Raw genomic sequence first — 71,910 nt, 5'->3', positions numbered from 1 at the left:
CAATTATGCAGGATAAGAGCACTCCTGTCACAATTAAAGCTTGTGACACTTTGTCTGAAGCCACTCCAATTGAAGCTGCAGAAGTGGACAAACTACTGTCCTCAAGAGCTCCCGGTTACGTGTTACAACTTATCAGGGACACTACTATGACAAAACCAGAGAAACACTCAGTTCCACAACCTGTGGAAGAAGTTCTGCAGCATTTCCCTGAAGTATTTCAAGAACCCAAGGGTCTGCCCCCTAAAAGATCACATGATCACAAAATACCACTGAAAGCAACTCCTCCTAATTCCAGGCCCTATAGAGTACCTCACATGCAGAAGAATGAATTGGAAAGGCAAATTGATGCAATGCTCAGAGATAAAATAATCAGGGCTAGTGAAAGTCCCTATTCCTCTCCAGCAATCCTGGTAATGAAAAAGATGGTACTTGGAGGATGTGCATTGACTACAGGAAGTTGAATGGGGCTACAGTAAAAAAACAAGTTTCCAATCCTTGTAATTGAAGATCTAATGGATGAATTACATGGAGCAACTTACTTCACTAAGCTGGATCTCAGGTCTGGTTATCATCAAGTGAGACTGGATGAAAATGATATACCCAAAACTGCATTTAGAACATACTTTGGGCACTATGAGTTCCGAGTAATGCCATTTGGGCTTGCTAATGCACCTGGTACATTCCAAGCCCTCATGAACAGCATCTTTGGACCATACTTAAGGAAGTTTGCGTTGGTTTTCTTGGATGATATCCTGATATTCAGTAAATCCTTGTCAGAACACATTGAACACCTGTAGATAGTGTTATAATTGCTCAAAGAACATCAGTTATATGTTGATGTCTACTACATAACCTTCTTCTTGTAGATGTTGTTGGGCCTCCAAGTGTAGAGGTTTGTAGGACAGTAGCAAATTTCCCTCATGTGGATGACCTAAGGTTTATCAATCCGTGAGAGGCGTAGGATGAAGATGGTCTCTCTCAAGCAACCCTGCAACCAAATAACAAAGAGTCTCTTGTGTCCCCAACACACCCAATACAATGGTAAATTGTGTAGGTGCACTAGTTAGGCGAAGAGATGGTGATACAAGTGCAATATGGATGGTAATTATAGGTTTTTGTAATCTGAAAATATAAAAACAGCAAGGTAACTAATGATAAAAGTGAGCACAAACGGTATTGCAATGCTTTGAAACAAGGCCTAGGGTTCATACTTTCACTAGTGCAAGTTCTCTCAACAATAATAATATAATTGGATCATATAACTATCCATCAACATGCAACAAAGAGTCACTCCAAAGTCACTAATAGCGGAGAACAAACGAAGATATTATGGTAGGGTACGTAACCACCTCAAAGTTATCCTTTCCGATCGATCTATTCAAGAGTCCGTAGTAAAATAACACGAAGCTATTCTTTCTGTTCAATCTATCATAGAGTTCGTACTAGAATAACACCTTAAGACACAAATCAACCAAAACCCTAATGTCACCTAGATACTCCAATGTTACCTCAAGTATCCGTGGGTATGATTATACTATATGCATCACACAATATTAGATTCATCTATTCAACCAACACAAAGAACCTCAAAGAGTGCCCCAAAGTTTCTACCGGAGAGTCAAGACGAAAACGTGTGCCAACCCCTATGCATAAGTTCACGGGGTCACAGAACTCGCAAGTTGATCACCAAAACATACATCAAGTGGATCACGTGATATCCCATTGTCACCACAGATAAGCACATGCAAGACATACATCAAGTGTTCTCAAATCCTTAAAGACTCAATCTGATAAAATAACTTCAAAGTGAAAACTCAATTCATCACAAGAGAGTAGAGGGGGAGAAACATCATAAGATCCAACTATAATAGCAAAGCTCGCGATACATCAAGATCGTACCACCTCAAGAACACAAGAGAGAGAGAGAGATCAAACACATAGCTACTGGTACATACCCTCGGCCCCGAGGATGAACTACTCCCTCCTTGTTATGTAGAGCGCCAGGATGATGAAGATGGCCACCGGAGAGGGATTCTCCCCTCCGGCAGGGTGCCGGAACGGGTCTAGATTGGTTTTCGGTGGCTATGGAGGCTTCTGGCAGCGGAACTCCCGATCTATTCTGCTCCCCGATGTTTTTAGGGTATATGGATATATATAGGCGAAAAAAGTCGGTCAGGGAGGCCACAAGAGGCCCACGAGGGTGGGGCGCGCCTAGGGGGGCAGGCGCGCCTCGTGGCCACCTCGAAGCTTCCTTGACTTCAACTCCAAGTCTCATGGATCACGTTCGTTCCAAAAATCACGCTCCCGAAGGTTTCATTCCGTTTGGACTCCGTTTGATATTCATTTTCTGCGAAACACTGAAACAAGGGAAAAAACAGAAACTGGCACTGGGCTCTGGGTTAATAGGTTAGTCCCAAAAATAATATAAAAGTGTTTAATAAATCCCATAAACATCCAAAACAGATAATATACTAGCATGGAACAATCAAAAATTATAGATACGTTGGAGACGTATCAAGCATCCCCAAGCTTAATTCCTGCTCGTCCTCGAGTAGGTAAATGATAAGAACATAATTTTTGATGTGGAATGCTACCTAACATAGTCATCAATGTAATCTTCTTTATTGTGGCATGAATGTTCAGATCCATAAGATTCAAGACAAAAGTTTAATATTGACATAAAAATAATAATAGTTCAAGCATACTAACTAAGCAATCATGTCTTGTCAAAATAACATGGCCAAAGAAAGTTCATCCCTACAAAATCATATAGTTTGGTCATGCTCCATTTTCGTCACACAAGAATGCTCTCATCATGCACAACCCCGATGACAAGCCAAGCAATTGTTTCATATTTTAGTAATCTCAAACTTTTTTCAACTTTCACGCAATACATGAGCATGAACCATGGATATAGCACTATGGGTGGAATAGAATATAATGAGGGGTTGTGTGGAGAAGAAAAAAAGGAGAAAGTCTCACATCGACGCGGCTAATCAATGGGCTAGGGAGATGCCCATCATTTGATGTCAATGCAAGGAGTAGGGATTGCCATGCAACGGATGCACTAGAGCTATAAATGTATGAAAGCTCAACAAAAGAAACTAAGTGGGTGTGCATCCAACTTGCTTGCTCACGAAGACCTAGGGCACTTGAGGAGGCCCATTGTTGGAATATACAAGCCAAGTTCTATAATGAAAAATTCCCACTAGTATATGAAAGTGACAAAACAAGAGACTCTCTATCATAAAGATCATGGTGCTACTTTGAAGCACAAGTGTGGAAAAGTGATAGTAGCATTGCCCCTTTTTATTTTCTTTTATTTTTCTTTTTTTTGGGCCTTCCATTTTTTTAGTTGGCCTTTCTTTTGGGGGGGGGCAATGCTCTATTAATTATTATCATCACACTTCTATTTATTTACAACTCAATGATTACAACTCAATACTAGAACAAGATATGACTCTATATGAATGCCTCCGGCGGTGCACTGGGATGGGCAATGAATCAAGAGTGACATGTATGATAAAATATGCATGGTGGCTTTGTCACAAATACGATGTCAACTACATGATCATGCAAGGCAATATGACAATGATGAAGTGTGTCATAATAAACGGAACGGTGGAAAGTTGCATGGCAATATATCTCGGAATGGCTATGGAAATGCCATAATAGGTAGGTATGGTGGCTGTTTTGAGGAAGATATAAGGAGGTTTATGTGTGATAGAGTGTATCATATCACGGGGTTTGGATGCACCGGCGAAGTTTGCACCAACTCTCAAGGTGAGAAAGGGCAATGCACGGTACCGAAGAGGCTACCAATGATGGAAGGGTGAGAGTGCGTATAATCCATGGACTCAACATTAGTCATAAAGAACTCACATACTTATTGCAAAAATCTACAAGTCATCAAAAACCGAGCATTACGCGCATGCTCCTAGGGGGATAGATTGGTTGAAAAAGACCATCGCTCGTCCCCGACCGCCACTCATAAGGAAGACAATCAAATAACACCTCATGTTTCAAATTTGTTACACAACGGTCACCATACGTGCATGCTACGGGACTTGCAAACTTCAACACAAGTATTTATGAAATTCACAATTACTCAACTAGCACAACTCTAATATCACTATCTTTGTATCTCAAAACAATTATCATGTATCAAACTTCTCTTAGTATTCAATGCACTTATATGAAAGTTTTTATTATATCAAAAGCAAATTACCATGCTGTTCTAAAGGACTTTCAAAATAATATAAGTGAAGCATGAGAGATTAATTATTTCTATAGAATAAAACCACCACCATGCTCTAAAATATATAAGTGAAGCACTAGAGCAAATGACAAACTACTCCAAAAGATATCAGTGAAGATCAATGAGTAGTTGAATAATTATGCAACTATGTGAAGACTCTCCCATTTAATAATTTCAGATCTTAATATTTTATTCAAACAACAAGCAAAACAAAGTAAAATGACATTCTAAGAATGGCAAACATCATGTGAAGAAGCAAAAACTTAGGATCAACCGAAACTAACCGATAGTTGTTGAAGAAGAAAGGTGGGATGCCAACCGGGGCATCCCCAAGCTTAGACGCTTGAGACTTCTTGAAATATTATCTTGGGATGCCTTGGGCATCCCCAAGCTTGAGCTTTTGTGTCTCCTTAATTCCTCTCATATCACGGTCTTCCTAAATCTCAAAAGCTTCATCCACACAAAACTCAACAAGGACTCGTGAGATAAGTTAGTATAAGCCAATGCAAAAACCTTATCATACTATACTGTAGCAAATCACTAAAATTATTATTCAACATTGCATACTAAATGCCTCTGCATATTTAGTAGTCCTATCCTCAAATAGAATCATTAAAGAAGCAAACATATGCAAACATAACAGCAATCTGCCTAAACAGGACAGTCTGTAAAGAGTGCAGAAAGATCCATACTTCCCTACCTCCAAAAATTATGAAAGAAAATTCCCACTGTAGTAAATTTATCATAGCTTATTATGCAAAAGGTTTCAACATTTTATCACATTCTGACTTTTCTAGGGAATTTTTGCAACAGCGGTAAACTTTCTGTTTTCAAACAGCAACATGTGGACTTGTAAAATAGGCATAGTAAAGGCTATCAATGCCACTTTTATTGAAATAAAAGATGCAAACCATTGTTCTAAATAACAGCAAGCAAATCCTAACAAAATAAATTGACACTCCAAGCAAAACACATATCTTGTGGTGAATAAAAATATAGCTCCAAGTAAAGTTACCAATGAACGAAGACGAAAGAGGGGATGCCTTCCGGGGCATCCCCAAGCTTAGGCTCTTGGTTGTCCTTGAATATTGCCTTGGGGTGCCTTGGGAATCCCCAAGCTTAGGCTCTTGCCACTCCTTATTCCATAGTCCATCGAATCTTTACCCAAAACTTGAAAACTTCACAACACAAAACTTATCAGAAAACTCGTAAGCTCCGTTAGTATAAGAAAATAAATCACCACTTACGTACTGTTGTGAACTCATTATAAATTCATATTGGTGTAATATCTACTGTATTCCAACTTTTCTATGGTTCATACCCTCCAATACTACTCATAGATCCATCAAAATAAGCAAACAACACATAGAAAACAGAATCTGTCAAAAACAAAACAGGCTGTAGTAATCTGTAGGTTCCGAATACTTCTGTAACTCCAAAAATCCTGAGAAATTAGGAAGTCCTAGGAAATTTGTTTATTAATGGAATGCAAGTGGAATTGGTATTTTATCGCTCTCTAGTAAAACATTAAAATTAGTCTCGTGAGCGCATACTTTCTATTTTTTACAGCAAGATCAAATAACAATCACCCAAGAAGATCCTAAAGGCTTTACTTGGCACAAACACTAATTAAAACATAAAAAACACAATCATAACAGAGGATAGATGATTTATTTATTACTAAACAGGAACAAAAATAAAATTGGGTTGCCTCCCAACAAGCGCTATCGTTTAACGCCCCTAGCTAGGCATGATGATTTCAATGATGCTCACGTAAAAGATAAGAATTGGAACATAAAGAGAGCATCATGAAGAATATTACTAGCACATTTAAGTCTAACCCACTTGTCGGGGGACTAATCCACGAACACCTATGGGACCGGCGGACCGAGTCCCTTTCGGTTCGGCGAGGGCGGAGGTCGTGCAAAGAGCGGATCGAGGCGAAGCACACGAGCGGTTTACCCAGGTTCGGGCCGCACGGATGCGTAAAACCCTACTCCTGCTTTGTGGTTTGTATTGAGTTCTTGCTCGGGAGCGCGGAGTGCTACAGTACACACCAGCAGCTAGCAAGACCGAGCGTGAATGTTCGAACCCCCCTCTATGTCGCGCATGGGCCTCCTTTTATATGCTCAAGGGGTCACCGACAGGTGGCAACGTAGACAAGGGCAAAAAAGGGAAAGGTGCTGCGGTAGGTACAGCTACCTGCTACAGTGTATCATACCTAACCCTGTCGGCAGGGGACAAGGGCATTAAATGCCCGTCTGTGTCGCCTAAATAGTGCAAAAGGGACCGTCAGGGACGCCACCGCTCGCCACGATGGCAATCTTGTCAGCGCCGCTTGCCACTGCGCACCGCTGGCTGCACAGCCTCCCGCCACGCACGCCCGGAAGGGTCCCAGAGCGACACGTTGGTGGATGTGCTGGAGCGCGGGCACAGAGTGGTGGCTTGCCGCGGCAAGCGCCTTGCCGCGGTCGTTGTCTTGTCGCGTCCGGGAGCTTGTCGCTCACCGGGCCTTGCCGGGACGCGAGGCGCGCCGCGGCAAGTTCCTTGAGATGCCTTGGTTGGCCTTCCCGGCAAGCTCCTCTTGCCGGGGTCTTGTCTCCTTAAACGCCTTGCCTTGGTTGGCCTTCCCGGCAAGCTCCTCTTGCCGGGGTCTTGTGGTGTCTTGGTTGGATACTTTGTTCTTGAATGGCCCCAAAGGAACCACGGAGGACCTTGGCGGTCACCCGGCAAGCCTTGCCGCGGGATGCTGCGACTGCCCGTGCACAAGTTCGGGATACTAGGGTACCCCTATTCTAGTACACCGACAGGAGCCCCCGGGCCTGGGCCATACACGGTGCCGAACGCTGTTGGGCCAGGCCCAAAACAGGGCACGGGCACACGCGGCCTAGGTTACGCCGTATCTTTCTCCGTATCCACCGCGCCCTCCCCGAACGGCACGCGTTGAATGCGGCGTCGTGGGAGAGATCGTGGGTGGTTATTTTATTCGGAAATGCGGAACGTCCGCCCCCTCCCTCTTTATAAGCAGGGGAAACAGGGGCAGTTCGCACATTCGCCCGTTGCTGCTTCCAATCTCAGAAATCTCCGCCGCTCCCTCGTCTTCCCAAAGCCGAGAGAGAGAGAGAGAGCAGCGCTCTGCCCCCCATCGCCACCAGCACCACCAACACCGTCGACCTCCTCCACCACTTCCGCCATGGCTCCAAAAGCCGACAAGGGGAAGGTCGTGAAGTCGACTGAGGCGCAGCGGCTTGCGGCGCTGCGGAAGGAGCGCGCCGTCTTCCCCCCCCAAGCTTGCCGTGAAGGAGCTGAGGGAGAACTACTACCTCTTCTGGTCGGCGGAGACGCGCGCGCATCCGCGCACGAAGGTACTCCCCGCCGCCACTTGGAAGAAGGCCCCAAACGGGTACCCTTTCTTTGCATTGTTCTTCTACTGCGGGCTCTGCCCGCCTTTCTTTGAATTCTTCTGCGACATCATGAATACCTACGGATTCCACCTCCTTGACTTCACCCCCAATGTCGTTCTGACCATGGCAGTTTTCGCACATCTCTGCGAAAACTTTGTCGGAGTCCACCCCAGTGTAGCCCTCTTCCGCCATTTCTTCATACCCCGAGTAGAGAGAGGAGAGCCTTTGTCCGGCGGAATCGCCTGGATCTCGAGGGCCGGCAAGAAGCAAACCTATCTGGAGGGAGAATTCCGCGGCAAATGGGAGGAGTGGAGAGCAGACTGGTGCTGGATTGACGAGGAGAACCCGCAGCCATTCACCGCCCGGCACCAAACCCCAGTAGCACGCGGCAGCGATTGGAGTGACGTGGCCCCGGAAGACGACAGGCTGAAGATTGCTGTCACCCGGATCCTGCGCCTCAGGCTTGTCGGGCTCACTGTAGGCGCCGTTGGCGCAGATTTTCTTCGCCGCCGCATCGCCCCCCTGCAGGAACGGGGGAGACCCACTTGGGAGTTCAAGAATGCGGCGGATATCATGAGGCTGCGGCCGGGCCTCAACTACAACTTTACTGTTCTGGAGCTCAACGCGATGCTCCAAGAACTGTTCAAGTATGACCCCCAACACCCCGAAGTGTTCAGGTTGCCGGGGGGTGTCGTTCCGTTGTGCAACAATTCCTTGCTCGACCGCATCCGTGCAATGATGCCGGAGTGTGACTCGCATGGAATTGTGCCAACTTGGCAGGAGCCTGCAGACGATGTCGTGCAGCAGTTCTTCGATGACTTGGTAGAAGTGGCGATCCGCCCCGACGAGAAGGACGGCCTCACCCGCGACACCACCGATGCGGAGATGGCACTCATCGCCACCAGGCTGGAAGAGGTGGCGGTAGCCGCAGCCGCGGGCGAGTTTGGATTTACCGTGGAGGAGGCAGATGCAGCAGAGGCGGCAAGCCGTGCCGAGCGAAGGGAGCCTGCCGGCGAGAAAGAGCTTGCCGGCCAGAACGTTGAGTCGAGCGAGCCCGCCAAGGATACGAGCGGCTCGCTGGAGATCAACTCGTCTTCCACTTCGTCTTCGGGCAGCTCGCCGCAAGCAGAGCCTACATCCCCACCAAGAAGGCGTCTCCGCAAGGCCGGTGACGTAGCAGAGCGGCAAGCGGGTCAACAGTCGCCGCGCAGCGTGACACGCTCCACCGCAGCAAACACCGTTGCCGCGGGAGCGCCTCATGCTGCGACGACAACTGGAGCGGGGTCCTCCCGGACCACCGCTTCTGCTCCTGCCACTTCTCATGCCGCGACGACAGCTGGAGTGGGGTCGTCTCAGACCGCCGCCATGGCTCCCGCCAAGCAGCCAAGGGAAGCTTCTCCTCCGCCTCCTCGCGCCGGGCGCGCGCCGGACTTCGACTTCTCCGCATTCAGCTCCGACGAGGAAGAAGAAGAAGAGTAAGCTTCTCTTGTTGTACTTGTAGTTCTTCAATTCTTGTTGTTTTGTCTTGTGTCTCACTTGCTTTACTCTGAACTTGTTCCTTTTCAGGACTCTGGCCCAGAGAGCAACGAAGAGAGCCAAGGCCCCGGTGATTATCATCGAGGATGAACCCACGGCGACAGCGGGGGGTGCACCCGAGACAACCTTGCCGGACCCGGCAACTTTTCTCCAGAGCAGCCCCCAGCGTAAGTATATGGTTTACTTTCCGCTGCGAGGCGCGCATGGGTACTTGTCTTTGTTGATATCTGCTTGTTGATTTGTGTAGGAGCCGAGCAGCCCCACCAGGAGCCAAGGGAGAGTCCTCCAGTGAGGGAGGGCTTTCCGGTAAAGGAGAAGTCTCCGGCAAGGGAGGGTTCTCCGGCAAGGGACAGCGCCAGCGGCCCTCCGACGGCAGAGAACCTGACTGCAGAAACTGGCACAGGTAATCCATTTGCTGCAAAACTTCCCTTGGGTCCTTCTTCTCTTGATCTTCCTGGGTTTTTGCTGGATTTTGCTTGAATCTTCTCCCCTTGCCGGCTGTCAGACCCATCTGCTGCGGAGCAGATGGAGACCGAGGTCGCCGCCGAAGAAGCAGCCGCGCTGGTGATCCCACCGGCGCTGAGGCCGCCAAGGCTGCCGCCGCAGCAACTGGCGAGGGGTCTGGCGATCGTACTGACGGCCCAGAGGCCGCAGGAGCGCCAGGCGCTACATCGACCGCCGACCCGTCCGCCGAAGCCGCAGCGCCAAGCTCCGAGGAGCCCTAGCCGGGCATCTACCTGAAGGCCGGCGATGACGTCTTCATCAACCTCCCCTGGGCGTCAAGCTCCAGGGCGCCGGTCGAGGGGGAGATCTTTGACGGGGAGGTGCTCGCCTCCGCAGGGCTGACGCTGGTCGACGCGCCAAGCAGCAGCAGCAACGAGCCTGAGGAAGAGCGGCTGCTGCGGAAGTTGATGTCGCTCTACCGCGCACGGCAAGCCAAGCTGGACTCCCGCGAGGCGCTTGTCGCGAAGGCGGGAGTAGACATCGAGAAGCGCGCGGAGGAGCTCCGGGGCTTCCACCAGGAAGCTCGTCGGTCCTTGGCAGAGGAGCGGGAGCAACTCGACGAAGCGCAGAAGGCCTTCCTCCTCGAGAAGGCCGAGGTCGAAGAGCAGCAGCGGCTTGCCGCTGTGAAGCTATCCGCGGAGGAGGGCGAGCTGGCGCAGCGGAAGGTCAATCTTGACGCCCACGAGGAGGAGCTTGCCGCGCGCGAATAAAAACTCGGCGGAGCCCTCAAGCAAGCAGAGGACGCTACCGCCGCCGCCGAGGCCGCCAAGAAGGAGTTGGAGACGAAGGTGGCGCAGCTGGAGGCCGCTCTCGCCGAGAAGAGCAAAGAGCTCAGCGCCGCCAAGGACTCCAACACGGGTCTTGAGTTGAAGCTGACCGCTTTGACCAAGACGTTGGACAGTGCCAAGAAGCAGGAGGCGGCCTTGAGGGAGGAGATCAAGGCCAACAAGGCGCTGCTAGAGAGTGTCGCCGCCACCCAAAACGCCTTCAGGGAAACTGTGGAGCACTGGACGGAGAGTCTTGTGAATGCCGCCACAAACATCGACAAGGAGCTGGCGCAGCTGGGGATGGAGGATCTCGGGTATCCCTCCGACGAGAACCTCCAACCCAGCGCCAAGCTCGTCTTGTTCTTCAAGGGCGTGGCGACGGCCCTCCAGCGACTTCCGGGAGAGGATCCCAAAGCAGCTGGCCGACGAGTCGCGCAAGATCTGCGCGGGAGCTCTTCAGAAAGTGTTGGTGAAGGTGGCCTTCCGCAATCCGGGCCTCAATTTCACCAACGTCCTCAAGACCTTGCCGCCGGATGCTGATCTGGAGGCGCTCAAGACCCTTGTCGCACCCATTGTGGACAAGGTGAGCGGGATCAAGAGGATCGAAGGCGACCGCGTAGATTAGGCCGCCCATTTCTTCTTTCTTGTCGCTGTTTGTCATGTTATGAAACAGTCTGTTAGAGCTGCGACAAGCTATCTTTGTAATATAACTTTATTCTGGGTAATGATTGCAATGTTATTCCCTTTACTTGATTCCTCCCTTTCTATGTTTTCGCCCTACGCTTTTAGGGAACTTGCCGGTGCAGGCACCTAAGCCGCGAGGGCTGAGTACGGAATGTCAGCAGCCTGCTGGCGGTGCCGCTACTGGCAAGAAACCTTGTCGCAACTAGTTGCAGCTCACTTAAGTTGTTGAGCGGACTCGAAACAAAATAAGGGCGCAACTAGCTACGAGTTGGTTCCTCCGCGCACAGGTTTTCCATACAAAGTGCGGTCGTTCAAGGGAGATAACTTAAAATTTAAAAATCTGATTGCTCAAACTTTGGCAACTTAGCTTTTCTGTTGTTTGCTTCCGGTAAGGCGGAATTTTCTTGAACGACGCCTGGCCCATACCATTATCTTCTCCTTTCCTCCCCGGCAAACTTGTGGGCGAGGGAACCTTCCTTTCCTTGAGAAAAAGAAAGAAGAGAAAATAAAGATACGGAGCCTTACGGCTCGTTATTGCTTACCGTGGAGTAGGTGCTGCACAAAGTGTCAGATCATATATGCCAAAAAATAGAAAGCATGAAATTGACAAGATGTGCTGAGCACGTGAGCTTTTTAGGGAACTTGCCGGTGCAGGCACCTTAGCCGCGAGCGCTGAGTGCGGAACGTCAGCAGCCTGCTGGCGGTGCTGCTACCGACAAGAAACCTTGTCGCAACTAGTCGCGGCTCACTTAAGTTGTTGAGTGGACTCGAAACAAAGTAAGGGCGCGACTAGTAGGTGCTGCACAAAGTGTCAGATCACATATGAAAAAAATAGAAAGCATGAAACTGACAAGATGTGTGGAGCACATGAGCTTTACTTATGCACGGGGTCTGCGCCCGGCTTTGTACAAAGGATTACATGCAACAGCGGCAAGACTTGTACAAAAGGTGGTTGCCGGAACAGGTTCCGGCAACCGCGCCTTACGGGTAAAACTTACGAAGATGCTCAATGTTCCAGGAGTTGCTCACCGGAATGGCATCTTCGGTCTCAAGGCGGACAGCGCCAGGCCTAGTGACTCGTTTCACCCGGTAAGGGCCTTCCCACTTCGGCGTCAACTTGTTGGAATTCTTGGCGGACTGAACACGCCGAAGAACAAGGTCGCCTTCCTCGAGACTTCTGGCGTTAACTTTGCGGCTATGGTAGCGGCGCAAAGCTTGCTGGTAGCGAGCAGCTCGCACAGCAGCCTGAAGACGGTCTTCCTCAAGGAGCAGCGCGTCATCTTGTCGCAGCTGCTCTTGCTCGAGCTCATCATAAGCGAGCACTCGAGGTGACCCGTATACGAGTTCCGTGGGGATAACTGCCTCTGCTCCATAGACTAGAGCGAAAGGTGTCTGTCCAGTGGCTCGATTTGGCATCGTCCTGATCGACCAAAGAACCACCGGCAGCTCCTCGATCCAGTTTCTTCCGCACTTGTGCAGCCTGTCGAAAGTTCTGGTCCTGAGCCCGCGCAACACTTCAGCATTTGCCCTCTCCGCTTGACCGTTGCTTCTCGGGTGAGCAACAGAAGCGAAGCAGACCTTGGCGCCAAGATCTTGGACGTACTGCATGAAGGTGCGGCTCGTGAATTGCGTACCGTTGTCGGTGATTATCCTGTTAGGGATCCCGAAGCGGCAAACAATTGACCCGAAGAACCTGACTGCTGACTGTGCTGTCACCTTCCTCACTAGTTCCACTTCCGGCCACATTGTGAACTTGTCGATTGCGACGTACAAGTACTCAAAGCCCCCGACTGCTCGGGGAAAGGGGCCAAGGATGTCGATCCCCCAGACCGAAAATGGCCAGGATAAAGGGATCGTCTGGAGAGCTTGAGCTGGTTGGTGTATCTGCTTGGAATGGAACTGGCACACTTCACACTTGGTTACTTGTGCAGTTGCATCCTGGAGGGCTGTCGGCCAAAAGAAACCTTGCCGGAATGCTTTGCCGACAAGTGCTCTTGCGCCAATGTGGTGACCACATATGCCTCCATGTATCTCTGCCAACAGCTTTTGTCCGTCTTCCCGGTGAATACACTTCAATTTCACACCGTTGAGTCTTCTTCTGTACAGTGTCTTGTCGACAAACTGGTACATACTTGACTGCCGGGCTACTCTTTCCGCTTCTTCTTGCTCTTCGGGAAGTTCTCCTGTCTGAAGGAAACGGACAATCCGCTGTGCCCATGCTGGAGCTTGTGGCTCGACAACAAGGACTAAAGGCAAATTTGCTGCTGCGGGAACATCCGCTTCCACGGCGAGAACCTGCGGTTCTGCCGGAGCTTGACGTTCCCCGGCAAGCTTGCCGGAGCAAAACTTGTCGGGAGCTTCTGCTTCGACGGAACAAACCCTAGGGTTTGCCGGAGCAGATTGCTCCTCAGCGCAAGGCAAATCTGTTGCTGCGGGAACGTCCGCTTCTACGGCGAGAACCTGCGGTTCTGCCGGAGCTTGACGTTCCCCGGCAAGCTTGCTGGAGCAAAACTTGCCGGGAGCTTCTGCTTCAACGAAACAAACCCTAGGGCTTGCCGGAGCAGACTGCTCCTCAGCGCTCTTGGCGTTGATCTTGGGGACCTTCTTGGCGGCGGCTTCGGGAAGCTCTGCCGGAAAATAGTCACCAGAAATCAACTTCCTCTTCTTGCTCTGTCCAGTTGATGGCGTTACGGACGGTTGAGTCAGCTTGAGCACAAAGATCCCTGGTTCCACAGGTAACTTAAGTGCAGCGCACTTTGACAGGCCATCGGCAATGGCGTTCTGAGCTCTTGGAACATGTTCCATCTGCAGGCCGTCAAAGTGCTCTTCTAGCTTTCTCACTTCGTCGACGTAGGCTTCCATCAACGGACTCTGATAACTCTTGTTCACTTGGCGGACGACAAGCTGTGAGTCACCCCTGACAATGAGCTTCTTGATCCCAAGGTCTGCCGCGATCCTGAGACCGGCAAGCAAGCCTTCATACTCTGCAGTATTGTTTGTTGCTTGCTCCTTGGGAAAGTGCATCTGGACTACGTACTTGAGGTGCTCTCCGGTGGGTGCGACAAGCAGCACGCCAGCGCCGGCGCCTTGCAGCGAAAAAGCACCATCAAAGTACATCAGCCACTCTTTGCTCGCTTCCTTGACGGGGATGCTCGTTTCTGGAATTTCTTCATCTGGTGTTGGCGTCCATTCTGCTATAAATTCTGCCAATGCTCTGCTCTGGATAGTTGAAGTACTCTCAAACTTGAGGCCAAAGCTTGACAGTTCCAGTGCCCACTCAACAATCCTGCCTGTCGCTTCTGGATTCTGTAGTATCCTCTTCAGCGGAAAGCGAGTGACAACTGTGATTTCATGTGCTTGGAAGTAATGGCGCAGCTTTCTCGAGGCCATGAGAAGGCCGAAAAGCAATTTCTGCACGCCAGAGTACCTTGACCTAGCCCCCTGCAGAAGGGAACTGACAAAGTAAACTGGGCGCTACACCATTTTCTTTTGTATCTCCTCGCGCATCTGCGCAGATCCATCTTTGTCGGGACCAGAGCTTGCCGGGGAAGCCCCTTGCTTGTCGCTGGATGCGCTTGCCGTGGTTGCTGGCTCGTCATCCGCCTCCCTCTCTGCTACTAACGCAGCACTAACCACTTGATTGGTTGCCGCTATATACAGCAGCAACTTCTCTTGTGGCTTAGGTGCGACAAGTATTGGAGGGGAGGACAGGTATCTCTTCAAGTCTTGCAGCGCAGCCTCCGCTTCCGGAGTCCATTTCATTGGACCTGCCTTTTTCAATAATTTGAAAAACGGCAGGGCGCGCTCAGCAGACCTAGAGATAAACCTGCTGAGAGCAGCCACGCAACCGGCAAGTCTTTGTACATCCTTGACGCGCTTTGGTGCTTCAATCTGCTCAATGGCCTTGATCTTGTCGGGATTGGCTTCAATTCCCCGCTGAGACACGAAGAACCCGAGAAGCTTGCCGGAGGGGACTCCAAACACACACTTCTCTGGGTTGAGTTTGAGGCTGATCTTGCGCAGATTTGCAAAGGTCTCGTCTAAATCTTGGATCAGAGTTGCCTTGTCCTTGCTCTTGACCACTATGTCATCCATATAGGCTTCCACATTTCTGTGTATTTGTGGCTCAAGAGCGACATGGACTACTCTTGCAAATGTTGAACCAGCATTTTTTAATCCGAAAGGCATCCGTATGAAACAGTACGTGCCACATGGAGTAATAAATGCGGTCTTCTCCTCATCCTCTTCTGCCATGAAGATCTGATGGTATCCTGAATATGCGTCAAGAAATGAAAGCAAATCACATCCGGCTGTGGAGTCAACAATCTGGTCAATGTGCGGCAAAGGAAATGGGTCTTTGGGACAAGCTTTGTTAACATCGGTAAAATCGATACAAAGTCTCCATTTCCCATTTGCCTTGCGCACGACTACAGGATTGGCCAACCACGTAGGATGGAGCACTCCTCTGACAAGGCCTGCTGCTTCCAACTTCTTGATCTCTTCTGCAATGAATTCTTGGCGCTCCACTGCTTGCTTCCTGATCTTCTGCTTGACGGGCCGCGCATGAGGACAAACGGCAAGGTGGTGCTCAATTACTTTCCTGGGAACACCGGGGATGTCAGACGGTTGCCACGCAAACACGTCGACATTCGCCCGCAGGAAAGCAATGAGCGCGCTTTCCTATTTAGGGTCGAGAGTGGCACTGATGGTGAAGGTACCACCAGTGCCGTCCTCCTTGGCGGGCACCTTCTTCGTCTCTGGTGGAGCTGCCATTGTCTTCTTACACTTGCCGGTGGAGCTCGATGGTGCGTCCTCGACGGCAGCGCAGCACTCCGAAGAGGTGCGCTTGCCGGAGTGGGCATCAGAACTCTTGCCGGACTTGGTCTTCTTCTTCCTCCCGGGAGCTTCAGCGGCAAGTGACTTGCGATCTGTTGCGGCTGCCGCTTCCCGGTAGATCTTGTCCGCGCAGATAAGAGCATCCTTCTTGTTGCCGGGGACAGAGATGATGCTTATCGGGCCTGGCATCTTCAGCATGTTGTATGCATAGTGAGAGGCTGCCATGAACTTGGCGAGTGCTGGACGGCCAAGTATCCCATTGTAAGGCAATGGAATATCGGCAACGTCAAAAGTGACCCTCTCAGTCCTGAAGTTCAACTCGCTGCCAAATGTTACTGGCAACGTGACCTTCCCCTTCGGCTTGCTCCTTCCCGGGTTGATTCCTTGGAATGTGCCGGTCTCTTCGAGCTCGCTGTCAGGGATTTGGAGTTTCTGGAGTACCGCGGAGGAGATCAGGTTCAAGCCGGCCCCGCCGTCAACTAACATCTTAGTGACCTTGAGGTTGCGGATAGTTGGTGAAACCAACATCGGCAAGCACCCGACCGCAGTTGTGCGATCAGGGTGGTCCTCAATATCAAAGATGATAGGCGTGCTGGACCATTTCAGAAGCTTGCGTGACTCGACAGGTGGCTCCGCCGCATTGACTTCCCGCACCCACTGCTTGAGTTGGCGGTGTGAAGTATGCAGAGAAGCACCACCGTCAACGCACAAGACCTCTGTGGCTTTCTGGAACTCCTGCTCACTGGTCTCGACATCCTCCATGTCTTCGTCGTCGTCGTCATCTTCATCCTTGTCGCGGCCGCGGGGAGGTCTGTCTCCTTGCCGCTGCTTGGCCTTGCCGCGGCGTCCTCCCCGGCCGGCGCGCTTCTTGCCTGATTCTCCATCGCCACCTTGGGCCCTCTCCTTGTCGCGTCGCTCGTACTCAGCTTTTTGCTGCTGGACAAGCTGCTCGACCTTCTTGCAGCTCTGGAGGTCATGGCCCTTGGTGCGGTGGATCTTGCAGTACTGCTTGTCGGTGCCGTCCTGCTTGTCGGCGACTGCCACAGCCTGGCAGTTGGTGCATGCGGCAATCTCCTTGCCGGAGCTACCAACTTTGGCTTTCTTGGCGCCTCCTTCGTTGCCGGACTGCTCAATGACTAGCACTTCTTTGCCTTTCTTCTTCCTGTTCTGCCGCCGGTTTTTCTTTGCCGGGGCAGCATCCTCGCTGTCAGATTCTCCTGCTCCTGCATTCTCTCCAGGGAGTTTCCTCCCTTCCTCAGCACGTGCACACTTGTCGGCCAGGGCATACAGCTCGCTGACGTCTCTGATTTTGCACATCGCCATCTCCTCCCGCATCCTGCGGTTACGCACGTTCTGATGGAACGCGCTGATGACCGCGGCAGGGTGGACATCTGGGATGTTGTGCTGTACACGGCTGAATCTCTGAATGTACTTGCGCAGGGGCTCTCCTTCCTTCTGGGCGAGCAGATGAAGGTCACTCTCTTGGCCATGAGGTTTGTGGCCGCCTGTAAAGGCGCCGACAAACTGATGGCATAGGTCTGCCCAGGAGGATATGGAGTTGTCCGGCAAGTGCATGAGCCAGGACCTGACGTTGGGCTTGAGCACCAGCGGGAAGTAGTTGGCAAGGATCTTGTCGTCACGCCCCCCGGCAGCCTGCACCGCGATGGTGTAGATGCTGAGGAACTCCGACGGATGCGACTTGCCGTCGTACTTCTCTGGTACGTCTGGCTTGAAATTCTTCATGCTGGGCCACTGGACTTGCCGCAGCTCACGAGTGAACGCAGGGCAACCTACCGCGTACGGCAAGTCGCCTGGTTCCCCTGGCGCATGCATGTCGACAGAGGGCCCAGCGCGCTGGTCTGATTGACGTCGCGCTTCTCTTCGGCGCTCGATGCGTGTACGAGCGTCTTCTTGCTGTCGTTCATGAAGAACTTGGCGCTGATCGCGACGAGCTCGTGGATCTGATGACGCGGTGGAGTCGCTGTCGAGGTGGATCCGGCGAGTCGGCGATCTTGGCCTTCGGGGCGGAGAGTGCACAGTGGTTGCACCCCCACCGGTCTTGTCACCACCGGCTCGTGCCTGGCTGGCTTGCCGCGGCTGCGACGTGCTCGGCTGCCGTTGAGTGTCGCCGTTGGCAAAGCCGATGAGACTCTGAATGGTGGCCCTCCAGTCGTCGATCTTGTCTGCTGTTGGAGGGTAGTCCAGGAGCAGTTGAGCTCGCGCTAAAGCTTCTGCTGCAGTGGCGGGTGGCGGTGGCGAACGGTGCGAGGAGCGGGATATGCTCGGACTTCTAACTATGTTAGAAGGAGCAGTGTCCCGTCCAGGCGACCGTGCCTCGCTCGTGCCAGCATGTTGGTGTGCATGCTGGTCTTGAGCATTCCGAGATCCGCCAGCTCGATCTTGGTCCAGCAAACGCATGGTACCGTGAGTACCATAACGCTGCCGGTCCCGCACCTCCTGAGATGGGCGCGGTGCATGTACGGACGCCGAGGTCTTGGAGTGCGCCCGGTCGTTGTGGGAGCCGGCTACGCCGCCGATGGGCAGCGCAGCCTTGTCCTTGGACCTGGCAGCACCGTGAGCTCCTCCGTCGACGCCCGTTCTTCCGCCGGCGTCTGCCCCACCAGCCGTTTGCTCCGGCGGTGGTGGGCTCTGCGCGGATGGAGTAGCTGCCTCCGAAGCCTTCTTCTTCAGCGGCATGTCGATGAAGATGATGAAGATCTAGCTCACGCGAACGGCGGATCTGGTTCACACAACCTCGACGCCCCCTACCTGGTGCGCCAAAGATGTCGGGGGACTAATCCACGAACACCTATGGGACCGGCGGACCGAGTCCCTTTCGGTTCGGCGGGGGCGGAGGTCGTGCAAAGAGCGGATCGAGGCGAAGCACACGAGCGGTTTACCCAGGTTCGGTCCGCACGGATGCGTAAAACCCTACTCCTGCTTTGTGGTTTGTATTGAGTTCTTGCTCGGGAGCGCGGAGTGCTGCAGTACACACCAGCAGCTAGCAAGACCAAGCGTGAATGTTCTGAACCCCCCTCTATGTTGCGCATGGGCCTCCTTTTATATGCTCAAGGGGTCACCGACAGGTGGCAACGTAGACAAGGGCAAAAAAGGGAAAGGTGCTGCGGTAGGTACAGCTACCTGCTACAGTGTATCATACCTAACCCTGACGGCAGGGGACAAGGGCATTAAATGCCCGTCTGTGTCGCCTAAACAGTGCAAAAGGGACCGTCAGGGACGCCACCGCTCGCCACGATGGCAATCTTGTCAGCGTCGCTTGCCAGTGCGCACCGCTGGCTGCACAGCCTCCCACCATGCACGCCCGGAAGGGTCCCAGAGCGACACGTTGGTGGATGTGCTGGAGCGCGGGCACAGAGTGGTGGCTTGCCGCGGCAAGCGCCTTGCCGCGGTCGTTGTCTTGTCGCGTCCGGGAGCTTGTCGCTCACCGGGCCTTGCCGGGACGCGAGGCGCGCCGCGGCAAGTTCCTTGAGGTGCCTTGGTTGGCCTTCCCGGCAAGCTCCTCTTGCTGGGGTCTTGTCTCCTTAAACGCCTTGCCTTGGTTGGCCTTCCCGGCAAGCTCCTCTTGCCGGGGTCTTGTGGTGTCTTGGTTGGATACTTTGTTCTTGAACGGATCCAAAGGAACCACGGAGGACCTTGGCGGTCACCCGGCAAGCCTTGCCGCGGGATGCTGCGACTGCCCGTGCACAAGTTCGGGATACTAGGGTACCCCTACTCTAGTACACCGACACCACTTCCTATGCATAGGGATTTTGTGAGCAAACAACTTGTGGGAACAAGAATCAACTTGCATAAGAAGGTAAAACAAGCATAACTTCAAGATTTTCAACACATAGAGAGAGGAAACTTGATATTATTGCAACTCCTACAAGCATATATTCCTCCCTCATAATAATTTTCAGTAGCATCATGAAGGAATTAACAATATAACTATCACACAAAGCATTCTTTTCATGATGCATAAGCATAGAATTTTTATTACTCTCCACATAAGCAAATTTCTTTTCATGAATAGTGGTGGGAGCAAACTCAACAAAATAACTATCATGTGAAATATAATCCAAATGAAAATTAAAATCATGATGACAAGTTTCATGGTTATCTTTATTCTTTATAGCATACGTGTCATCACAATAATCATCATAGATAGGAGGCATGTTTTCATCATAATAAATTTGCACATCAAAACTTGGGGGACTAAAAATATCATCTTCATCAAACATAGCATACCCAAGCTTGTGGCTTTGAATATCATTAGCATCATGGATATTCATAGAATTCATACTAACAACATTGCAATCATGCTCATCATTCAAATATTTAGTGCCAAACATTCTAATGCATTCTTCCTCTAGCAATTGAGCACAATTATCGGAATCCTTATTTTCACGGAAGACATTAAAAAGATGAAGCATATGAGGCACCCTCAATTCCATGTTTTTTGTAGTTTTCTTTTATAAACTAAACTAGTGCTAAAACAAGAAACAAAAAGGTTCGATTGCAAGATCTAAAGATGTACCTTCAAGAACTAACCTCCCCGGCAACGGCGCCAGAAAAGAGCTTGATGTCTACTACACAACCTTCTTCTTGTAAACGTTGTTGTGCCTCCAAGTGCAGAGGTTTGTAGGACAGTAGCAAATTTCCCTCAAGTGGATGACCTAAGGTTTATCAATCCGTGGGAGGCGTAGGATGAAGATGCTCTCTCTCAAGCAACCCTGCAACCAAATAACAAAGAGTCTCTTGTGTCCCCAACACACCCAATACAATGGTAAATTGTATAGGTGCACCAGTTCGGCGAAGAGATGGTGATACAAGTGCAATATGGATGGTAGATATAGGTTTTTGTAATCTGAAAATATAAAAACAGTAGGTAACTAATGATAAAAGTGAGCACAAACGGTATTGCAATGCTTTGAAACAAGGCCTAGGGTTCATACTTTCACTAGTGCAAGTTCTCTCAACAATAATAACATAATTGAATCATATAACTATCCCTCAACATGCAACAAAGAGTCACTCCAAAGTCACTAATAGCGGAGAACAAACGAAGATATTATGGTAGGGTACGTAACCACCTCAAAGTTATCCTTTCCGATCGATCTATTCAAGAGTCCTTAGTAAAATAACACGAAGCTATTCTTTCTATTCAATCTATCATAGAGTTCGTACTAGAATAACACCTTAAGACACAAATCAACCAAAACCCTAATGTCACCTAGATACTCCAATGTCACCTCAACTATCCGTGGGTATAATTATACGATATGCATCACACAATCTCAGATTCATCTATTCAACCAACACAAAGAACCTCAAAGAGTGCCCCAAAGTTTCTACCAGAGAGTCAAGACGAAAACATGTGCCAACCCCTATGCATAAGTTCACGAGGTCACAGGACTCGTAAGTTGATCACCAAAACATACATCAAGTGGATCACGTGATATCCCATTGTCACCACAGATAAGCACATGCAAGACATACATCAAGTGTTCTCAAATCCTTAAAGACTCAATCCGATAAGATAACTGTTGGGGAACGTAGTAATTTCAAAATTTTCCTACGCACACGCAAGATCATGTGATGCATAGCAATGAGAGGGGAGAGTATGATATACATACCCTAGTAGATCGACAACGGAAGCGTTTGGTTGATGTAGTCGTACGTCTCCACGGCCCGACCGATCAAGCACCGAAACTACGGCACCTCCGAGTTCTAGCACACGTTCAGCTCGATGACGATCCCCGGACTCCGATCCAGCAAAGTGTCAGGGAAGAGTTCCGTCAGCACGACGGCGTGGTGACGATCTTGATGCACTACTGCTGCAGGGCTTCGCCTAAGCACCGCTACAATATTATTGATGACTATGGAGGCTGGGGCCGCCGCACACGGCTAAGAATAAGATCACGTGGATCAACTTGTGTCTTTCTGGGTGCCCCTACCTCCGTATATAAAGGACTAAAGGGGGGGGTGCGGCCGGCCTAGGAGAGGCGCGCCAGGAGAGTCCTACTCCCTCTGGGAGTAGGATCCCCCCCCCCAATCCTAGTTGGCATAGGATTCGCGGAGGGGGGAAAAGAGAGAGAGGGGCCGGCCCCCTCTCCTTGTCCTATTCGGACCAAGGGAGGGGAGGGGCGCGCGGCCCATGTTGGGCTGCCTCTTGTCTTTTCCACTAAGGCCCACTATGGCCCATATAGCTCCCGGGGGGTTCCGGTAACCTCCTGGTACTCCGGTAAAATCCCGATTTCACCCGGAACACTTCCGATATCCAAACATAGGCTTCCAATATATCAATCTTTATGTCTCGACCATTTCGAGACTCCTCGTCATGTCCGTGATCACATCCGGGACTCCGAACAAACTTTGGTACACCAAAATGCATAAACTCATAATATAACTGTCATCGTAACCTTAAGCGTGCGGACCCTACGGGTTCGAGAACAATGTAGACATGACCGAGACATGTCTCCGGTCAATAACCAATAGCGGGACCTGGATGCCCATATTGGCTCCTACATATTCTACGAAGATCTTTATCGGTCAGACCGCATAATAACATACGTTGTTCCCTTTGTCATCGGTATGTTACTTGCCCGAGATTCGATCGTCGGTATTCCAATATCTAGTTCAATCTCGTTACCGGCAAGTCTCTTTACTCGTTCTGTAATACATCATCCCGCAACTAACTCATTAGTTGCAATGCTTGCAAGGCTTAAGTGATGTGTATTACCGAGAGGGCCCAGAGATACCTCTCCGACAATCGGAGTGACAAATCCTAATCTCGAAATACGCCAACCCAACATGTACCTTTAGAGACACCTGTAGAGCTCCTTTACAATCACCCAGTAACGTTGTGACATTTGGTAGCACAGAAAGTGTTCCTCCGGCAAACGGGAGTTGCATAATCTCATAGTTATAGGAACATGTATAAGTCATGAAGAAAGAAATAGCAACATACTAAACGATCGGGTGCTAAGCTAATGGAATGGGTCATGTCAATCAGATCATTCACTTAATGATGTGATCCCATTAATCAAATAACAACTCCTTGTTCATGGTTAGGAAACATAACCATCTTTGATTAACGAGCTAGTCAAGTAGAGGCATACTAGTGATACTCTGTTTGTCTATGTATTCACACATGTATTATGTTTCCAGTTAATACAATTCTAGCATGAATAATAAACATTTATCATGATATAAGGAAATAAATAATAACTTTATTATTGCCTCTAGGGCATATTTCCTTCAGTCTCCCACTTGCACTAGAGTCAATAATCTAGATTATACAGTAATGATTCTAACCCCCATGGAGCCTTGGTGCTGATCATGTTTTGCTCGTGGAAGAGGCTTAGTAAATGGGTCTGCAACATTCAGATCCGTATGTATCTTGTAAATCTCTATGTCTCCCACCTGGACTAGATCCCGGATGGAATTGAAGCGTCTCTTGATGTGCTTGGTTCTCTTGTGAAATCTGGATTCCTTTGCCAAGGCAATTGCACCAGTATTGTCACAAAAGATTTTCATTGGACCCGATGCACTAGGTATGACACCTAGATCGGATATGAACTCCTTCATCCAGACTCCTTCATTTGCTACTTCCGAAGCAGCTATGTACTCCGCTTCACATGTAGATCCTGCCACGACACTTTGTTTAGAACTGCACCAACTGACAGCTCCACCGTTTAATGTAAACACGTATCTGGTTTGCGATTTAGAATCGTCCGGATCAATGTCAAAGCTTGCATCAACGTAACCGTTTACGATGAGCTCTTTGTCACCTCCATATACGAGAAACATATCCTAGGTACTTCAGGATGTTCTTGACCGCTGTCCAGTGATCCACTCCTGGATTACTTTGGTACCTCCCTGCTAGACTTATAGCAAGGCACACATCAGGTCTGGTACACAACATTGCATACATGATAGAGCCTATGGCTGAAGCATAGGGAACATCTTTCATATTCTCTCTATCTTCTGCAGTGGTCGGGCATTGAGTCTTACTCAACTTCACACCTTGTAACACAGGCAAGAACCCTTTCTTTGCTTGATCCATTTTGAACTTCTTCAAAACTTTGTCAAGGTATGTGCTTTGTGAAAGTCCAATTAAGCGTCTTGATCTGTCTCTATAGATCTTAATGCCTAATATGTAAGCAGCTTCACCGAGGTATTTCATTGAAAAACTCTTATTCAAGTATCCCTTTATGCTATCCAGAAATTCTATATCATTTCCAATTAGTAATATGTCATCTACATATAATATCAGAAATGCTATAGAGCTCCCACTCACTTTCTTGTAAATACAGGCTTCTCCAAAAGTCTGTATAAAACCAAATGCTTTGATCACACTATCAAAACATTTATTCCAACTCCGAGAGGCTTGTACCAGTCCATAAATGGATCGCTGGAGCTTGCACACTTTGTTAGCTCCCTTTGGATCGACAAAACCTTCTGGTTGCATCATATACAACTCTTCTTCCAGAAATCCATTCAGGAATGCAGTTTTGACATCCATCTGCCAAATTTCATAATCATAAAATGCGGCAATTGCTAACATGATTCGGACAGACTTAAGCATCGCTACGGGTGAGAAGGTCTCATCGTAGTCAATCCCTTGAACTTGCCGAAAACCTTTTGCGACAAGTCAAGCTTTGTAGACAGTAGTATTACCGTCAGCTCAGTCTTCTTCTTGAAGATCCATTTATTCTCAATTGCTTGCTGATCACCGGGCAAGTCAACCAAAGTCCATACTTTGTTCTCATACATGGATCCCATCTCAGATTTCATGGCTTCAAGCCACTTTGCGGAATCTGGGCTCACCATCGCTTCTTCATAGTTCGTAGGTTCATCATGATCTAGTAGCATGACTTGTAGAACAGGATTACCGTACCACTCTGGCGCGGATCTTACTCTGGTTGATCTACGAGGTTCAGTAGTATCTTGTTCTGAAGTTTCATGATCATCATCATTAGCTTCCTCACTCACTGGTGTAGGTGTCACAGAAACAGTTTTCTGTGATGCACTACTTTCCAATAAGGGAGCAGGTACAGTTACCTCGTCAAGTTCTACTTTCCTCCCACTCAGTTCTTTCGAGAGAAACTCCTTCTCTAGAAAGTTTCCGAACTTAGCAACAAAAGTCTTGCCTTCGGATCTGTGATAGAAGGTGTATCCAATAGTCTCCTTTGGATATCCTATGAAGACACATTTCTCCGATTTGGGTTCAAGCTTATCAGGTTGAAGCTTTTTCACATAAGCATCGCAGCCCCAAACTTTCAGAAACGACAACTTTGGTTTCTTGCCAAACCACAGTTCATAAGGCGTCGTCTCAATGGATTTTGATGGTGCCCTATTTAACGTGAATGCGTCCGTCTCTAGAGCATATCCCCAAAACGATAGCGGTAAATCAGTAAGAGACATCATAGATCGCACCATATCTAGTAAAGTACGATTACGACGTTCGGACACACCATTGCGCTGTGGTGTTCCGGGTGGCGTGAGTTGCGAAACTATTCCACAATTTTTCAAATGTACACCAAACTCGTAAGTCAAATATTCTCCTCCACGATCAGATCGTAGAAACTTTATTTTCTTGTTACGATGATTTTCAACTTCACTCTGAAATTCTTTGAACTTTTCAAACGTTTCAGACTTATGTTTCATTAAGTAGATATACCCATATCTGCTTAAGTCATCTGTGAAGGTGAGAAAATAACGATATCCGCCACGAGCCTCAATATTCATCGGACCACATACATCTGTATGTATGATTTCCAACAAATCTGTTGCTCTCTCCATAGTACCGGAGAACGGTGTTTTGGTCATCTTGCCCATGAGGCACGGTTCGCAAGTACCAAGTGATTCATAATCAAGTGGTTCCAAAAGTCCATCAGTATGGAGTTTCTTCATGCGCTTTACACCGATATGACCTAAACGGCAGTGCCACAAATAAGTTGCACTATCATTATCAACTCTGCATCTTTGGCTTCAACATTATGAATATGTGTGTTACTACTATCGAGATTCAATAAGAATAGACCACTCTTCAAGGGTGCATGACCATAAAAGATATTACTCATATAAATAGAACAACCATTATTCTCTGATTTAAATGAATAACCGTCTCGCATCAAACAAGATCCAGATATAATGTTCATGCTTAACGCTGGCACCAAATAACAATTATTTAGGTCTAATATTAATCCCGAAGGTAGATGTAGAGGTAGCGTGCCGACTGCGATCACATCGACTTTGGAACCGTTTCCCACGCGCATCGTCACCTCGTCCTTAGCCAATCTTCGCTTAATCCGTAGTCCCTGTTTCGAGTTGCAAATATTAGCAACAGAACCAGTATCAAATACCCAGGTGCTACTGCGAGCATTAGTAAGGTACACATCAATAACATGTATATCACATATACCTTTGTTCACCTTGCCATCCTTCTTATCCGCCAAATACTTGGGGCAGTTCCGCTTCCAGTGACCAGTCTGCTTGCAGTAGAAGCACTCAGTTTCAGGCTTAGGTCCAGACTTGGGTTTCTTCTCTTGAGCAGCAACTTGTTTGCTGTTCTTCTTGAAGTTCCCCTTCTTCTTCCCTTTGCCCTTTTTCTTGAAACTAGTGGTCTTGTTTACCATCAACACTTGATGCTCCTTCTTGATTTCTACCTCCGCAGCTTTCAGCATTGCGAAGAGCTCGGGAATAGTCTTATTCATCCCTTGCATATTATAGTTCATCACGAAGCTCTTGTAGCTTGGTGGCAGTGATTGGAGAATTCTGTCAATGACGCAATCATCTGGAAGATTAACTCCCAATTGAATCAAGTGATTATTATACCCAGACATTTTGAGTATATGCTCACTGACAGAACTGTTCTCCTCCATCTTGCAGCTATAGAACTTATTGGAGACTTCATATCTCTCAATCCGGGCATTTGCTTGAAATATTAACTTCAACTCCTGGAACATCTCATATGCTCCATGACGTTCAAAACGTCGTTGAAGTCCCGATTCTAAGCCGTAAAGCATGGCACACTGAACTATTGAGTAGTCATCAGCTTTGCTCTGCCAGACGTTCATAACATCCGGCGTTGCTCCATGCAGCAGGCCTGGCACCCAGCGGTGCTTCCAGGACGTAATTCTTCTGTGCAGCAATGAGGATAATCCTCAAGTTACGGACCCAGTCCGTGTAATTGCTACCATCATCTTTCAACTTTGCTTTCTCAAGGAACGCATTAAAATTCAACGGAACAACAGCACGAGCCATCTATCTACAAACAAGCATAAACAAGCAAGATACTTATCAGGTACTAAGTTTCATGATAAATTTAAGTTCAGTTAATTTACTTAAAGAACTCCCACTTAGATAGACATCCCTCTAATCCTCTAAGTGATTACGTGATCCAAATCAACTAAACCATGTCCGATCATCACGTGAGATGGAGTAGTTTCATTGGTGAACATCACTATGTTGATCATATCTACTATATGATTCACGCTCGACCTTTCGGTCTCCGTGTTCCGAGGCCATATCTGTATATGCTTGGCTCGTCAAGTATAACCTGAGTATTCCGCGTGTGCAACTGTTTTGCACCCGTTGTATTTGAATGTAGAGCCTATCACACCCGATCATCACGTGGTGTCTCAGCACGAAGAACTTTCGCAACGGTGCATACTCAGGGAGAACACTTCTTGATAATTAGTGAGAGATCATCTTATAATGCTACCGTCAATCAAAGCAAGATAAGATGCATAAAAGATAAACATCACATGCAATCAATATAAGTGATATGATATGGCCATCATCATCTTGTGCTTGTGATCTCCATCTCCGAAGCACCGTCGTGATCACCATCGTCACCGGCGCGACACCTTGATCTCCATCGTAGCATCGTTGTCGTCTCGCCAAGCTTGTGCTTCCACGACTATCGCTACCGCTTAGTGATAAAGTAAAGCATTACATCGCGATTGCATTGCATACAATAAAACGACAACCATATGGCTCCTGCCAGTTGCCGATAACTCGGTTACAAAACATGATCATCTCATACAATAAAAATCAGCATCATGTCTTGACCATATCACATCACAACATGCCCTGCAAAAACAAGTTAGACGTCCTCTACTTTGTTGTTGCAAGTTTTACGTGGCTGCTACGGGCTTAAGCAAGAACTAATCTTACCTACGCATCAAAACCACAACGATAGTTTGTCAAGTTGGTGCTGTTTTAACCTTCGCAAGGACCGGGCGTAGCCACACTCGATTCAACTAAAGTTGGAGAAACTGTCACCCGCAAGCCACCTCTGTGCAAAGCACGTCGGGAGAACCGGTCTTGCGTAAGCGTACGCGTAATGTCGGTCCGGGCCGCTTCATCCAACAATACCGCCGAACCAAAGTATGACATGCTGGTAAGCAGTATGACTTATATCGCCCACAACTCACTTGTGTTCTACTCGTGCATATAACATCAACATATAAAACCTAGGCTCGGATGCCACTGTTGGGGAACGTAGTAATTTCAAAATTTTCCTACGCACACGCAAGATCATGTGATGCATAGCAACGAGAGGGGAGAGTATGATCTACGTACCCTAGTAGATCGACAACGGAAGCGTTTGGTTGATGTAGTCGTACGTCTCCACGGCCCGACCGATCAAGCACCGAAACTACGGCACCTCCGAGTTCTAGCACACGTTCAGCTCGATGACGATCCCCGGACTCCGATCCAGCAAAGTGTCGGGGAAGAGTTCCGTCAGCACGACGGCGTGGTGACGATCTTGATGCACTACTGCTGCAGGGCTTCGCCTAAGCACCGCTACAATATTATCGAGGACTATGGTGGCTGGGGCCGCCGCACACGGCTAAGAATAAGATCACGTGGATCAACTTGTGTCTTTCTGGGTGCCCCTGCCTCCGTATATAAAGGACTAAAGGGGGGGTGCGGCCGGCCTAGGAGAGGCGCGCCAGGAGAGTCCTACTCCCTCTGGGAGTAGGATTCCCCCCCCCCCAATCCTAGTTGGAATAGGATTCGCGGAGGGGGGAAAAGAGAGAGAGGGGCCGGCCCCCTCTCCTTGTCCTATTCGGACCAAGGGAGGGGAGGGGCGCGCGGCCTATGTTGGGCTGCCTCTTCTCTTTTCCACTAAGGCCCACTATGGCCCATATAGCTCCCGGGGGGTTCCGGTAACCTCCCGGTACTCCGGTAAAATCCCGATTTCACCCGGAACACTTCCGATATCCAAACATAGGCTTCCAATATATCAATCTTTATGTCTCGACCATTTCGAGACTCCTCGTCATGTCCGTGATCACATCCGGGACTCCGAACAAACTTCGGTACATCAAAATGCATAAACTCATAATATAACTGTCATCGTAACCTTAAGCGTGCGGACCCTACGGGTTCGAGAACAATGTAGACATGACCGAGACATGTCTCCGGTCAATAACCAATAGCGGGACCTGGATGCCCATATTGGCTCCTACATATTCTACGAAGATCTTTATCGGTCAGACCGCATAACAACATACGTTGTTCCCTTTGTCATCGGTATGTTACTTGCCCGAGATTCGATCGTCGGTATTCCAATACCTAGTTCAATCTCGTTACCGGCAAGTCTCTTTACTCGTTCTGTAATACATCATCCCGCAACTAACTCATTAGTTGCAATGCTTGCAAGGCTTAAGTGATGTGCATTACCGAGAGGGCCCAGAGATACCTCTCCGACAATCGGAGTGACAAATCCTAATCTCGAAATACGCCAACCCAACATATACCTTTGGAGACACCTGTGGAGCTCCTTTATAATCACCCAGTTACGTTGTGACGTTTGGTAGCACACAAAGTGTTCCTCCGGCAAACGGGAGTTGCATAATCTCATAGTTATAGGAACATGTATAAGTCATGAAGAAAGCAATAGCAACATACTAAACGATCGGGTGCTAAGCTAATGGAATGGGTCATGTCAATCAGATCATTCACTTAATGATGTGATCCTGTTAATCAAATAACAACTCCTTGTTCATGGTTAGGAAACATAACCATCTTTGATTAACGAGCTAGTCAAGTAGAGGCATACTAGTGATACTCTGTTTGTCTATGTATTCACACATGTATTATGTTTCCGGTTAATACAATTCTAGCATGAATAATAAACATTTATCATGATATAAGGAAATAAATAATAACTTTATTATTGCCTCTAGGGCATATTTCCTTCAATAACTTCAAAGGGAAAACTCAATTCATCACAATAGAGTAGAGGGGGAGAAACATCATAAGATCCAACTATAATAGCAAAGCTCGCGATACATCAAGATCGTACCACCTCAAGAACACAAGAGAGAGAAAGAGAGATCAAACACATAGCTACTGGTACATACCCTCAGCCCCGAGGGTGAACTACTCCCTCCTCGTCATGGAGAGGGCTAGGATGATGAAGATGGCCACTGGAGAGGGATTCCCCCCTTCGGCAGGGTGCCAGAATGGGTCTAGATTAGTTTTCGGTGGCTACGGAGGCTTCTGGCAGCGGAACTCCCGATCTATTTTGCTCCCCGATGTTTTTAGGTATATGGATATATATAGGTGAAAGAAGTCGGTCAGGGGAGCCACGAGGGGCCCATGAGGGTGGAGGCGCGCCCAGGGGGCAGGCACGCCTCCCTGCCTCGTGGCCACCTCGAAGCTTCCTTGACTTCAACTCCAAGTCTCCTAGATCATGTTCGTTCCAAAAATCATGCTCCCGAAGGTTTCATTCCATTTGGACTCCGTTTGATATTCCTTTTATGCGAAACACTAAAACAAGGAAAAAAAACAGAAATTGGCACTGGGCCCTGGGTTAATAGGTTAGTCCCAAAAATAATATAAAAGTGTTTAATAAAGCCCATAAACATCCAAAACAGATAATATAATAGGATGGAACAATCAAAAATTATAGATACGTTGGAGATGTATCATATGCCAAACTCTCCAAGTGTGTAATTGCAGTTACACAAATAGATTACTTGGGGCATGTTATTTCTGCTGAGGGAGTTGCTACTGATCCCTCTAAAGTGGCAGAAGTGGTTGACTGGCCCATTCCCACTACATCCAAACAACTCAGAGGATTCTTGGGCCTCTGTGGATATTATAGAAGATTTGTCAAGAACTTTGGATCCATAGCCAGACCTTTGCATGATGTGCTCAAGAAAGACAGTTTCTCCTAGACTGACGAACAAACTAGTGCTTTCCAACAGTTGAAACAAGCAGTGACTAATGCCCCAGTGCTAGCCCTACCAAATTTTACTGAGCCCTTTGTCCTGGAGACAGATGCTTCTGGAACTGGGATAGGAGCAGTAATGATGCAGCAAGGGAAACCAATAGCATATTACAGCTCCTCCCTCTGTCCAAAGAATGCTGCCCTGTCCACTTATGAGAAGGAAGCACTAGCAATTCTGGCTGCTTTAAAGAAATGGAGGCACTACTTCCTGGGCAATGATCTCATCATAAAAACAGACCACCAGAGTCTGCAATTTATGACAAATCAAAAGGAACACCAGCATACAACACAAACTGATGTTGAAGCTCCTAGAGTTTAACTTTACTCTGTAGTACAAAAAGGGCAAGGAAAACATTGTTGCTGATGCCCTATCAAGAAAAACCTCACTCTTGGCTATTTCCCTGGTCACTCCACAGTGGATTTCTGTAGTAGAAAAGTCCTATGCCAAATGACGGCACTTGCCAATCTCTCCTGGAAAAGCTCCTGCTATCCCCTGACCATTCAGTGAACCAAAACACTCTGCATTCTGGCATTATCAGACACAAAGGAAGAATTTATGTCGGCAAGGATTTATCTTTGAGAAAGAAACTTCTGGCTGCACTTCATGCTTCTGCTTTGGGAGGCCACTCAGGTATGAAAGCTACATATCACAGAATCAAGCAAATCTTCTACTGGTCAGGTCTCAAGCAAGAGGTGGACAAGTTTGTCTCTAAATGCCTTATCCGTCAGAAGAACAAGGGAGAAAATTTCCCTTACCCTGGGTATTTAGATCCCCTTCCACTTCCTGATATGGTTTGGACACACATCAGTATGGATTTCATCGAGGGCCTGCCTAAATCTCAGGGAAAGGATGTCATATTTGTGGTGGTTGACAGATTATCCAAGTTTGCTCACTTTATCCCTCTCTCTCATCCATATACTGCCCACACGGTGGCCACTGCATTCATCGACAATGTACTGAAACTACATGGCCCTCCACTATCCATTGTCTCTGACTGTGACTGCATTTTTATCAGTCAAATCTGGCAAGACATGTTTAAGGGGATGGGCACTGAACTGCGCTACAGTTCTGCATACCACCCGCAGTCGGATGGCCAAACGGAGCGCGTGAACCAATGCATTGAAAACTACCTGCGATGCCTGACATCAACTCAGCCCAAGAAGTGGGCACAACATCTATCCATGGCAGAGTACTGGTACAACACCTCATAACATTCCTCTCTACAGAAAACATTGTTCGAAGCAGCCTATGGATACCCACCTCTCAATATTTGCGAGAACATTCTGCCGGATAACCTGACAACAGAAGCTCAGCAGTTCTTCACTGACAGAGAGGCACTACTCCAGCACCTGAAAACCGACTTAACTGCAGCTCAAGCACGCATGAAGAAGTACGCAGATCGTAAACGCACTGAGAGTACTAGAAGTAGGTGACATGGTATATCTCAAGATGCAACCCTACCATCTGAATTCTTTCGGCGCGCGCTCTCACATTAAGCTACAGAGCAAATACTACGGGCCCTTCCGTGTCACAGCTAAAGTGGGACGAGTCGCTTACAAGCTCCTCTTACCTGACAGCACCAACATCCACCCGGTGTTTCACGTCAGCCAGTTGAAGAAGCACGTTGGGCAATCAACTATTCCTTGCACTGACCTTCCTCTGGTTCGAGCAGACGGCATGATACTTACTGAACCAGTCCTGGTTTTGGAGACTCGCCAGGTACCGCGCAACAACCTGCTGGTGGTCCAGTGGCTCGTCCAATGGGCAAACTTGCCACCTGATGAAGCGTCATGGGAAGACGTGGCATTCATGAAGAAGACATTCCCTGCATTCTTCAAAGTGACCATTGATCGCTGGTTCAACAGATCACCTCCTTGAGGACAAGCTCGATTTCGCACGGGAGCATTGTCAGGTCTGCATCTTCAGTTAACAAGTGTTTCTCTTCTTCAGTTAACAACTGGCCCAGATTCACCTTCGAACCGATAATTGTACGGCTCGCGATGCTTGTCGTCCCACTGTACCGTTTCGTCCGTTTCCTGTAGCATTTCATCTACGCCACTGTAGCCGTCACCCAGTGCCAGCTGAGTTATAAAGCTCACACCCAACGTCTTGTAATGCATCGTTTATTCATGAGACCATTTCATTACTCAAAGCATATATCTTATAGTAATACAAAACCCTAGCGGGCGCCTACTTTCCCCTCATGTTCGTGAGATCTAGATCAAAATCCTCCACAAATTCTCAATCGGGGTGTGACAGTCCTGTTTCTCGTCCTTGTCCAGGAGAGACGACGTCCATGCCATGGACTGGCCGCAGAGGTCGGGGTAGCCGAGGCCCCTCAGATCCAGGTGGTGCGTGCACTCGTCGGGTAGGAGAAGGGCACGACGGCTCAGAGCGTCCAGCTCATCGCTGGCAGAGGGACGACGCCTCACCGGAGGTCAGGGGCGCGAGCTCTGCCGGAGGTCCTGTCTGGCATCGTGGAAGACGCATGGCACGGAGGAAGAGATGATGAAAGGTGGGGCCGATGGTGGGCTTCCGGTCGCGGCGACGGGAGCCGATGGGGGCGGTGCGGTCGGGTGCGAGTGTAGGCGGTTGTTGCCTCCTCTCGAGCGGATCGAGAATAGGGGGTTGGGAGCAGGGGGTTGATTGCGTGCTTTTTTGGATCCAGGGGTGTGTATGTAATTATTTTGCCAAGTCCTTACAAATTGGCCCTACCTGTCAGAAAGTGGTTAAATGGGCCAAATCACCTGATCAGTGCTTTCTGCAATAAGTTTAGTGCGAACCCAGCGATTTTTGCAACGGATTGCCGATTTGGTGGTCTTTTGCAAATCACCACAAATGTGGTAGTTTTCTGCTTTTAACTCAGGTAGAGGACAATGGTGTGCCTTGATGTGCCCTCGGAAAGGTCGGATGTGACACACCACCATCCATCCACCACCGAAAAGGGCCTTCCCGTCCCGCTCAAATGGTGGCACCCACCCAAAGCTCACATAGGAACCTGCGACTGGACCAACCATAGAACCTAACGTCGTCTGCCCAACGTGTCCGAGATGGTTGTTGAGGGTTCGGCTCCTCTACAGTCACGTTATTACTGCACGCGTGCTGTAGCTGCTAGGATCCATCGTTCATTTTAATCCAATGGCTCAATCGCTGTGTGACAAATCTCGCACCGGCCACTCATAAAAAAATAAAAAAGACCCACACGCCACACTGTTCGCCTCTCTCTGTCTTATCTCCTTCCTCTAGAGAGGTCTGGCCACTGTTATTCCCCAACGCAAGCTAATCCGGTCAGCCTGTACTGCTCCGGCGATGCATTTTCCTTCATAGGCTCACCTCTTTGCGCTGCTTCTTATCCATCCCCGTGCCCCATGGCTTCTACCGGCTGCTGCAAGGAATGGCCGGGGATGAAGGTGTTGCGCGAATCGACCTGGGACGCTGATGCCGCACAACGGCGAGCTCAACGAGCCCGACGACGACGGCAAGCAGCGACCTGGAAGGGGAGGAGGGGCATGCCTGGGCCGCCGCGCTTCCTCGACCGCTGTGACACCCTCCATGATGGGCGCCCCAAGATTCTTCGGCCGCAGGAAGCGTCTGGCGGCAGCGGCGCGTCTCCGGCCAAATCCGGTCAAATCCAATGGAAAAACAGCCCTCCTGCCCGGCCAAGCGACCAAGCCCCAATAGCAGAACCCAATGGTCGTCACGCAGCAGGTGAATTACTTGCTGTTAGCCTGTTAATTAGAACTGATTTCTTTCTTTCTTCATTGTTTGTTCGTCTTGTACTGCTGCTTTCTTGATGTTAGAAGAGTGAAAGCAGAGCAAGTGAGAGCATGTGATTGTTTGATCATCCATTAATTGCGGCCATATGATTAGTCAGTAGCCAGTAGAGGTACATGCATGTGTACTGAGTTTAATTTCAGTAACTTTGTGGTCACTTGCGTCTCTGTCAAATTATTTAGATCACTAGCTGAAGAAGTAGTGCCCATGCTTATAATCAACTAGTGGTACTAGGCTACTAGCAGTCCATGTTGTATCTGATTGTACACCCTATATGGAGATAAAAAAACATACTTCAGTACATATCTGTAGATATGTTACTGGAAATATTAAAAATGATGAGCACTCAACAGATCAGTGTTGCAACTAACTGAAATTAAACTGATTGTGCATGTCTTCATAAACCAAGAGTTAACTGAAATTAAACTGATTGGAAATGACGAGCAATCAACGGTCAACTGATTGCGCCTTATGTGTGCCGATTCAATTATCCCTTCTGCATCATCTGTCGATCTAACAAGACAGCACAACACACATGCATCAACCTATTGTCATATCCCATGATAGTTTTGCAAGTCCCAAAGATCACCGGCTTCACTCTGAAATTAAAGGGAGACATAACTGATTAGACAAGAAATCATATTGCCTAACACTGGATTTAAGGAATTTTAGACATGATAAGTGAAATACCATCAATAAACGAGCATAGTGCCCATACTCTTGCAATCCATTTGCACTTGTTCCAGCCATTTGCTCTTTAGGTGATTGGTATTGTGCCAGTGGAATGTCATTCTCTCTTCTCTATGAAAAGAAAACCGAGCAAATATTAGTCTATATTAAGTTGTTTCTATATTAGTGTTTTTTAGCAAGTACTCTCGTTAGATAGGTGCAAGACATTTACCGGATGAGTTTGATTTTTTGGTACAACTTTATTTGTCTCCTTCTTCTTTTTATTGGGGTGCTGGTTGTCAAGCCATGATTTCTTTCGTCTCGAATTCTTCTTCGGAATTTCTTTTTTCTTTAGGCAAGCGGCTTGTAGACAATCCTCAGGTTCTTTAGATATATCTTCAGTTGTGCATGTAGTAGTAGGAGCTTTTTCTTCAACTTGCTTCCTAAGAATCCTCAAAGCATCATCTACTAGTTTGATGCACTCTTTTGATGCAACTGCTTGGGAAGCTATGCCATGGAAATCGTGCATGAAAAACTTCAACTGTTGCCTATCTTCCGATCTAGGGTCTTCCAAAACAATGTTTCCATGACTGTTTTGAATAGTTCCACTTCGTGCTTCTCGAGTCCATCGCTTCAAAATATAGTGGCCTGGAAGATATTTAATATTCATGACGTCAAGGGCTTTTAGAGCATGACTACACAATATACCAACTCTTTCAAATTGCCCACAATTGCATAGAACCTTTTGCTCTTCATAGTCTACAAGAACTTTGCACTCTTCTTCATATGAAAATTCTGGGTCAAGACTTGCAATCGCAACAGTATAAACATTGTGTTGTACCGATAGCTTGATGTATGCTGAGATGGATCTTTCATATTCATTCTGAAAATCTTCAAATATGTGTGGCGTGTAAACTTTGCTTGCTTGTATTACCATAGGAGTCCTCATTCTGACTCTAGGTAATTTTTTCCTAGACTCATATTCCTCATTTACCTCGTTATCTCTTTTTCCTTGCACAACCCTCTCTACGTGCTTGAAAAACCGAAGGATGTCAAGACCAGACTTTAGATGGTCTTTCAAGTCACTGTTCAAGCTCTCACTTAATTGTGTGCTTCTCATGCCTATAGTGTAAGCATTCCTCATGTAACATCTTGCCCTTTTCTCTTTTACTTTGTAGATGCTGTCCAACCAAGTTTGTGTTTCCACATTGCTTCTTATGGCATTGAAAGCGTCTTCAAAGGCTTCCTCTTCCTCATACTTGTACATGCAAGCACTGAAATCAGCAAGTACATTTGGTCCATCCTCGTCTTTTTTCTTATGAGGTAAGTGCCTGATGGCATTTTGCATTATGTGAAAAGTGCACAATCCATGCCATGCTTCGGTAAATACTGCCTGAATTGCATTACCCATTGCTACATCTTGATCAGTAAAGATTGTTCTTGGTTGCTTTTTGTTATGCACTGATAGGAACGTGTTGAACAACCATTTGAATGATTCAAATGTCTCATCATATAAAAGTGCAGCACCAAAAATGACCATTTCTCTAAAATGGTTGAAACCAACAAACACACCGAAGGGTCTGTACTCTTTGTTTGTCCCAAATGTTGTATCGAAGGTAACAACATCACCGAAATGAGCATAGTCAATTATCATCCTTGCATCAGCCCAAAAGATATTTGCTATATTTTCATCGCAATCTAGTTGCATGTCATATTCAAATGCAGGATTCTCATTCTTTTTATCTCTAAAATACTTGAGCATACTTCCAGCTTCACCATACATCAAGTCCCTTTGTCGCCTGGTTTGCAAGTGGTTCTTGCGATCACGACATGTGTAGCCAAGGTTCAGTGGACCACCAACTTGTCGACTTGCAAACTCATGGGCTTTTCTCGGTACAATTCCTGAATCATCTGCTGTTTCAATTTCAAATGCTTGCAAGGCTGAAATCTTCCTCTGTGATGGCATCAAGTGGCTTGTCCCAGGTAATTGCAAGACATGGTTGTGTTCAACAACTAACTCATGCACCTCATAATTTCGTGCTTCTCGGTCTATAGTAATTCCCATTCGAACATTGCAGCCGGTCCTTGTTTCTGCACGAGGACGCTTTGTATTATTATCCCTTTTGTCTTTTCTTCTGTAGCCCTCATTGGAACAAACATATCTTGCTGAGGTGATTACTCCATCGAGTTTGCTCTTGTTTTCATAATTTATCCTTACATCAAAACCAATATGACCTCCATAACATGTCCAAAAGTTCCAAGCCTCTTTTGTGGAATTGAATTTCATACCAATCTGAGGCATCCAACTAGGAACCACATTTGTCCTGTAAAAGTTACACATAACTTATTTGTTTGTATGTTTACACTACAATCATAAGGTGATATAACCTGAGAATTTAACAAAATTGTCGGTACCTGTTAGCATCCTCATTACAGCTAGTCATATTCTCCATTAGACTTTCTCTTCGTTTTTGTTGCTAGGAGAAGGACAACAAAAAGGAGACCATCTGCATTAATCTCCTGTCATGTTTTGGAAATCCCAGGACTTGATGAGCAAATCATCTGTCTTACAAGCAAATATTTGAATACATTCATGCATTTTATCTTGAGCTTGTCCAAAACAATTGAGATCACTTCTATTAATTTTTTTCACTCTAACATAATCTAAAAGATGCAGAAAATAAGTTTTGCATCTTGCCCTTATCATCCTCCATTAAGAAAATAGTAGCATAGCAAACTCAATCTACAAATTGTGTGCCTTGAGAACATGAATACAATCAGAGCATATGTCACATACCTTCAGATTAATTGTCTTCTTTTTTGTTGCTAGGAGAATCTTTATCGCCTACGGATCAGCTTGCCTTGGTTTCGCTCTGAACATGAAGGACGATCAGAAGAAAGATATGGCAAAAGGGAGTTGATCTGTGCCGGGGTTCGTCTCCTTAGCTTGCCTTGGTTGCGCTCGGAACATGGAGGACAATCAGAAGAAAGATAGGGCAAAAGGGAGTTGATCTGCGCCACGTACAGATCACCGGTCAACATACAGATCACAGATCAACGTACCTTTGTCATATTATTTTACAAGGACGAACAGGAGGAACGAGGAAGATGAGCGGGACAAAGGCAAAGAGATCGCTGTTTGGCGCCAAGGAGGTTATCAGGGTGTGTTTTGTTTGGCGCCAGGTTCTGTTTGGCGGCAATCCTGCAGCCGTACGAGATTTTCTACCACATAATTAGCTGTTTGTTTCCATTTATTAACAGAATCAAGTGGGGGTAATGAGAGCCGTCAGATTTAAATGGATGGCTGATGTGGGTTGGTACAGTATCCGTGCAGTAATAACGTGACTGCAGAGGAGCCGAACCCGTTGTTGAGGCCATCAATCTCGTCCAGCAGCTTGCCCCGAGGAAGTGGGACGGTGTCGTGCACCGGTCCATCGGGATTTAGTAGAGAGATGAGGAGAAGAGCAAGCACTTCGCCCTGCAGACTCTGATGAGGAGATGAGAGGCCAGGCTTCGCAGCTTTCGACTCCCGATCTCTGATGTGTATGCGTAGTTGTTTTCCTGACTTACTGAATAATGAAAAATGTTGTTCTCGTAATAGTACAATTTGGTGACGAAACATTGCAGTTTGGTTTCTACGGGTTTGGCATAACGTGTTATTGTGCTGAAGCCTACCAACATTCCTATAATTTGGATGATGAGAGTCCACTTAGTTTGAGCTGCAATTGTAATACTTGAGACCAGCTTGAGTTTGATTGAGGTCGTCACTAGCCTTCCCATTACCCTGTTTGTTTTTCTTTCATTGTTGACCCGTGGCAGATGAAGCATTATAAATGTAATAATAAGGGGAACTCCATTGTCATGTAATTTTTGTACAATGTTTTTTTATCGTTTATCTACACTCACAAACCATGTTGGAACAAAAATCGTATCAGCGAGGGAAAACAAAGTTTGAGAGAGTTCTGCTTTATCAGATAGAGAATTTTCGTCATTCAAGATCAATTAAGAATGTGATGTGGTTTATCAGACAGTTATTTATTTTAAAATATTGCACCTTTAGGAATAAAACGTGTTGTTAGGTAGTTAGGGCATCTCCAGCGCCTGACCCCCAAATCGCCCGCATACGTTCGGACCACGGAAGCCATTCAACGCGGGCCTTTATTGGTCCGCTCGACGGTCCGGATGTGTTTTTCCCACAAATCGGAGACAAATGTGGGGGGCTTTGCAGGCGTCCGGGCCGTTGCCAAGTCCGCCTCTGATCGCCCTGGCCCATCCAAACCCCCTCCCTCGTCCGCGCGTGCTTCTTGCCCGAAACGGTCAGCACCGCTCCATATTGTCAGTGCCGCATTCATGCCAGCCAGAGCAGACATGACCTCTCACTGGCACCAGCATTGAACCGGCGCATCGGCCGAGAGAGCACCAATCGTGCCGTTTCCCGGTGGACGCGACTACTCCGTGTTAAAACGACACCATGGTTGTCTGTCCATCCGTCTGATGCCCACATTAATGACACATGTTCCCGAGGCGGCTACTCCAGCGCCACCCGTCCATCCCTCTGCCGCCCACCATTGCCGACTCGCCCGCTATATAAACTGCAACCCCGGCCATAGTCACATTCATCCTCCTCCAGTCCTTTTCTCCTCTTCCGCACCATCCCACCATGGCCTCCTCGCGGTCCAAAGCTCTCTAGGACCGACTGTCGCCGGAGCAGAAGAAGGAGATGGCCGCCATTGCTGCTAGCTGGCCGGTAGGCAGCCGGCCGGAGGCCGACGACGTCCCAATGGTGGACGTGGCCCAGGATAAGCCGGCGCCACCCTTGCCGGTGCATTGCACCATGATCATCGGTGAGGTCCATGCCCATTATATGGACATGGTGCAAGAGGAGCAGTTCCGGGAGGCACATGCCGACGCCGCCTACAACCACCAGCTCCTCCAGGAGCACCAGCAGGCGGAGGAGCAGCTCAACGCCGTTAGGGAGATCGCGTCGGATGCGGACGTGGCGGAGCAAGCGGCGCTGCTCAAGTCCTACCGCTCGAAACATCCGCCTTGCCGGCTGGCAATACCACCAGCATTAGGCGGAACTGGAGGCCACCTACAAGGAGTTCGACGAGGCGACAGATGAGGTGTGGGGCAAGACCGACGACGCGGAGGACATCGCTGACTCCAGCGAGGCCGTGCCCAGCCGCCACGACCATGAAGACGGCACGTCCGCCGGCGCCGCTGGCAGCGAGGAAGAGTAGCGCACAGTTGGTTGCCGCTGCTCGGGATCCTAAAAGGCCATCGCTGCTCCCCTTCTGTTTAAGCCAAGCTTGGTGGGCTGAGCATCGTCGTCCGATTAGTCGCTTGGCGACGACGTGGAGGCGGACAATTTCACTTCCCGGGGCTCCGGAAGGGAGCTGGAGAGCGTCGAGGCAGAACTGGAGAAGATGAAGCTTCAGTTCTCGGGGATCATGGTCTGACATGGGGAACAGGCGCCGGCGATCATTTAGTTTAGGTCTAGAATAGAAGTATGTCCGTAATTATAACTCCAGTGTCAGACGTGCTCCGCTTTTAGTTGAAGTATGTCTGTAATGTAATGAATTTCGTCATGTTTATATGAAATCCACCTTATTTGCATAAATCTCTTCCGGTTCATATAAAAATCCACCTGGTTTGCATGAATTTCGTCTAGTTGGTTTAAAAAGTTGTTGAAGTATATGTTGACATCATTGGATGGCCGCCTCCTACATCCGTGTCTACCGACTGGTTCCGCCTGTCCACGGACGGATGTGGGAGAAAATCTGCGGGTCGGCTTTGGAGACGCCATTACACTATGCTTCTGTTACTCAAGAAACGACAGAGTTAGGTAGTCGAGGTATTCTAGTATTTTTCTATTAGTTTCTCGTGTCTATGGATATGAATACACACACAAAGTATTTGATTTGTGCAATTTATTCTTTGAAACCTATATTTTTACAACTTTTTGGTGGTTAAAATGTGCAAATGGGTAGTTTGCACATTTGGAAGCCTGAAACTGCGTAAAAATGTTTCTGTGTAAGTTTCATGTATAGAAACATGCAACACGGCGGTTTACACATTTTAAAGCCCAAAGGCTCACATTTTAACCACCAGCTCCTCCACTTGTGCATTTCTTGGGTTAGAAATGTACACCCTTTGTGCTGCTTAGTGCATAGTTATCGGCAGGTGTCCATCTTACTGTTCGACGATTGCCATTTGTACACACTGTGAACTGATAATTTCTGGTCGGTGCAAGCCCCAGGTATGTCGTATGCTCTGACCTCACACAAGCAGGAGGAAGCAGCCATGAAACTGCAACCGCATGGTGCGTGGGGGGCCATCCTCCTTCGTCCCCTTTAATTTATCCACCAAGATCCCAAATGGAATTTGCCAAGATCCCTACTCCTTTGGAACCAAGCCATTGACATTTGTGGCTTTCTTTGACCGACATATCGCCATGGCGCACCATCAACCGTGGTGCAAGAAACCTTAAACAAAGGGACACTTGAGACCTCACTGTCCAGTGAGACCTCTATATATCCAGAATTCTGACCAAAAACATCACCAATCCAGTCCTGCACTTCGCTATCCTGTAAACATCACCTTCTTCTCACCCACCACTAGCTCCTCTGACGAGTGAGGAGCAGAGTAATGGATCCAGGACCGTGGATGAGTAGTCCGGCTGCACTCTCAGTACTGTCATGGATCTGCGGCGGCCTCGTGGCCGCGGTGCTCCTCTGGCAAGCCGCCCGGCTGCTCGACCAGCTGTGGTGGCGGCCTAGGCGGCTGGAGCGGGCGCTCCGTGCGCAGGGCCTCCCCGGCACGCGGTACCGCTTCCTCCTCGGCGACGTCAACGACTACGCCCGGCAGACCAAGGCGGCGTCGTCGGGGCCGCCGATGCCGCCGCGCTGCCACAACGTCGGCCCCCGCGCCATGCCGTTCCTCTACAGCACCATCCAGGAGCACGGCACGCCGTGCATCTCCTGGTTCGGTCCCGTCCCCAAGGTGAGCATCACCGACCCTGCCCTGGTCCGGGAGGTGATGTCCAGCAAGCTCGCCCGCGACGTCGAGAAGTTCAAGTTCCCGGCGCTCACCAGGCTGCTCGCCGACGGGGTGGGGAACTACGAGGGCGACAGGTGGGCCAAGCACCGGAGGATCCTCAACCCCGCCTTCCATGCCGAGAAGCTCAAGGTGTGTATGTCTCACTCACATTCACGCAGTTGTTGTTCCACACTGTCTATGTGCTTCTTGATATCCATGGCTGGGCTGCTGAGCTTGGTTAATTTGCAGCTCATGTTGCCGGCGTTCACTGCGTGCTGTGAGGAGCTCGTTGGCCGGTGGGAACGGTCCCTTGGGCCTGACGGCTCCTGGGAGGTGGATGTCTGCCCGGAGCTCCAGAGCCTGACCGGAGATGTCATCTCGCAGACGGCGTTCGGCAGCAGTTACCTGGAAGGGAGAAGGATTTTTCAGCTGCAGACTGAGCAAATTGGGCGATTCATGGCAGCGATCAGCAAGATTATGATTCCCGGTTACATGTGAGTTGCTACTTCTTTTCTTTTCTAACTACTTGCTGGTAGACTGGTACTACTAATTGAAGTTCATTAGCACTTCATTAGACTCTGTGTACCAAAATATGTGAAATGAAAAGTAGTAATACTGCAATCATTTAACAGTAAAATTTACTCAACTACTATAATCTACTTCCTCCGTCCAACAATATAAGAGTGTTTTGCAAGTTATGTAACTTGCAAAACGCTTTTATATTATGAGACGGGTGGAGTATTTACCTAAGCAGAGCGATATTCTTTTCCCTTACAACCTTATTTTTCAGGTCCTTTCCTACCAAAAATAACCGAAGGATGCATCAAATTAACAACGAGATTGAGTCCATCTTGCGGGGCATAATTGCAAAAAGGATGCAAGCTATTCAGGAAGGAGAAAGAACAAAAGATGACTTACTCGGCTTATTACTAGAGTCTAACATGACAGACACAGATGAAAATGGCCAATCCACCCTAGGAATGTCATCAGATGAAGTCATGGAGGAGTGCAAGTTGTTCTATTTTGCAGGAATGGAGACAACATCAATATTGCTTACATGGACAATGATTGTACTTAGCATGCACCCGGAGTGGCAGGACCGTGCAAGGGAGGAGGTTCTTGGCCTATTTGGAAAACACAAACTCGAGTATGAGGGTGTTAATCGGCTCAAAATTGTGAGTACCAATTTGAAGTTACTTAATTTGCTACAAGCAACTAGAGGTACAATGTCTTATTAACATGATGTGCAGGTGACAATGATTCTATATGAAGTTCTTCGGTTGTACCCACCGGCTACTGTATTCACCCGGAAAACATACAAGAAGATTGAGATTGGAGGCATCACGTACCCAGCCGGTGTGATGTTTGAGATGCCAGTGTTGTACATCCACCACGACACGGACATTTGGGGAGAAGATGTGCACCAATTCAACCCGGATAGGTTTGCCAAGGGGATCTCCAAGGCGTCCAAGGACCCGGGCGCATTTTTCCCATTCGGTTGGGGGCCACGGATCTGTATCGGCCAGAACTTCGCGTTGCTCGAGGCCAAGATGGCATTGTGCATGATCCTTCAACGCTTTGAGTTTGAGCTCGCACCGTCATACACCCATACGCCGCATAGCGTGATGATGTTGCGTCCCATGCATGGTGCTCCGATTAGGCTTCACACTATCTCTTCGTAATCTCATGCTCAGACTAGGCTTCACATTATCTCTTTGTAGTATCATACGCATGGCATTCGCCTCCTATGTGATATGTATGTAGTCTTATCCGCGGCAGGTTTTAGTCACCATCTGTGTTTTTTACTAATAAAAGTCCAACAATTTTGGACTCATGAGAACTCAATTGACTTAGGAAAACTATTTTGTATTGTGCTTCTCTTGTGTTTTTTTAGAAAAATAGCAAGTTTTATTCATCAACTATAGGATTACAGTCAACTAATACTATATATAAGACACAGTCTAGTACATGGCGCAACTACCACCTGATCTGCCATAAGTTGGCTAGACATTGAGGGCCTGTTTGGTTCCCTCCGTGAAGAAGCTGCCTGTCTTAGGTAGCGATCTCTCAGGAGTCCGATTTAGGACAGGTAGCGATCTCTCAGGCGTCCGATTTAGGAGGCCTGAGGCTGAGATTGTTGCCTGAGCAGCCGGCTGCCTGTCAGGGCAACAACCACACTCTCTGAGCAACCATATAGTGATCACGCTCAATTTTAAGGAGGAAAAACTCACAAGCACACATGAGATGTGCGCCTAATCTCAGCCATCAAGTGACTGTAAATAGATCGATCAAGTGAAGTGCATGACATGATATTGAAATCAGTTATGCAATCGGGTTATATCACAATGGACAACTTAGACCATTGCAAAGGCAGTGCACTGGTCTCAGACTATAATACATCGTTGTGGTGAGACAAGTATGTGTATGCGGCAAAAATGACCACTTCATTGGGATCTCGGAGGAGCATCCAAGTTGAAAGTGCTAGTGATCGACTAGAGGGGGTGAATAGGCGATTTTTATGAAGGTCTTCAAAACATGTAAGTTTCGAAGACAGACGATAGAAATAAATCTATTACCATGCAGCGGAAGGTAGACTACACTAGGCAAACCATAGTCAAATATTCAATGAAGTAAAAGCACAATGACTAATAGCAGCTAGGCAGTAAGGATCAGGTAGGAAGATATTGTGAAGCCAATCAGAACAAGTAATCACTCAGTGAAGTCAAATGGATAATGCAAATAGGTACTGACTTCACAAGAGCCAACTGTAAATAAAGAGATGAGAAAGATAGAACTAGTGTGCGGGATGAAGACAAAGGTTTGGTAGACCAGTTCCAACTGCGGTGACAGTTGTACGTCTGGTTAGGGCGGATAGGTATTTAAACCTGAGGACACACAGTCCCGGACACCTAGTCCTGAACCGCAGCTCAGGACACTTAGTCCTCACCGTATTCCCCTTGAGTTAAGGTCACACAGACCTCACCCAATCACTCTGGTAAGTCTTCAAGGTAGACTTCCAAACCTTCACAGACTTCGTTCACCGGCGATCCACAATGACTCTTGGATGCTCAGAACGCGACGCCTAACCGGCTGGAGGATTCACAGTCCTCAAGTGTAATAAGTCTTCAGATCACACAGACAGGAAGACTTAAGTGATGCCTAACACTCTTTGGCTCTCGGTGGTAGGGCTTTATCCTCTCAAGGAATTCTCTCTCAAAGACTTCGAGGTGGGTTGCTCTCAAACGACATAAGCCGTGCTTTAACTCTGAGCAGCCAACCCTTTATGGTTGTAGGGGGTGGGCTATTTATAGCCACTAGGCAACCCGACCTGATTTGTCCGAAATGACCCTGGGTCACTAAGGAACTGACACGTGTTCCAACGGTCAGATTTCAAACACACACGACAATTTTACTTGGGCTACAAGCAAAGTTGACTTATCCAACTCTGGACAAGATTTGCTCTCATAGTCTTCACTCGAAGACATAGGATTTCGGTTAAGCATCACTTCAGTCATTCTGACTGGTTTTCTTGGACCCCACTTAACAGTACGGTGGTTCCTATGACTCAACAAAGAAAACCACAGAACGACGAAACTGCTAAGTCTTCGCGCTCCATAGTCTTCACGCGATGTCTTCTCTTGTCATAGTCTTCAATGTGAATGTCTTCACATACCACCTTTGACTTCAATGTCTTCATACATTTTTAGGGGTCATCTCTGGTAGGAAAACTGAATCAATGAGGGACTTCTACCTGTGTTATCCTGCAATTCTCACAAACACATTAGTCCCTCAACTAGGTTTGTCGTCAATACTCTAAAACCAACTAGGGGTGGCACTAGGTGCATTTACACAAGTACATACAACTTCGTCCGCCTCGACAGACTGTCGACCGAAAGGGATCAGCCAACCCACCAAGTGTGCAACCAAGGTCTTAGAATATTCTTTTTGCGTAACCAAACTGGGACGACAATAGGTGATCGATTGCTTTTGTTTTACCACCTTCTCAACTCCCCATTGTCAAATTTGGAACAATCTCGCAAGTAACCATATAAATAACTCCTTGTAACCTTAGCCGGTGGACATGATTTTACCGTGAACCAAGTCAGTATGAATATCTTGGATTCTCCACATAAGCATGATGATCATAGCATGAACTTCTTCAAACTTATCGGTCAACACATGAGATCTCCTCATGGCTTGGGAGTAGCCACTCATGCTCATTAAATCTTAGATCTTTTTTCTCGTTCGGACGTGATAAAGAGGATGAAAGGACCGTGAATTGCACAGCTAGAAAATCGTCAACCCCACCTCCCACGCAAATATTCTTCTTATTATGGCTCTTATTATCTTTCGAACAAATTAGTGAACATCGTCGAGAATGCCTTGCTTGCACTCGTCCCCTCCAAATATGTCAACATTTCTCATTGTAAGAATTGTAGTAAGAACATTTTGGGCAAAAAGAAAAAGGAATTGTACCAAGGACAAATGTATTTTTTTTCTTAACCAAGATCAGATGCCCCCCGAAGATAAGAACAAATCAATAAGAAGGTTCTATACTATGCCACTTTTTTTAGGGAGAATCCAAACTGCCACCTCATCTCCCACGTACAGCCGGAGGGCCCCGGTGGCCCAATCTACGGTGGGCCGGCGATCGGCTCGCCAGCTCACGGCCGCTAACGGAATTAAACGCGACGAAAAGGACACGCGAAAACGAACGAGAAGCAGACGCGAAAAAGAAGAAGAAGAAGAAAGAAAAAAAAAAGCGTCTCCTCTCCCCTCCCCTCCCCTCCCTCGTGCCTTGGCCCGTTTGCCGCACCCGGCACGCACCCCATTCCACGGCGATCGGTCGCGACGACCCGCGCCGGCCACCGCGCGCGGAGCCCGAGCCCCCGATGATGGGCGACGACAAGGCCCCGCGGAGCCTCAGCCCGATGGGCGGCCGCGACCGCGACCGCGAGCTCCTCATCCCCGTCTCCGGCGGCGGCGGGGGCGGCTCGGTCCCCCGCGCCGGGGGCGACGACGACGACCTGGACAGGACCGCCGCCTCCCCCTCCGCCTCCGCCGCGCTCTCCTCCACCGGCCGCGAGGTTCGCCCCCCTTCCCTTCACGCCTCGTTCGTTCCCCTAGGGTTTACCCTGTCGTCCGACTGCGGCTCCGGGTCTGTGGCCTGGCTGTTGGAATCAGTCCACGGTCTGTGTTGGTATTCCTCTGGCGGCTCACAGCTTATTGTCGTCGGATTTGTTGATTGTGCGGAAAGTAGGTTCGAAATGACTGTTTATGTTAAACGCTGCAAGTTCGTAGGACTAAGGATGTCGACCCTTGGTGAGTGTTTGTTGTGCTGAAGCTAACTATTGGATCGAGTGGTCAAATTGGTGATGAGCTCGATCACTCTTTTGGTGCAATTTGAGGGTAATATTTATATCTTCTTAGCGATGAATTTGAGGAGAAATTGCTTTATTTAACTCCCTTGGAGGAACATATTATGATGTTATAATGTTACAATCCCCATACAGAAGGCAAACATACAGTGCATAAATGCTTTTTTTTAGAACCTTGAGTGATTGTTAATCTGCCTAGGGTGCTTGCCGCGCTGACAGAAAATTCGGACCAATCATTATCTGACAAAGATGAAAGTAGATTGCTGATGTTCTTTATTCTTGTTCATTCATGCTTTTCCTTTTTGATACTTGCCTTGCACACAATGTATGCCCTTCATGTTTGTTAGCTTTGCTTGTATTTCTGAGGTTAGAACAACTTAATGTTGAACTTTTTCTCTTTCTCTTTTCGGCAATACAGGCTTTCCATAAGGTGGTCCGCAGCTGGGCCTCAAAGAAATTCATGACTGGGTGGTAAGTCATTCTACTAAGATATATCCCACAAAACAAAAGTCATGTTAAACGGATGGTAGAGCTGTATGATCTTGCCAGCATTCAATTTCAGTGACTACCGATTCAGAAATAATTTAGGCAGATTTTTTCATAAGGTTGCCAGGAGCATAGCTAAATAGTATGGACAGTGTCTCAGTGTGATATCCACTCTGGTTCTGGGTCTTATCTCTTTCTTTGAAAAGAATCAGCATAAGAGATCAAGGGAATATCAAATAGGTCATATTTGGTGCATCATTATGTATTATTCAACAAATAGAATGGGAGGCAAGAACCCAGAGGAGATGTGTTACCATATTTTCCCCAGTTGCCAACCCGTAAGCCACAATTAACAGGGATTTTTGGAAATCCAAGTATTTTCAGTTAACTTCATTTGGACAATTATGCTCCTCTGCTGTTATCTACTCCCTCCGTTCGGAATTACTTGTCGCAGAAATGGATGTATCTATATGTATTTTAGTTCTAGATACATCCATATCCGAGACAAGTAATTCCGAACGGAGGGAGTAGTTTGGTTGTCCAGCAAGACATATGTTGTTCCTTTTTGTGAAGTCTGGCATTGGTTTGAAGACACCAATTCAGGCATTAGAAATACTGGCTGAACCTAATAAACCATACTCGAAGTTGCATCCTTATTCTGCTACGACCAGTGAATATGCACACCAACCGTTACTAGCTGTCCTGCTTCTGGAGATTCTTCAAACTCAATACCTGTCTGAAATTATGTTACCATGATGTTATATAAACATTTTGTTTTCACGCACACACTGATACTGTTTTGATTTTCTTTTCTGGGATAATGCCAGTGTGATTCTCTTCCCCATAGCGATAACATTCTACTTCACCTGGTGGTTCATTCATTTTGTTGATGGATTCTTCTCTCCAATCTATGCACAATTGGGAATCAACATTTTTGGTATGTAAATTATTCCGCTTCTTTTGATACTGAATTTCTTGGATGGTTTGTCTCTTATGCTGTAGTTTCTTCAATAAATGACTGGCTTCATCCTGTTTCGACTTTGGGGTTTGATCCTGTAGTGTTATTATTATATTATATGTTACTTTGTGGTGTTGTCTATTATACAGTCTGCTTTATTTGTAATTTGTATGCGGAACCTAAAAACTTAGGTGCATAGTTTGATAATCATTTGAAGTTTTAGTTTATTGAGTCATTAGATTCTTAAATGTCTGCAAAATCTGAGAAACTTGACATGAAATTGGGTCGTTGAAATCAGTTATTATTTTGTAACTTATTCATTGCTAAGGAGGATGCTTATTGCCTATCCAGCTTATTTCCCACTGTACTCATTTGAATCCCCAGGTCTTGGTTTCATCACTTCTGTTACTTTCATATTTTTCGTTGGAGTCTTCATGTCATCTTGGGTTGGAGCATCTGTTCTTGGCATTGGTGAATGGATCATTAAGCGCATGCCACTTGTGCGCCATATCTACAATGCATCTAAGCAAATTAGTGCCGCTATATCGCCAGGTAAATTCACAGTTATCAAGATATTCAATCTGCAGAGTAGCTTATGCGCTAAATTTTTGTTTCTTTTTACAGATCAAAACAAACAGGCATTCAAGGAGGCAGTCATCATACGACATCCCCGTATTGGGGAATATGCATTTGGATTCATTACTTCATCAGTCTCGCTCCAGGTCTTCACTATTATACTGAGTTCCCAATGATGATTAGCTTACACCTATTTTTCATGATTTTTCTTTATGCTCAGTATGCAGTTATGTTATCCTGTGATCGGTATGAACCCTTTCATGGTGGAATGTTGAAATTCAGTTTTACCACAAAATTTGACTAACTCACCTTGTAAAGGATGGAAATGAATACTTATAGAATGCTCAAAATGATGATAAATGTTTTTTTTTTGCAAACCATTCTATTGTTTGCTCTGATTTAAGGTATAGCTTTGACTCATCTGAATGTGTAATATCCCTTCATTATGTCATAACAGAGCTATTCTGGTCAAGAGGACCTTTACTGTGTCTATGTGCCGACCAACCATCTCTACATTGGTGATATCTTCATGGTGAACTCAAAGGATGTGATAAGGCCTAATCTTTCTGTGCGTGAAGGCATTGGTAACTCCTAAACTCTATCCTCTCGGTGTCTTGTCTGTTAATCTGCTCCAAAACATGTGAAAAGGCGCTGACATATTTCTGCACCGTTTGGCAGAGATCGTTGTGTCTGGTGGTATGTCAATGCCCCAGGTTTTGTCGACCCTGGATCCACATCCACATCTGCATGCAATCCACACAGACCGAGGTGGAGCGAGCAGAAGCTGAGGCAAACTACCTGCATACCTGTTCGTCGATATCAAGTGTAGAACTCTCAACACAGACCACACCAGTGCGGCGAACAAGATCCTGAGCGCGATGCACTAGCAATCTGTCACGCCTGAGGATCAAAGGATCTTGTAATTAAGTAGAAGTAGGTAACTCACACGCGTTGTCGATCCGATGGATTTTGTACAATTGGCTTGGACTTTGTCTTCGTAATGCCGCCCCAGATGCTTCCTAGCCATACTTATATTTTCTTACGGTTGTTCAATTGTTTTCTTCTGGCTGTTTCGGAGTCCAAATTAGCTTTCGGCATCAACAATGTCTGACTAAGGTGCCTTACTGTAAAAGAAAACAATGCCTGCCTGAGTTGTCTTACCTTGAATTCTTGGACTAATTAACCTCCTATTGGTCAGGTGATAGTAGACACTAGACCAGCAATGGTGGAACTGGAACCTTGACTTTGAAAGATCTGCTGGAACAACAGTGATATGATAAACTTTGCAGTCTGCTGGAAAAATTAGCTGATGTGATCAACTTTGCACAATACTGGTGGAGACCAACCTAAGCATTCTCATCTCCACCAGCCTAAGCATTCTCATTTCTCCACGGATAAATTTGACTACATTTCTATCGTTTTCGTGCGTGGTTCTCTGACTGGTCTAGACTACATTGACCTGCTCCTGCTACACAGCAGCATGGTAAGATCTTGGCACTGCATTCATCAATCGTTCTATGGCTTTCAGAACCATGGTTGGCGTGTGCATGATCTTGGCTTGACTACTGTTCACGCAGGATGTGCTTGCCGCCAGAGACGTTGCTCAAACCTGCGGAAGCGGACAGCCCAGGCAGGTGCCTGGTCGCTAGGAACTAGTTCCGCCATTGATGTCAGCCCTCAAATCTTTAGCGTATGTAAAGAAGACAAGGCTATCCTGATGAACTAGTACGCGTAGAGTATATACTCCTTGTACCAGAAATATTCCGGGTAGCTATTGTTTCAATTTGTGCACTGAGTTCTGCGTCGCCACTTGAATTATTTTTCCCAATGCCGCTCATTCCTGAAGCATAATCACTTCAGAATAGCAATTGCGACCGAGTTTTTCTTTACTTAAATATATGAAGTTGGACAAGCAAATAAGGAACCAATCTACTATATTTGTTTGCCAGGCTACAGCGTCATGTCACTACTCACATCTTAGTATTTATAAAGAGGAAACATATACAAATATAACTAGTAGGTGCGGCTTTACTCGTCGTACTGAAAGTATCCGCATAGCTATTAATTCAGATTTTCACATAGAGTGGTCTATAGTACTGTGTGGCTTACAAAAGCTGAAATCTTACTACCTTGTAACAAGTTACCACACATGAAGTTTCTAAACAAGTTACCACACTTATAACATCCACGATGCGGCTATATCTCCCACGTATCAAGGCATGACTTAGAGGCATAATCGTATGGTGATTTAGTCGCAGGAGGGGTAATCTTTACACAATCCCATTTACTGAATAAGAAAGGGATAAAGAGTTGGCTTACAATCGCCACTTCACACAATACATAAATAATTCATACATCATCCAAAGTACAAACAAGGTCCGACTACGGAACCCAAAATAAAGGAAGACAACCCCAAATGCTAGATCCCCGATCGTCCCAACTGGGCACCACTACCCATCAACCGGAAAAGACACAAAACCACGATCAAGACCTTCATCGAGCTCCCACTTGAGCTCGGTTGCGTCACCTGCACTGGTATCATCGGCAACTGCAACTGTTTGGAAGTATCCGTGGGTCACGAGGACTCAGCAATCTCACACCCGCGAGATCAAGACTATTTAAGCTTATGGATAGGATAAGGTAATGAGGTGGAGCTGCAGCAAGCACTAAGCATATATGGTGGCTAACATACGCAAATAAGAGCGAGAAGAGAAGCAACGCAACGCAACAGTCGTTGAGGGAGTCCTAGATTAGGGGGTCTCCGGACAGCCGGACTATATCCTTTGGCCGGACTGTTGGACTATGAAGATACAAGATTGAAGACTTCGTCTCGTGTCCGGATGGGACTCTACTTGGCGTGGAATGTAAGCTAGGCAATACGGATATGGATATCTCCTCCTTTGTAACCGACCTTGTGTAACCCTAACCATCTCCGCTGTTTATATAAACCGAAGGGTATTAGTCCGTAGGACAACAACCACAACATACAATCATACCATAGGCTAGCTTCTAGGGTTTAGCCTCTCTGATCTCGTGGTAGATCTACTCCTGTACTACCTATATCATTAATATTAATCAAGCAGGACGTAGGGTTTTACCTCCATCAAGAGGGCCCGAACCTGGGTAAACACCGTGTCCCCTGCCTCCTGTTACCATCCGGCCTAGACGCACAGTTCGGGACCCCCTACCCGAGATCCGGCGGTTTTGACACCGACATTGGTGCTTTCATTGAGAGTTCCTCTGTGTCGTAGCCGTTAGGCTTGATGGCTTCTACTATCATCGATAGCGATGCGATCCAGGGCGAGACTTTTCTCCCTGAATAGATCTTCATATTCGGCGGCTTTGCACTGTGGGCTAATTCGCTTGGCCATCTGGAGCAGATTGAAAACTACGCCCCTGGCCGTCAGGTCAGATTTGGAAGTTTGAACTACACGGCCAACATCCGCAGAGACTTGATCTTCGACGGATTCGAGCCACAGCCGGGCGCGCCGCACTGTCATGACGGGTATGACCTAGCTCTGCCGCCGAACAATACCCTAGAGGCCGCGCCCGCATCAGCACCGACCCTTAGCTTGGAGCCAACTGCGCCAATCGAGGACGGGTGGCTAGACACCGCCTCAGGGGCTGCAGTCTCAACGACGATCGAGCCGAACACCAGCCTAATCCCCTGCACAGCCCGTGACTCCAAGGTGACGGACTCTTTTTCGGACTACGAACCGTCTGCACCCCTTCCAATCGAATCCGATTGGGCGCCGATCATGGAATTCACCGCCGCGGATATCTTTCAGACTCGCCCTTCGGCGACATTCTGAATTCACTAAGGGCTCTCTCTTTGTCAGGAGAGCCCTGGCCGGATTATGGCCAACATGATTGGGATACGGACGACGAAGAAATTCGACGCCCACCCACCACCCACTTCGTAGGCACTGTCAATGATTTAACCGACATGCTAGACTTCGACTCCGAAGACATCGACGGTATGGACGACGATGTAGGAGACGAATATGAACCATCACCTATAGGGCACTGGAAAGCCACCTCGTCATATGACATACACATGGTGGATACACCCAAAGAAGGTAACGGCGATGAGATAGCGGAGGATGACCCCTCCAAGAAGCAACCCAAGCGCCAACGTCAGCGGCGCCGCTCTAGGTCCCGCCAAAGCAAATGTGGTGATACCGGCACAGGAGATAATAACACTCCGGATAGTGCCGAAGACAACAACAATCCCCTCCAGCAAGATTTAGAGCAGGAGGATGAAGGAGCTAGCTCTCCTGAGAGAGCGGCAGACGGAGAGGAGGAGGATGACAATTACATGCCCCCCTCCAAAGACGAGGCAAGCCTCGGCGATGATGAATTCGCCGTACCAGAGGATCTCGTCCAACAAGAGCGCTTCAAGCGCCGGCTTATGGCCACGGCAAATAGCCTGGAAAAAAAAGTAGCAGCAGCTTCAAGCTAATCAAGATCTGCTAGCTGACAGATGGACTGAAGTCCTCGCGGTCGAGGAATATAAACTCGAGCGCCCCTCCAAGAATTACCCAAAGTGCAGGTTACTACCCCGACTGGAGGAAGAAGCATATGATACGGCTGATCGGCCACCTCGTGGCCGCGATAGAGAAGCATTCCAGCCAAAAGCTCGGCCTCCACCCCGACGCCATTCAAGTAAAAAGGCATGGGGAGATACGCCAGACCTGCGAGACATATTGGAGGAGAAAGAAAAGAATGCAAGATCGATCTACGGATCATGAGGGCGCACTACTCTGCGAGACGATAAACGTCACGCCGGATACAGCAAAAGCAAATCCGGTCGGACCGAACACAGCGGGCAAGACCCTTTCGAGCTGCGTCGCGATATAGCCCAATACAAAGGCGCCGCACACCCCTTATGCTTCACACACGAAGTAATGGAACATCAATTCCCAGAAGGTTTCAAACCTGTAAATATTGAATCATACGACGACACAACATATCCCGCAGTATGGATCAAGGATTTCCTCCTCCACATACACATGGCCCGCGGTGATGACTTACATGCCATCAAATACCTCCCACTAAAGCTCAAAGGACCAGCACGGCATTGGCTTAACAGCTTGCCAGCGGACTCCATTAGCTGTTGGGAAGATCTGGAAGCCGCATTCCTCGACAACTTTCAGGGCACTTATGTGCGACCACCAGATGCCGATGACTTGAGCCACATAATTCAGCAGCCAGAAGAGTCGGCCAGGCAATTCTGGACTCGGTTCCTTACAAAGAAAAGTCAGATCGTCGAATGTCCGGATGCAGAGGCCTTAGCGGCTTTCAAACATAACATCCGAGACGAGTGGCTAGCCCGGCACCTTGGTCAGGAAAAGCCGAAATCTATGGCAGCTCTCACGACGCTCATGACCTGCTTTTGTGCGGGAGAAGACAGCTGGCTGGCTCGCAGTAATAACATATCAAAGAACCATGGTACCCCGGATACCAAGGACGGCAATAGCAAGTCACGTCGCAACAAACATAAGTGCCGCATTAACAGCGAAAATACCGAGGATACGGCAGTCAATGCCGGATTCAAAAGCTCTAAACCCGGTCAGCGGAAAAAGCCATTCAAACAAAGTACGCCGGGTCCGTCCAGCTTGGACCGTATACTCGATCGCTCGTGTCAAATACACGGCACCCCAGACAAGCCAGCCAATCACACCAACAGGGATTGTTGGGTGTTCAAGCAGGCCGGCAAGTTAATTGCCGAAAATAAGGACAAGGGGCCGCATAGCGATGACGAGGAAGAACCCCGGCAGCCGCACACCGGAGGTCAGAAGAGGTTTCCCCCGCAAGTGCGGACGGTGAACATGATATACACAACCCACATCCCCAAGAGGGAGCGGAAGCATACACTCAGGGACGTATATGCGTTGGAGCTAGTCACCCCAAAGTTCAACCCTTGGTCCTCCTGTCCGATCACCTTCGATCGCAGGGACCACCCCACTAGTATCCGTCATGGCAGATTTGCCGCACTGGTCCTAGACCCAATTATTGACGGATTTCACCTCACTCGAGTCCTTATGGATGGCGGCAGCAGCCTAAACCTTCTTATCAGGATAAAGTGCGCAAAATGGGTATAGACCCATCCAGGATGAAACCCACAAAAACGACCTTTAAAGGCGTCATTCCAGGTGTAGAGGCCCATTGCATAGGCTCAATTACACTGAAAGTGGTCTTCGGATTCCCGGATAATTTCTGAAGCGAAGAATTAATCTTCGATATAGACCCGTTCCGCAGTGGTTATCACGCGCTGCTCGGGCGAACCGCATTTGCTAGATTCAATGCGGTACCGCATTATGCATACCTCAAGCTCAAGATGCCAGGACCTCGTGGAGTTATTACAATCAATGGAAACACAGAGCGCTCTCTCCGAACAGAGGAGCACACCGCAGCCCTCGCAGTAGAAGTGCAAAGCAGCCTCTCAAGGCAATCAACCAGTTCGGCGCTTCAAAGCCCGGACACCTTCAAGCACGCTTGGGGCAATCGGCAAATAGACCGCCTGGCGCGATCTGAGCTCACGTAGCAATACAGCGGCCACCCCAATCCCAGCCCAACGGTGAAACTCGTGCCGCGCGTATATAATTACGCATTAAAAATACCATGGGCACAGGTGGGGAGGGGGGCACAACTGCGGCACGCCCCAAGACGCGGCCTAAACCGCACTAGGGGCTTCCTGTTTGGTTATTTTTCTTTTTTTTAGGACCTTAATCTCTGGAAACACTGTCCAGCAGCACTATTGCCGAACACATGATGCAGCAACCAAGGAGGCAGACAGCTACGTCATACCACGGAATTCCCAGGTGGATTACAGTAATGAGTGAAATATTCGATTTAATATCATTCCTCAGCTTGCCCTTGGAAGGGACATAGTCCTACTCTTTGCTTATCGCACTATCTGTATCACTCTGCTTTAACGCAATTTTTTAATAAATAATGCATGACATTACGACTATTATTGCATTCTTCTTATATATATATATCTATGTGTTCATTAATGACGCCTTGCAACCGTACACCTTGGTACGGCTAATACACCAGGGGCTTACGTACCTCACAATACGGTGTGAAAAGTCTGAACACTTTCACAAGTGCGGCACCCCGAACTTATAGCATTATATGCATCAGCTCCGAATCATGTCTTTGGTCAAATGTTGGGTTTGCCCGGCTCCTATGTTTTGGTACCTTACGTTCCGCTCTATCGGCTAAGGTAGCGCTAGGAGAACTACTGCGATTGTGCCGCGGTTCTGCTGGGTTTAGCACCTCAGTAGAGAAAGCTAAAACTGACTGTCATGATAAGGCGAGAGACTGGTCGCTGTTCGGTGAGGTTTTTGAGTCCCTAAAGACTTATGCCGCTTAGAGCGAGGGGCCGGCCCTGTCCGGCTTAAAGGCGTGTATCGCGCCCCAAATTTGGCCTTCCGAATACCAGGGGCTTCGCCGAAATTTAAAATTATAGAATTCTATGGCTAAGTGAGAGTGATAAAGCATTATTAGTCCGGTTGCCTTGTTCGCTGTGCTGAGCACCTCCCTCGAAGGGCCCAAACATGTGAACAAGAGTGCTCAGGTTTATCCCGAACACCCCAGCACTCGTGGCATGGGGGCAGAAGCCGAGGACTAGCCATCTCTCAGATTGGATAAACAACCAAACAGAAGGTAATATTTTAAATTCAAACAAGCATTGCATAGCGCATATGAAACAAGTTTTCATAAATACAGGATAAAACGAGCAAGTCTCACTCAAATATTACATCTTTTGGAACACTCGTCCGCTATGAGACGGGCACCCGGCAGAACACCCTCGTAGTACATCTCGGGGTGGCGGTGCTCCTTGCCCTCCGGCGGCCCCTCCTTGATCAGCTTCACGGCGTCTAGCTTGACCCACTGCAATTTCACACGGGCGAAAGCCCGGCGTGCACCTTCAATGCAGACAGATCGCTTGACGACCTCCAGCCGCGGGCAGGCATCCACAAGCCGCCTCACCAGGCCGAAGAAGCTGTTCGGAAGGGCGTCGCCAGGCCACAGCCGGACTATAAAGCTCTTCATGGCCCGATCGGCCGCCTTATGTAGCTCGACCATCTGCTTCAGCTGGTCGCTCATTGGCACCGGGTGTTCGGCCTCAGCATACTGAGACCAGAACAGCTTCTCCGTTGAGCTTCCATCCTCGGCCTGGTAAAATTGTGCGGCATCGGACACGCTGCGGGGCAAATCTGCGAATGCTCCTGGAGAGCTCCGGATTCGGGTAAGTAATCGGTAATTTACTTTTACATGCTTGCTTTGCATATAGAAAGCCTTACCCGCCGCTATCTTCTTCATTGCGTCGATCTCCTGAAGGGCCTTTTGGGCTTCAGCCTTGGCACTTCTTGCGCTCTCAAGGGCCGCGGCAAGCTCAGACTCCAACATATTTGAGTCAAGCTCCAACGCCTCGTGCTTCGCCACGAGAGCCTGGAGCTCTTCCTGCACCTCGCCCACCCGAGCCTCGTGCTTCTCTCGCTCGGTGCGCTCCTTGGCCGCTATATCCTCGGCCTTGGTTAGCGCTTGCTTCAGGGTCGCCACCTTGGTCGTGGCCCCTGGCAAATATACGTTGATCCTGTCATTTTGCAATCGCGTCTTCTTTTATATATACATATCTATAGACAGGGTATTACTTACCTTTGTTCTCCTCGAGCTGCCTCTTGGCAAGGCCGAGCTCTTTCCTGGACCCCTCGAGGTCCTGTTTCAGTACGGCGACCTCCGCAATCAGTGCGGCGGACGTCAACAGCGAAGCTTGCATATGCATATTGACATACTTATATTAGACTCTTGCGATATTATTTGATCCTCTGTTTGGCTTTTCTTTGTGAACACCGAACAAAGCATCAGGGGCTACTGTCTATGCGGTAATATTTCTACTATATTTTAAACACTTACCTCAAAGCCTGTTAGAAGGCTGGCATAGGCTTCAGTCAATCCGCTCTTGGCGGACTGAACCTTCTAGACCACCGCACTCATAACAGTACGGTGCTCCTCGTCGATGGAAGTGCCGTGAAGCGCTTCCAGCAGATTATCCGGCGCTTCTGGATGGACAGGGGTCACCGGCACAAGCATCTTGCCCCTCTTAGAAGGAGGCCGCCTGCCCGAGCCTGGAACCACTGGAGGTTCCAGCGCGGTGTTTGGCTGAGGGCCGAACTCGGAGTTCTCAGGGGCTTCGTCCCCTCGGCTCCCGGATTCTGGAAGGTCGCCTTGAGGCACCTCCGAGACTGTCTCCCCTCGGTCCGGTGCCTCTTAAGACAGCACCTCAGCGTCGTCGGCAGGATGAAGGGAGGTGGCGGTCGGGACTGGATCGCTATCCATGTCCGACGAGCCCAGGGAGCCGTCCGATGATACCTCGATATTGGCTTGTGGCGGCCTGCATAATTATGTTCGGCGTTAGGGAAAACAGTGCGACAAAGGAATTCTATGAGTTACTCTAGTATCCGAATACTTACGATCTCCCCGGGGGCTTGGCCCTGGGCAACCACTCGTCTTCGCCTTCGTCGGCGGCGGTGGAACTGTTCGGAAGGAGATTCCTTCCCTTCTTGGACCCTTCGGCCCCCCCAGTTAGGGTGGCCTTCCTTTTCTTATCTCCCCCTGCAGGAGGGGGAGCATCTTCTTCTTCTTCCTTGTCTTCGGGGGAGGAGTGCGCCGCAGAGTCATCGGACGGTGAGTCTGACGACGCCTGGAGTCGGGAACTCTTTCGGGTTCCCTTGGCCTTCCTGGTCTTCTCCGGCACCGTATAAGGAGCCGGAGTCAGCATCTTCGCCAGAAGCGCGTCTGCTGGGCCTTCGGGCAAAGGAGCCGGACAGTCGATCTGTCCGGCCGTCTCCCGCCAGTCCTGTCAAAGGTACGGGAGTTTAGATCCCGCATGGAGTCAACCTATAAAAAATAAGTATCCTGCGAGAGGTAAAGCAGCTTACCGCTTTGGCTTGGCGCTTCACGCTGAATCCACGATCCTCAGTAATGGGAGGGGGGACCTCGGCGCTTTTGAACAGCACCCTCCAGGCATCTTCGTGAGTTATGTCGAAAAGCATGTTCAGAGTTCGGTGCCGCGCCGGGTCGAACTCCCACAAGTTGAACTCCCGTTGTTGGCACGGGAGAATCCGGCGGTGGAGCATGACCTGGACCATGTTGACAAGTTTGAGCTTCTTGTTCACCATGTTTTGAATACATGTTTGGAGTCCGGTCAGCTCTTCCGAACTACCCCAGGACATGCCCTTCTCTTTCCAGGAGGTGAGCCGCGTGGGGATGCCAGATCAAAACTCGAGGGCCGCTGCCCATACAGGGTCGCATGGCTCGGTGATGTAGAACCACCCCGATTGCCACCCCTTTATGGTTTCCACAAAGGAGCCCTCGAGCCATGTTACGTTGGGCATCTTGCCCACCATGGCGCCTTCGCACTCCACCTGGCGGCCGCCCACCACCTTCGGCTTGACATTGAAGGTCTTCAACCATAAGCCGAAGTGGGGCTTGATGCGGAGGAAGGCCTCGCACACGACGATAAACGCCGAGATGTTGAGGATGAAGTTCGGGGCCAGATCGTGGAAATCCAGGCCGTAATAGAACATGAGCCCTCGGAAGAATGGATGGATAGGGAATCCTAGTCCGTGGAGGAAATGGGTGAGGAATACTACCCTCTCATGGGGCCTGGGGGTGGGGATGAGCTGCCCCTCATCTGGGAGCCGGTGCGCGATGTCGTCGGGCAGGTATCCGGCCCTCCTCAGTTTCTTGATGTCTCCCTCCGTGACGGAGGAGACCATCCACCTGCCTCCCGCTCCGGACATGGTTGGAGAAGGTTAAGGTGGGAAGTGTGGACTTGGGCGCTAGAGCTCGAGTGTGCGAAAACGGATGAGCAAAGGAGGAAGAAGGCGTGGATAGGAAGGTTAATCCTTATCCCTTTATATGGGCGGACGAAACTAAGCATTCCCACTTTCCTGGTAAAACTCGCTTATCCACCAAGCGCCGTAATTGATGGCGCGGTTGGGTTACCCACGCCCGTATTGATGAGGATCCCGTAATAAGGGGACACGATCTCTGCTTTGACAAGACATGTCGAAAGACTGCCTTGCGTTATGTGCGGGGCTGGTTAAAGGAAACGGTTCGAATAATCACCGGGCCATGACATAACGTCATGCTGCCAAAACAAGCCTGCAAATTAGATCAGCGGAAATATTATTCTCTCTACGGTGGAATGTGGAACTTATTTTGCAGGGTCGGACACTATCCTCGTATTCAAATTCTTCTGTGATGTATTCGGAGAAGGAACCCGCCTTGCAATGCCGAAGACAATACTGCGCGCCAGACTCATCGTCATTGAAGCCTGGTTCAGGGGCTACTGAGGGAGTCCTGGATTAGGGGGTCTCCGGACAGCCAGACTATATCCTTTGGCTGGACTGTTGGACTATGAAGATACAAGATTGAAGACTTCGTCTCGTGTCCGGATGGGACTCTACTTGGCGTGGAAGGCAAGCTAGGCAATACGGATATGGATATCTCCTCCTTTGTAACCGACCTTGTGTAACCCTAACCCTCTCCGGTGTTTATATAAACCGAAGGGTTTTAGTCCGTAGGACAACAACCACAACATACAATCATACCATAGGCTAGCTTCTAGGGTTTAGCCTCTCTGATCTCGTGGTAGATCTACTCTTGTACTACCTATATCATCAATATTAATCAAGCAGGACGTAGGATTTTACCTCCATCAAGAGGGCTCGAACCTGGTTAAACATCATGTCCCTTGCCTCCTGTTACCATCCGGCCTAGACGCACAGTTCGGGACCCCCTACCCGAGATCCGCCGGTTTTGACACCGACAGTCGTGAAGCTAGAAGTGGTTAAGAAGTGATCCTGAAACTACTTACGTTCAAGCATAACACAAGACCATGTTCACTTCCCGGACTCCGCCGAAAAGAGACTATCACGGCTACACACGCGGTTGATGCATTTTAATTAAGTTAAGTGTCAAGTTCTCTACAACCGGACATTAACAAATTCCCATCTGCCACATAACCACGAGCACGGCTCTCGAAAGTTTATACCCTGCAGGGGTGTCCCAACTTAGCCCATCACAAGCTCTCACGGTCAACAAAGGATATTCCTTCTCCCGGAAAGACCCGATCAGACTCGGAATCCCGGTTACAAGACATTTCGACAATGGTAAAACAAGACCAGCAAAGCCGCCCGATGTGCCGACAATCCTAATAGGAGTCGCACGTATCTTGTTCTCATGGCAACACCGGATGATACTAGCTACGAGTAAAACCAGCCCTCAAGTTTCCCCGAGGTGGCCCCGCAGGCAGCTCAGTTCGGACCAACACTTAGAGAAACACTGGCCCCCAGGGGGGGGGGGGTTAAAATAAAGATGACCCTCGGGAGCGCGACTCCTAAGGGAAAAATATAGGTGGTGGTGAGGCAAATGGTAAAACCAAGGCTGGGCCTTGCTGGAGGAGTTTTATTCAAAGCAAACTGTCAAGGGATTCCCATAACACCCAACCGCGTAAGGGACGCAAAATCAAGGAACATAACACCGGTATGACGGAAACTAGGGCGGCAAGAGTGGAACAAAACACCAAGCATAAGGCCGAGCCTTCCACCCTTTACCAAGTATATAGATGCATTAATTAAAATAAGAGATATTGTGATATCCCAACATATCCATGTTCCCACATGGAACAAACTACAAATGCACCTGCACTAGCAACGCTATAAGAGGGGCTGAGCAAAGCGGTAACATAGCCAAACAGCGGTTTGCTAGGAAGGTGGGTTAGAGGCTTGACATGGAAACATGGGAGGCATGATATAACAAGTGGTAGGTAGCGCGACATAGCGATAGAGCAGACAACTAGCAAGCAAAGATGAAAGTGATTTCGAGGGTATGGTCATCTTGCCTGCAATGTACTCAGAGTTGTCGAAAGCTTGATCCTCGTTAGCGAACTCAACATGTTCATCGGTCACGTACTCGTCTCTTGGCTCTACCCAAGGCAAGAACACGAGCAAAGGAACAACAATCAATCACGGTGCAATGCACAAGCAACATGATGCAAGACATGGCATGATATGCAATGCATATGTGGGCTCCGGAAGGGAAAGAATGATCAAGGCATCAACTTGGCAAACCAAGTATGCCGCTGGAAAGATGAGATGATTTCGATTGAAATCGATATAAAGATCACTGGAAACGGATGCACGGTTTGCAAATGGCAAGCAAAACAAGAATGACGCAAATCTGCGATTAACAGCATGATAACACTTAGAATGCAACAAGAAACTAAGCTAATGCACGCCAACATATCAACAAGGCATATGGCAGTGATGTACAAGAGTGCAAAAGATATCAGCTTCACATACTTGGTGAAAATACTAACATGTCAAAAACAACATCAGGAAGCACTGTTTAGAGCTAGCAAACAACATGCTACAGGAACATATCATAGCAAACAAAGGCATGGCATGATTCTAATAAATGCATAGAACAAAAGTCCCTTACTAAACATGAGCCAAAAAGTCACAGAAAATAAGATGGCACCCATGTAAACATAGCAAGTTTTATTAACAGTTTCAGACTTAGAAGAAAAACAGAGCATGGCATAAACAAATTCATGATAGCAACTCTGCGAGCTCATGCCACTCAATACAAAGCATTGCATGACAACAAAACCATACCAATAGAAATATGACATGTTCATGAAGCTAACCATGGCAAGAGAAAGATCATAGGGTACATGCATCACTAACAACAACCATGGCAATATTGAATTAACATGTTAACAATCTGCCAGAAATAATTTATAGCAAAAGTAGAGCAAGCAAATGACATGCTTGAGCACTCCATAATTGCAACCAGGGGCAGTAATGGATATAGAATAACCACATATTCAAAACATCCTTACCGAAGTATCTCAAAACAAGCATGGATCTCATGTTAGGATCAAGTTTACATGGCATCAAAATAACAGCAGGAAAATGACTTAGCGAAATCCTAAGTCCCTAAAAACAGCAACATCACAGAGCCTAGTTTGCATGCTTGTGCTAGTCACCACATATATCACAAAAATACAAGACTTGCACCCCTATAAAGATGGCATGTTGTAGTTCAAAACACATGTAGACCTCATGCTCATATAATGCACACATCAAATGCAACAAAAATGACAAATCTCCATGATTAGATAAGTACTAGCAGTTAACATTTTATAGAACTCTTGCATCGATTAAAAGGGCATCAAAATGGATAGTAACATGCATGGAAATGCTTCTAACATGAAGACCTCAACGAGACGAACAATTTGACATATCATATGCGTGATTTGGAGCTAGGATCATGGAGATATGACATGATGAAGTAGGGCACAAAATGTTACAGATTCGGGTCTTAGAAGAAATCTCACCCTCCAAAAAAGTCAATGGGGTGGAGGGATCCGGGAAGATGCGGTACAGGACGGATCCGGGGCGTTCGGATGTGGGGATGGGTGGATCTCATCCACCTTCTCCGGATCCGACCAGAGAGGAACTCCAGCGAGCTCCGGCGATGACGGGAGGGCGCGAAGACGCGAGATCCAGCGGAGACGGCGAGGCGGCGGACAAGGAGGCCCGGCAGTCGGTGATCATGGATGGCGGCGGCGGCGAGGCGCAAGGGCGGCAGCGCCGCTAGGCGCGTGGCAGCGGAGGCGGCGGCTCGCGGTGCGGCGGAGCAACGGCGTCGTGCGGCGGGCGGCGACTGGGCGCTGGAGGCGAGCGGTGGCGCGGATGGCGGGGCATGGCGCATGTGGCGACGCATGGCGACCGGCGAAGGTGGCATGGCGGCGGGCGCTCGGGCCGACCCGGGTGAGGGAGTCCTGGATTAGGGGGTCCTCGGACAGCCGAACTATGTACTTTGGCCGGACCATTGGACTATGAAGAGACAAGATTGAAGACTTCGTCCCATGTCCGGGTGGGACTCTCCTTTGCGTGGAAGGCAAGCTTGACAATTCGGATATGTAGATCTCCTTCCTTGTAACCGACTCTGTGTAACCCTAACCCCCTCCGGTGTCTATATAAACCGGAGGGTTTAGTCCATAGGACAAGAACAATCAGAATCATAGGCTAGCTTCTAGGGTTTAGCCTCTACGATCTCGTGGTAGATCAACTCTTGTAATACTCATATCATCAAGATAAATCAAGCAGGACGTAGGGTATTACCTCCATCGAGAGGGCCCGAACCTGGGTAAACATTGTGTCCCCTGCCTCCTGTTACCATCCGCCTTAGACGTACAGTTCGGGACCCCCTACCCGAGATCCGCCGGTTTTGACACCGACATTGGTGCTTTCATTGAGAGTTCCGTTGTGTCGTCGCCATAAGGCTTGATGGCTCCTTCGATCATCGGCAACGATGCGATCCAGAGTGAGATTTTTCTCCCCAGACAGATCTTTGTATTCGCCGGCTTTGTACTGCGGGCCAACTCGCTTGGCCATCTGGAGCAGATCGAGAGCTACGCCCCCGGCCATCAGGTCAGGTTTGGAAGCTGAAACTACGCTGCCGACATCCATGGAGACTTGATCTTCGACGGATTCGAGCCCATGTCAGATGCGACGCACAGTCTCGACAAGCATGACTTAGCTCTGCCGTCAGACGGTGTTCCGGAGATCACACCTGTGGCTACTCCGGCCTTCGATCCGGAGCAGATCATGCCGTTCGAGGACGTGTGGATAGACCCCGCCACGGAGGCCGCACACTCAGCGGCGATAGAGCCTAATACTGACTTCACTCCCTATAAGACCTGTGTTGCCGGACCCTTGGATTCATCCCCGGCCACAGGCTCTGAACCGCCCAGCAACACAGAGCACACCAGTGTGGCGAACAAGATCCTGTGTGTGATGCACTAGCAATCTGTCACGCCTGAGGATCAAAGGATCTTGTAATTAATTAAGTAGAAGCAGGTAACTCACACACGTTGTCGATCCGATGGATTTTGTACAATTGGCTTGGACTTTGTCTTTGTAATGCCGCCCCAGATGCTTCCTAGCCATACTTATATTTTCTTACGGTTGTTCAATTGTTTTCTTCTGGCTGTTTCGGAGTACAAATTAGCTTTCGGCATCAACAATGTCTGACTGAGGTGCCTTACTGTAAAAGAAAACAATGCCTACCTGAGTTGTCTTACCTTGAATTCTTGGACTAATTAACCTCCTATTGGTCAGGTGAGAGTAGACACTAGACTAGCAATGGTGGAACTGGAACCTTGACTTTGAAAGACCTGCTGGAACAATAGTGATATGATAAAATTTGCACAATCTGCTGGAACAATTAGCTGATGTGATCAACTCTGCACAATACTCTAGTGGCGACCAACCCAAGCATTCTCATTTCTCATAGATAAATTTGACTACATTTCTATGGTTTTCGTGCATGGTTCGATGACTGGTCTAGACTACATTGACCTGCTCCTGCTACACACCAGCATGGTAGGACGTAAAATCTGCATGTACAGGCGCTTGTCTTGGCACCGCATTCATCAGTTCGTTCCATGCCTTTCAGAACCATATGGTTGGTGATCATGGCTTCACGACTGTTCAGCATATAGGATGTGCTCGCCACCAGAGACTTCGCTCAAACCAGCGGCAGCGGTGAGCCCAACCAGCTGGCTCGGGTCGTCGGGAACTGGCTCCACCACTGATGCCAGCACTCAAATCTTTAGCATATATAAAGAGGACAGGGCTATCCTGATGAACTAGTATCTGCGAGTATAGTGGTAGTACCAACAATATTCCGGGTAGCTATTGTTTCAATTTGTGCACTGACTGATGCCTCCCCAGTTGAATTACTTTTCCCAATGCCGCTCATTTCTAAAGCATAATTGCTTCAGAATAGCAATTGCGACAGAGTTTTCTTTACTTAAATATATGAAGTTGGACAAGCAAATAAGGAAGCAATCTATGTTTGTTTGCCTGGCTACACGGTCATTGTCACCACTCACATCTTAGTGTTTATAAAGAGGAAACATATACAAATGTTAGTAGGTGCGGCTTTACCCATCGTACCAAAAGTATCCGCATACCTATTAATTCGGATTTTCACATAGAGTGGTGTATAGTACTGTGTGGCATACAAGTTACCACACATGAAGTTTCTAAAGATAAGGTAAGCTCCTCTTAATAAATGTGAAAAAACACACCGTCTTTCATTGTCTCTCATCCACCAAGGACGTCCAGAGTCTTTTTCTTAGGGAAGATCATCACTGCTAGCTTTATTGATATCAAATACTAGGTCGTTCATCAACTCTATTACACCAAAGTTGATTAGAAAAGCAAGAGTAGACAATCTTGGGTGCCGCTCCATTCAATTCCCTTGGTAACGATGAACTCCACCTCCCTGATAAGTCCAGCTAACGCCACACAATATCATAAATCACCGAAGCCTCGTTCTGTATGGTTTCTTGGCTTGTGTATGCCTCAACCACATTAGTTGAATCTGTTTCTGCTACAATTGCTACACACCTGAGAGGCACACACCACAAAGGTCTCGGACACCCCTTCACAGACTCTCATCTCGGTACCTTATTTGATAATTTGCTTAAGAAACATGTAAAAAAGGCGTTGACATATTTCTACAATGTTTCACAGAGATCGTTGTATATGGTGGTATGTCGATGCCCTGGATTTTATCAACCATAGATCAACATCCACATACAATCCAAGCATGCCATAGGAGAACGAACAGAAGCCAGGGAAAAGTACTTGCATATTTGTTCATCAATAACAAATAGAACTTTGAACACATACCACACGATTGGGCCAAACAGGATCATGAACACGATGTATTAGCGATTTGTTGTGCCCGAGGATCAGGAGGATGTGCAATTAAGTAGAAGTAGGTGACTCACACGCATTGCTTATCTGATGCAGTTTGTATAATTGGCTTATACTTTGCACCACCATAGATACTTTGTAGTCGTAATTGTATACTTTTACTGTTGTTTAATTTTGTTCTTCTGAATGTTTCGAGTACCACTTAGCTTTCAGCATCAACAAATTTGACTAGTACGCCTTGTACATGATAGAAAGGAATACTTACAAAATACTTCAAATGAACCTTTCTATTGTTCGTTCTCATTAAGGTATAGCTTTGCCTCATCTGAATGTGTAATATCCTAAACAGAGTTATTGTAGTCAAGAGGACATTTACTGTGTATCCTTCATGGTGAACTCAAAGGATGTGATAAGGCCTATCTTTATGTGCGTGAAGGCATTGATAATTCCTAAACTCTCCTCTCGAAATCCTGTTATGTCAATGCCCAGATTTTGTCAACTCTCGATCCACATGCAATCCACACAGACCATGATCGAACTAGCAGAATCTGAGGCAAACAAACTTATCTTATCAAGTATTCAACACATATCACACCAGTTCAGCAAACGAGATCCTGAGCGTGACGCACTAGCAATCTGCCACGCCTGAGGATTGAAGGATCTATAATTAAGTAGAAGTAGGCAAGTAGCTGATTCACGCACGTTGCTGATCCGATGGATTTTGTACAATTGGCTTGGACTTTGTCTTTATACCACCGCCCCTTATGCTTCTTACTGTTGTTTAATCGTTTACGTCTGGCTGTTTGGGAGTCCAAATTAGCTTCTTCTTCTTTTTTTAAAACGAGGCAAAAGATTTGCCAACAGCATCAACAATGACTGACTGAGGTGCCTTGCTGTAAAAGAAAGCAATGCCTGCCTGGGGTGTGTTACCTTCAATTCTTGGACTAACCAAACCTCCTATTGGTCAGGCGATAGTAGACAGTAGACCAACAATGGTGGAAATGGGACCCTGACTTTGAAAGACTTGCTGGAATAAATAGCTGATACGACAAACTTTGCACAATCTGTTGTAACAATTAGCTGATGTGATCAACTTTGCACAATCTGACGCTGGTGGCGACCAACCCAAGCATTCTCATCTCTCAATGGACAAATTTGACGACATTTCTATCATTTTCGCGTGCGGCAGTTCGCTAGCTGGGTCTGACAGGTCCACACTACATTGACCTGTTCCTGCTAGGCTGCTACACAACATCATGGTAGGATGTAAAATGTGCATGTGCAGGCACTTGGTTTGACACTGCATTCATTTTTTTTTGAAAAGGAGGTTAAAACCCCTGGCCTCTGCATCAATGCGATGCATGCAACCATTTTTATTAATTATTTAGGAGAGTACAAAACCAAGGCAATCATAGCCGAACCATCACAAGATATGAAATTAACACCTACGACTAAGTCGACTTCTTCCGTAGCAACGCCTTCAAGAAGGTATACCCTCGTCGTTGCTGAGCCCGACCAATAATGGTCAGGACAAGAATTTTCACCCCGGACATGAAGCGGTGTTCCAATCAGCATATTGATGATAGATCATTATATAGTCGCCTTCGTCAGTACTCCACGCCCACCTTCACGGCCGTTGGGTGGGCGCCCATGTCTCGGTGCGAAACTGGCCGCTGCTACTCCACACCGGCGCTAGTCACACTGCAGCATGCTTCATACCGTCGGAGCTGCTACTCTAGAGCTAGAAGTCGACGGGGAACCACCACTGCGCCCCTTGCTCACCAGCGTAGGACTCCGTCGCTTGTGCCTCGAGCATCCTTGTGCGATGGCCGCCACCCTCGCACCGGACGAAAATCCTCTTTGAGCCGGCATCGAGTGCCGCACACGACCACCGCTGCTATGCCTGCAAATATGTCGACGCACTTGAATATGCACTGTTGTGCCACCTGATCTCCTTATCGCGGTTATCGAGGGCCGCCACCCCCACAGCAATGACCAACGGAGGTCACCGCCCCCGCCGCCATGACTACCCATGCATCCATTGCCGGTGATGTTGTGCGTGTCGTCGTCTCTGCGAACGCTGGCACCATCATCTTCATCTCTCTCGCACACCGAGACGCGGGCACCGACATATTGGCGCATGATAACGAAGCAGCATCGTCCAAATCTGCCTAGTCCATGGTCGCCTCTGGTACTGTGATCATAGATGCCCATGCATTGTTCCATGGCTACCTCACTCGAGGCTGACCCATCCTTCACCATAGTTGTGCCGTTGTCGGCAGCACCGGTGTAGCCGCATGCCGGCGCTGGCTTCACATCTGACTCGAAGGCCGCATCCAGATCATCGGTGTTGCAGTTTCTCGTTGTGACCTCCGCAGCCACGTACGAGAAAGTGCTGAGACATGCGGCATTAGGATCTCCGTGGTTGCACACACACTCCTGGCAGCGCTTGGTCGTTTTCTTCATCTTCACTATTAAGCTGAACCTCGACCTGTCTGCACCAAGCTTGACTATCTTCACCTTCACGGCTAGGTAGAGAGGATGGGCAAGAAAGAACCTCCCGATCCGAAAAAAACGGATCAGAGATCTCGTGCACATTCCCAGCCACCACAGTCCGTCGGCGGCCTCCAGGACGCTGGATCTCGGGGATGGCTGTGTCCGGGTCAGAGGGAGATGGCTGGAGGCGGCAGGTGGTGCTCGGAGGGTGGCATGAGAGCAGAGGGCGCGGTCGTGGCCACGACGTCGTCACGCGCATCCATGCGCTGGCACAGGGTGAGACGTGAAGGAAATATGCCCTAGAGGCAATAATAAAGTTATTATTTATTTCCTTATATCATGATAAATGTTTATTATTCATGCTAGAATTGTATTAACCGGAAACATAATACATGTGTGAATACATAGACAAACTTAGTGTCACTAGTATGCCTCTACTTGACTAGCTCGTTAATCAAAGATGGTTATGTTTCCTAACCATGAACAAAGTGTTGTTATTTGATTAACGAGGTCACATCATTAGTTGAATGATCTGATTGACATGACCCATTCCATTAGCTTAGCACCCGATCGTTTAGTATGTTGCTATTGCTTTCTTCATGACTTATACATGTTCCTATAACTATGAGATTATACAACTCTCGTTTACCGGAGGAACACTTTGGGTGCTACCAAATGTCACAACGTAACTGGGTGATTATAAAGGAGTACTACAGGTGTCTCCAAAGGTACATGTTGGGTTGGCGTATTTCGAGATTAGGTTTTGTCACTCCGATTGTCGGAGAGGTATCTCTGGGCCCTCTCGGTAATGCACATCACTTAAGCCTTGCAAGCATTGCAGCTAATGAGTTAGTTGCGGGATGATGTATTACAAAACGAGTAAAGAGACTTGCCGGTAACGAGATTGAACTAGGTATTGGATACCGACGATCGAATCTCGGGCAAGTAACATACCGATGACAAAGGGAACAATGTATGTTGTTATGCGGTCAGACCGATAAAGATCTTCGTAGAATATGTAGGAGCCAATATGGGCATCCAGGTCCCTCTATTTGTTATTGACCGGAGACGTGTCTCGGTCATGTCTACATTGTTCTCAAACCCGTAGGGTCCGCACGCTTAAGGTTTCGATGACAGTTATATTATGAGTTTATGAGTTTTGATGTACCGAAGGAGTTCGGAGTCCCGGATGAGATCGGGGACATGACGAGGAGTCTCGAAATGGTCGAGACGTAAAGATTGATATATTGGACGACTATATTCGGACATCGGAAAGGTTCCGAGTGATTCGGGTATTTTTTGGAGTACCGGGTAGTTACGGGAGAAGCAATGGGCCTTGATGGGCTTTAGTGGGAAGAGGAGAAAGGGCAAGGGGCTGCTGCGCTCCCCCTCCCCTCTAGTCCGAATTGGACTAGGGAAAAGGGGGCCGGCCACCTCTCCTTCTCCTCCACTTCCTTCTCCCTTCCTCCC

At 48.0% G+C, this 71,910-nt stretch overlaps 3 protein-coding genes across 3 annotated transcripts; all 3 read left to right on the top strand.

The window, feature by feature from the left end:
• Positions 1-34,654: 34,654 nt before the first annotated feature.
• LOC123179859 (uncharacterized) lies at positions 34,655-37,483 on the top strand. Its single transcript, XM_044591758.1, has 3 exons — positions 34,655-34,954; positions 36,868-37,012; positions 37,158-37,483. The coding sequence occupies exons 1-3, from the start codon at positions 34,756-34,758 to the stop codon at positions 37,324-37,326; spliced, it is 513 nt and encodes a 170-aa protein (XP_044447693.1). The 5' UTR covers positions 34,655-34,755; the 3' UTR covers positions 37,327-37,483.
• A 4,641-nt stretch (positions 37,484-42,124) lies between these two features.
• On the top strand, positions 42,125-44,646 carry LOC123063983 (cytochrome P450 72A15). The gene is made up of 4 exons (XM_044487702.1): positions 42,125-42,877; positions 42,977-43,221; positions 43,518-43,902; positions 43,978-44,646. Exons 1-4 carry the CDS (start codon positions 42,338-42,340, stop codon positions 44,407-44,409), a joined length of 1,602 nt encoding a protein of 533 aa, XP_044343637.1. The 5' UTR covers positions 42,125-42,337; the 3' UTR covers positions 44,410-44,646.
• Positions 44,647-47,471: 2,825 nt separating this feature from the next.
• On the top strand, positions 47,472-51,292 carry LOC123063967 (protein LIKE COV 1). Its single transcript, XM_044487701.1, has 7 exons — positions 47,472-47,814; positions 48,524-48,576; positions 49,419-49,528; positions 49,934-50,101; positions 50,174-50,271; positions 50,583-50,709; positions 50,804-51,292. Exons 1-7 carry the CDS (start codon positions 47,620-47,622, stop codon positions 50,911-50,913), a joined length of 861 nt encoding a protein of 286 aa, XP_044343636.1. The 5' UTR covers positions 47,472-47,619; the 3' UTR covers positions 50,914-51,292.
• Positions 51,293-71,910: the final 20,618 nt, after the last annotated feature.

This window comes from Triticum aestivum, chromosome 1A (genome assembly GCF_018294505.1).
Source record: "Triticum aestivum cultivar Chinese Spring chromosome 1A, IWGSC CS RefSeq v2.1, whole genome shotgun sequence".
Classification (NCBI taxonomy): Eukaryota; Viridiplantae; Streptophyta; class Magnoliopsida; order Poales; family Poaceae; genus Triticum; species Triticum aestivum.
This window is presented reverse-complemented; position numbering and strand designations above follow the sequence as displayed.

Excerpts from the sequence above, each read along its gene's own strand:
- LOC123063983 (XM_044487702.1), top strand. The coding sequence starts at position 42,338 with ATGGATCCAGGACCGTGGATGAGTAGTCCGGCTGCACTCTCAGTACTG. Across the intron at positions 42,878-42,976 it reads TCCATGCCGAGAAGCTCAAG|CTCATGTTGCCGGCGTTCAC; the intron begins GTGTGTATGTCT and ends GTTAATTTGCAG. Across the intron at positions 43,903-43,977 it reads GTGTTAATCGGCTCAAAATT|GTGACAATGATTCTATATGA; the intron begins GTGAGTACCAAT and ends CATGATGTGCAG.
- LOC123179859 (XM_044591758.1), top strand. The coding sequence starts at position 34,756 with ATGCCTGGGCCGCCGCGCTTCCTCGACCGCTGTGACACCCTCCATGAT. Across the intron at positions 34,955-36,867 it reads CAATGGTCGTCACGCAGCAG|ATGCTGTCCAACCAAGTTTG; the intron begins GTGAATTACTTG and ends TTTACTTTGTAG. Across the intron at positions 37,013-37,157 it reads CTCGTCTTTTTTCTTATGAG|GAACGTGTTGAACAACCATT; the intron begins GTAAGTGCCTGA and ends ATGCACTGATAG.
- LOC123063967 (XM_044487701.1), top strand. The coding sequence starts at position 47,620 with ATGATGGGCGACGACAAGGCCCCGCGGAGCCTCAGCCCGATGGGCGGC. Across the intron at positions 48,577-49,418 it reads AAGAAATTCATGACTGGGTG|TGTGATTCTCTTCCCCATAG; the intron begins GTAAGTCATTCT and ends GGATAATGCCAG. Across the intron at positions 49,529-49,933 it reads ATTGGGAATCAACATTTTTG|GTCTTGGTTTCATCACTTCT; the intron begins GTATGTAAATTA and ends TTGAATCCCCAG.